This window comes from Clarias gariepinus, chromosome 13 (assembly GCF_024256425.1).
Source record: "Clarias gariepinus isolate MV-2021 ecotype Netherlands chromosome 13, CGAR_prim_01v2, whole genome shotgun sequence".
In the NCBI taxonomy this organism is placed as follows: Eukaryota; Metazoa; Chordata; class Actinopteri; order Siluriformes; family Clariidae; genus Clarias; species Clarias gariepinus.
Window position 1 is genome coordinate 12,169,354 of NC_071112.1, and position 72,089 is coordinate 12,241,442.

At 38.2% G+C, this 72,089-nt stretch overlaps 3 protein-coding genes across 4 annotated transcripts; 1 reads left to right on the forward strand and 2 right to left on the reverse strand.

Moving 5' to 3' along the window:
- Nucleotides 1-275: 275 nt before the first annotated feature.
- LOC128535800 (gamma-aminobutyric acid receptor subunit rho-1) lies at nucleotides 276-8,938 on the forward strand. The gene is made up of 9 exons (XM_053509860.1): nucleotides 276-478; nucleotides 2,229-2,335; nucleotides 3,718-3,785; nucleotides 4,594-4,817; nucleotides 5,703-5,785; nucleotides 7,180-7,320; nucleotides 7,418-7,570; nucleotides 8,053-8,249; nucleotides 8,534-8,938. The coding sequence occupies exons 1-9, from the start codon at nucleotides 363-365 to the stop codon at nucleotides 8,828-8,830; spliced, it is 1,386 nt and encodes a 461-aa protein (XP_053365835.1). The 5' UTR covers nucleotides 276-362; the 3' UTR covers nucleotides 8,831-8,938.
- A 3,657-nt stretch (nucleotides 8,939-12,595) lies between these two features.
- Nucleotides 12,596-18,298, reverse strand: fam98b (family with sequence similarity 98 member B). Of its 2 annotated transcripts, none has more exons than XM_053510075.1 (8): nucleotides 18,161-18,298; nucleotides 17,787-17,929; nucleotides 16,614-16,724; nucleotides 16,350-16,528; nucleotides 16,091-16,171; nucleotides 15,241-15,357; nucleotides 14,050-14,217; nucleotides 12,596-13,539 (listed from the first exon to the last, which is right to left on the reverse strand). In XM_053510075.1, exons 1-8 carry the CDS (start codon nucleotides 18,196-18,198, stop codon nucleotides 13,219-13,221), a joined length of 1,158 nt encoding a protein of 385 aa, XP_053366050.1. In that variant the 5' UTR covers nucleotides 18,199-18,298; the 3' UTR covers nucleotides 12,596-13,218. The 2 variants fall into 2 exon arrangements, with proteins under 2 accessions (XP_053366050.1, XP_053366049.1); XM_053510074.1 differs by having other exon boundaries at nucleotides 16,614-16,727.
- A 1,463-nt stretch (nucleotides 18,299-19,761) lies between these two features.
- Nucleotides 19,762-46,078, reverse strand: spred1 (sprouty related EVH1 domain containing 1). Its single transcript, XM_053509818.1, has 6 exons — nucleotides 45,374-46,078; nucleotides 31,250-31,430; nucleotides 29,326-29,494; nucleotides 27,700-27,746; nucleotides 23,668-23,823; nucleotides 19,762-23,499 (listed from the first exon to the last, which is right to left on the reverse strand). The coding sequence occupies exons 1-6, from the start codon at nucleotides 45,403-45,405 to the stop codon at nucleotides 22,846-22,848; spliced, it is 1,239 nt and encodes a 412-aa protein (XP_053365793.1). The 5' UTR covers nucleotides 45,406-46,078; the 3' UTR covers nucleotides 19,762-22,845.
- Between the last annotated feature and the right edge of the window lie 26,011 nt (nucleotides 46,079-72,089).

The window sequence follows — 72,089 nt, forward strand, 5'->3', positions numbered from 1 at the left end:
GGGGGGGGGGGTCTTAACATCTCCTGGTCATCTCCATGGTCTGTGCAGGATCCCCCCCATCGTCATGACTGACCTCACATTTAAAGGCAACATGCTGGATCATTAGGAGAATTGGTTTGGGGCGGTGCAGAGTGTGTGCAACACATCCCCGACTGAAGGGATCAAATCTGTGCCATCTGACGCTCAGGGATTTAAGGGCTAGTGAAAATTGCTTTTCCCAGTGGGGAGATTAAGAACTGAGTGGTGTTTACAGTGAGGGTTGAGCTGTGGTTTCTTCCTTGGCTCCTGGGCTAAAAGAGAATGTACTTGCCTGTGTGTTCAGGACATGTATGTAAAATTTAACTAGGTGTGACTGGAGGACTATGTGCACTATGCAGATAGATGCTGTTATTGTGCTGATCTACATCTGTTTAATGGGTACTGCTGGGAAGTCAGTCCATCAGAGGGGTTCTAAACCTGAGGCCTACAAGCAAAGCAGGTAAGGAGGTGGTTTGGTCAGTAAAACACTGTGTATGCAAAAGTCTCTTATTTATTTACAGTAACTTCTTTAGACTTAATTATTTTAAATGTACTCTTAATAAATTACAGTGAAATTTAATAGTTTTAAAATTGGATTATTTTTTTTTAAACATACATTTTGTTTAGTTTTTAAATGACTGTGACTACTGTTAGTTTGCCTAAATTTTATGTTAAACTGAAACATTCAATAATTGCAATAATGTAAGCAATTTATATGCTAATATAATGCTAATATATCTGTTGTTTTTTTTTACGAAGTGAGTTTAATAGAAATATTTTTTATTTGCTCCTGACCTCAGAATCTCTTTTGAAGGTATTTTAAAGGTCTTTTAGTGCATCTTCTCCCCAGGTGTGGCATATAAGTTCCCAGTTTTCTTCCTACCTTATAAAATTATGCCTGTGCCCAAATTGGGTTTAGTTGCCCTTGGATAGATTGGCCTAGAGTTCCCCGGATAGGCTTCAGAACCACTGAAACCCAGTTCATGTGGTTACAGAAGATAAATGGTTGTTCATAATCTGTCACGGGAGAATTCCTCCAAACAACCAAGGCAATGACTTGATATATGGATATTTGTTTATATAGAGCTTGAAAATCTGAGTATCGTAGTCCCAGGTATAGCTTAAAAAGAGGCATAATTTAAACTCGGTGCACACCCTGAAGTAAGTAGATCTGCAGTTTTGTTCACTGATGTGGGCAGGAGTGGATTGGACAAACCTTAGACCTAAGAGGATTAGTAACCAGCTGCCGATGGAGACTAAAAGAAAAAGCCCCCATTACCATACATTTCTTTCATACAGCAACCCCCTGCCTTCATCATGGCGGATTTTATGAAATATCACTTTACCTTGGCATTTTACTAGCTACTTGTCTATGAGACATTTTAAGTACACATTTTGCTTACGTTCTGTCAGCAATCCATTTAAAGCATTCAAATTCATATCCCATGACCCATTTAATATTATGTATTCCAGGTTTACTGTATTGTGCATAAACAGCAAACTTATAGGTGATGTGAAAATAACAGTGCAATAACTGTCTGTCATAAAAATGGAAAAATAACAAAATGCTACGATGGCTTACATATTGCATATACATTTTACAAGTACTCTACTGGGAAATCTATCTGTAAAAAAAGTTAGCCTGACAAATTGTCAACAAGACAATGCAGATCAGTCTACTCTGGTTAAATAGTACTTATACCACAGTATTGTTGAATTCTTGATTATGATATGTTTGTATACTTTACATGGGGACTTGAAAACTAGATATATCATATAAATAAATATAAAAAGATATATCATATATTACCATTTATATGGTAACCATTTAGTATCACCTGGTGTAGAGATGATCATTTAAGTTTTCTGACATTAAAGTTTTCATGATAGAGGACTGTGATAATACAAACTTTTAAAGACACTCCACAACATTCTATGCTATTCAAAATTAATAAAATATTTTTTTAGCAGTTTTAGCAATGTTTGCATGCAACATTAATTGCTGATACACCCACACAAAAATCACCAAATGTTTAATAGATTAAATGTTTAGATGAATTATTTTAATATTTAACAAAAGTTTAGGTTAATGATATTAATATTAATTAAATGAATTGTGGATTATTACATTTATTTATATAATTGCAAATTGTTGATTTAATTTTGCTAAAATTAAAAATGTCTAAATAATTTTTTTATCACTGAAACAGTCCAATTTTTAGAAGAAGTCCGGATCTAACAAAATCTCCGGTGACAAAATCAGAACAATTATTAAGGATAGATGATCATGACTTTACAATGAGGCCAGCATTTGGAGGTAAGTCTCCACTATTTTTATCAGCTAATATATATACTATATTTTTTGAATTCTACTGTAAATTACAAAAGTCTTGAGCCTTAAGCATTTCTGCACACTGAATTAAATTAAATCATGTAGATTAAATAAAAGAAATGAAAACAAATGTTTTACTGTGACAGGTCTTAAAGTGCCCAAATATATGTTTTAAACATTGTTTTTTTATCTAAGTAAATTTGTCATTATCTGCACCTGTTTCTCACTGGTTCATTCTTTAAGTTAGATGTTATTTACTGTGTGGTCAGTTACAAGGACTGGATTGAAAATACAAGTAAGTATGGCTCTTTGGAAGCAAAATATGAAGAAACAAGGGGTGGCTCAGGACTTTTGCACAGGTCTAATGTAGGTCTCATGATTAGTGTAAGTAGTTAATACATAAGATCTAATACATAAGGGAGACTTGAATTCAAATTTCAACTACATATAATATATGAATTGAAGGTACAGTACTATGAATATGGAATAACTACAATTATGCAAGATAATTTTTAATTAAATTTCATCTGTATCTGAATCAAAATTCAAAATGTATCTGAAAAATTCAGAATATAGTTCTTACCTCCTGTATTATGTCACATGGCCGTGACTAAATGAATACATTGATACAAGGGCAATATCCACTGCTAAAATTTGAATATGGAAAGGTTGAATACAATTGCATGATTTGTTTGTGGTTAAATTGTCAAAATGGATTACAAGGCTTTAGTGTCATTTTATTGTGACCAGGGTTAAAAAACTTCTGCATGCATAGACACTTTTAGCATTTTGCAATAAAAGTGCAATAAAATTACATTTTAAGATATTATCGCAATTGACAAGTGATTTCCTACAGGATCAACACATCAATGATTAAAACTGGTAGTGTCATTACTGATGATCAGTTAATATATAAAATATATGTGTTTATTTTGATTGGGATTGTGATTACATTGTCATCTTCTCATCTCACTGATCTCGCTGAAAAGCAAATGATCTCTTTTGCCAGGTTTAGGTAGTGCTATGTCACAGCAGCTTTAAAATGACCTAGTGACCTGGTCACAAGACAGATGTGGGATCTTTGATCCACTGTGACGTAAATGTTCTTTTTTTGTTGTTGTTTTTATTATGGGACATTATTTTGAGCCAAAAAACTAAAATAGGACAAATTCCTGTACCCCATGAGCACCATCATTATTACATCTTGATTGTCTGAGGAAACCTGTTTTTTTCACAGTTGTAAAGAACACATTTAGAGAAGGGCTATATGGGAATATATTATAATGAATACTTTAATAATATAGCCTTTAAAAGAAAAAATGTAATCCGAGCTATGTATATTATTTACTATAATTATGCACTTACAGGACCACCTATACCAGTAGGGGTAGATGTTCAGGTAGAGAGCCTTGACACAATCTCTGAGGTTGATATGGTAAGTACTTATCCATATATTACATTAGTTATAACATATGAGGGCATGGAAATTTCATGACAAATGCATAGTATGCTTGTTTACTAATAGCTGGGGGTAATGTGGGTTTGATGTATTTTGCTTTGGGGAGGAGTTGTTATGAGGGCTGTACTACATCATTCTCTAACCATTCTCTAATCTCCAAAATCTGGAGACAGTATTTGTTTTATATACAATTACAGAATGATTTAAACTGGAAAATTGTGTTTTGTTAGGAAAGTTGACCTAAACAGGAATCTATAATTGAAATAATCTTTCCATGAGGAACCGTGTAAAAATCCTGTTTTTGAGTTTAAGGGTACTTAACATGAAACCTTACAATGTACAAACTTTTACTTTACCTGAATTTATTATATTGCTATTGTGAAAAGATAAAAGCTCCACCAAAAACACATAGAAAACAAAGCTTTGACATTAATAGAATCAATAGAATGAACATAGTAAACAAAGCTTTGACATTAATAGAATCAATAGAATGAACATAGTAAACAAAGCTTTGACATTAATAGAATAGAATAGTGATTTCATAGCATATGCTCAAAGACCCATAACATACAAACCTATAGAATGATACTAGTCTGCAGGACAGCTGTATGGAAGTAAATAAATTGAAAATAAAAAAGCATGCTAAAATTCTTATAGATGAGTTGGTCAAAAGGATTACCACTTGTATTTCTTAGTCCAAATACCATACATTATTGTGTATAAATGTGATAAATGTAATTTCCAGTCTTACATGTAGGCAGAAAGCTGTATTTTTATGCCCCAGGACTTTACTATGACGCTTTATCTGAGACATTACTGGAAGGATGAACGCCTGGCCTTTCCAAGCACCAACAACCAGAGCATGACCTTCGACAGTAGGCTGGTGAAGAAGATTTGGGTGCCTGACATGTTCTTTGTTCACTCAAAAAGATCTTTCATCCATGACACTACCAGTGACAATGTGATGCTGCGGGTTTATCCTGATGGAAATGTGCTCTACAGTTTACGGTACAATCACTTTAACCAAAGCTTATCTAGGACAAGTGGATTTTTAAGATTATTGTTATTGATATGATAACGAATATCATTTTGTTGAAATAGTTTTTTTTGTTGTTTTTTTATTTATATAAGCCAGTTAAGAGAGTCACTGTGGTTGTTTTGAGGTTTTTGCTTTGCCCAGGGCAGAGCAGCAGGAGGAAAGGATCAGCTGGAGAGCAAACAACTATGTCCAAATGTTCCTGCCTCCAGGCTACTGCTGTCCACAATATACTACTTTTAGTTAAATTTAGAACATTCCACTCAATACTGAACTCATGGACCCTGGATCTTGCCACAAGGGACAGCATCACTGAGCCATCACCTCCTCTCCTCTTCTCTCCTCCCCTCTCCTCTCCTTAAACTTATACGCAGCTTAGTACATTCTAGGGGCTACCCTACACTTATGTGGCATTTCAAAATTTCATTTAGTGTCTTAAAGCCTGCAGCAAAGAGGACACATGGCACGCATAATATGGTCATCAAGGGGAACACTAACCATTTGTGCTCTCCATATGCCTCTCATATGGATTATTAACCTAATAAACCTCATTACTATGATTAGGCACGATCTAATTGACATTACATTAAAGTAATGTAATTGATTTCATGTCCACATGTAGTACCCTATTTATAGGATCAAACAGTGAACACAATAAAAAAAGTATTATTTATTTGCAAAGACAGAAAAACAGTTGCTGTCTTTGATATTCAACAGTGTAAAAGAATTATAAATTGTTGACAAATAATATTGAATATGATCTAATAAAATAACACAGAGAATAAGGCTGTATAAGACTGTTATTTTAAATGTATAAAATGGTCAAAGTAACAGGATTAAATTATTATGTTTTGCAGAGTAACAGTCACTGCGATGTGCAATATGGACCTCAGTCGTTTCCCACTGGACACACAGACCTGTTCACTCGAGATAGAGAGCTGTATGTAGAGTTGAAAAAATATGTTGATTTAACTTATTTTTGTGATTTTTTGTTTTATGGAAAACTTTTAGGTTTCTTTAAAAGTAGTGCAGTACAGTGATCATTGTTGGCTGGTGAACATACAGTACACTGCTCAGGCTGGGGTGCCCATGATGCTGTCGCCAGGTTATTCAATTTACCTGGCAGTGGTGTTTATGTTAAGGCTGATTGGCTTATATTTTGTGTTTCTAAAAGATTAGGTACAGCTTTTATTGTACCTTGCTCTGCAACGTATACATTCAAAAACTTATCATGTAAGTAAGCACTAGAATGGCCCGAACAAGTGACCTTGGTCACTATAAATGTGGCACTAGGCGCAAATAAATCCAGCCTATCGTGATCTATCAAACTAATTACCAAGTTGGGAAAGCTGATATATTTGCTAAATATTAAGTACTGGTATAAAGAAAAGATTAAGATTGAGAATTATTTCATTATAATATTAGTTATTGTTGGTAATGTTATATTTTACTAACCCAACAGTAAGGCAATTAAAATATCGTAATTATTGCTTATATATACAGTATATTGATCAATTTAACCTTGTAAGGAAGCTGAAATATAACTCTGTCTATATTTTGGCAGCTGATGGATAGACAGAGTATTTTTTTCCTTTTTAACAGGATTGTCAATTCTAGCTCCTCAAAGACAGGCCACAATCAGAAAAATTACACCCCAAATTTAACATTCATCTGCAAAATTCTTTGCAAAAACAGATACATTAATTATTTGTCTAAAATATACTGAGGAGTCTATCAAGTGGCACTGTTGCTAGCACTGACTAAGAAAGGAAACTGGAAAACAGTTGCATGGTCAGCTGAATCCGGCCTCAAGTATAATCATGCTAATGAAGGCCTCAGAAGTTTGTGCAACATGAGTCCATGGGGTTATCCGTGTGTGAGATGAAGCATGCATGTCATTGGTGGAAGTGATGGTGTTGGAATTATTCCACTGTCACACATACTGTACATGGTGTAGTGAAACATCATTGCTAACAGGTACCTTATAGATCATCCAGCATGATATGTATCATTAATAACAGATGACAGTTGCAAATCAGTTGCAAATCTGGCCTGCACAGCTCCTCCTAATAATTATACATACTCATTTACTCATTTAGTATTGACTTGCAACCTTATCAATTACCTTTGGGATGAGCTTGCATCAAGTCTATATGATTTATGCTCTATGCTTATATACACAAAGCATCCAGAAACTCATGCTGTTCTAAAGTCTATAGGAGACAACATGCTACTTAGGTGTACTTAATAAACTGGCGAGTCACTGAAAAGCAAAGCAAAAAAGCCACAAAATAACGGTCATCTGTTGCAAAATATGATGTATTCCCACTATAGATGCATACACTGATGATGACCTCATGTTGTACTGGAAAAAAGGGAATGAGTCTTTAAACACAGACGACAGAATCTCGCTTTCCCAGTTTCTCATCCAAAAGTTTCACACAACAACAAAGCTGGCTTTCTACAGCAGCACAGGTAATCCATGATAATGTGTTACTTTTACAACATTACTTTACAATTTGGCACCCAGTATGTTACTAAACTTTTTTTTTTGATATATTTTTTTTTACAGGCTGGTACAATAGACTGTATATCCACTTCACCCTTAGGCGGCATGTCTTCTTCTTTCTGCTGCAGACATATTTCCCTGCCACACTCATGGTCATGTTGTCCTGGGTGTCATTCTGGATCGATCGCAGGGCCGTACCTGCTAGAGTACCTTTAGGTTAATTCCCAATGATTCACAACAATTTCAAACCAAACCTAACAGAGTACAGTATAATAAAATATTTCACTCATATTAATTCACAAAAATGTTGAGTACTTATTAAAGATGCATCTTATCAAGCTCTTTATTCCTTAGTGATTTGCACATTTACATTAATATGATGTAGACATATAAAAGTTACATAATTTAAAAAAAAAAGTGTATGATTTAAATCATTGCATGGAGCTAGAAGTATTGCAGTAGGTTAATTTATGCAAAGTGTGTAATAATTGAGCAATTAAAAAATGACATATTCTTCCTTTAATTACAAACGTAATGCTTTCAGACATACAATGATAACATAAATTTCATACTTCATATGAAGCATGTTTACATATTTTATTTTGTAGTAGAAACATATTAGATCTATACTATAGGATACACAAAGAAGCAATCTGTAAGATCATGCTGCCCTCATACAGCTGTTTTGTGTTACTCAGGTATCACTACAGTTCTCACAATGTCCACCATCATCACTGGCGTCAATGCATCCATGCCACGTGTGTCCTATATAAAGGCAGTGGACATCTACTTGTGGGTCAGCTTTGTGTTCGTGTTTCTCTCTGTTATTGAGTATGCAGCTGTCAACTACCTGACCACCGTGCAGGAACGCACAGAGAGGAAGCTCAGAGAGCAAGTGAGTGTACACACACGAACAACACACTTTATGGCACTAAAACAGTCGATTAGTTCATATTTTGCACATACAGTACAGGACTGATAGAAATTACACAATGCTCACTTTGTTGCTTGGAAAATGTTAATGGTTATATTAGTTAAGTGATTTTTGGTTATTCATAGGTCACATTATACCTTAATGCATTTCAGAAAGGTTTCACAGAGATACTAAATTTAATTAATAATTAAAAAGGTATGAGTAGACTCCATTCACCAATAACAATTAATGCTCTGACTCTTAAGTTACCCTGCACATGTGGTATAGCACACCCAGATGAGGACCTGATGGTGAATACTGCCTATAGTGATGTAGATCAAAGCACCACTGGGAACTATAGGATGCCAGCACACGACGTGAGACAGGAGAGAATCTTTGCTCAGTTCACATTAGCAGACAGCCAGACTACCAGTCAGGTAAGGAGCTTAAAAAGCTACATCAACATCTGGATAGACACTCATGCCATAGACAAATACTCAAGAGTTATTTTTCCTGGAGCATACACCCTCTTCAACATCATCTACTGGTCTATCTACTCCTAACACACCACCAGGAATGGAGTGGTCCGAACTATAAAAAGTTAGGAGAGACTTTGTAGAGGTGCAATGAATACTCACAAGAAGAATAAGAAGCTAACAACAAGGATGAAAAAGGTGTCACTTAATCCATTTTGCATTTTACTTTTTTTTTCAAATAATGTTTTTTCCTTTGAATTTTTTAATCATTCAAAAAATGTAAAATATGCCAACAAGCTAAATTTAAAAAGGAAGAGAATACATTTTTTAATTATGTGGTTTCCCGTGATGTGGGCAACCTTTATATGGAAATGACGAAAATATATATATACTCAGCAACAAAAAAAAAAGTCCCTTTTTCAGAACTGTGTATTTCAACAATAATGTTGTAAAAATCCAAATTACTTTACAGATCTTCATTGTAAAGGGTTTAAACAATGTTTTCCATTCATGTTCAATTAACCATAATCAATTAATTACCATGTACCTGTGGAATGGTTGTTAAGACCTTAACAGCTTACAGAAGGTTTTTTGATTTAAGATCACAGTTCTAAAAACGCAGGACACTAAAGAGACTTGTCTACCGACTGTGAAAAACACCCAAAGAAAGATGCCCAGGGTCCCTGCTCATCTGCGTGAACGTGCATTAGGCATGCTGCAGGGAGGCATGAGGACTGCTGATGTGGCTAGAGCAATAAATTGCCATGTCTGCACTGTGAGACACCTAAAACAGCGCTACAGGGAGACAGGAAGGACAGCTGATCATCCTCGCAGTGGAAGACCACGTGTAACAACACCTGGATCGGTACATCCGAATATCACACCTGCGTGACAGGTACAGGATGGCCACAACAACTGCCCGAGTCACACCAGGAACACACAATCCCTCCATCAGTGCTCAGACTGTCCGCAATAGGCAGTCCATGAGGAGGAGAAGCACTGCAGGACCTCAAGCAGCTGGTGGCCACACCAGATACTGACTGGTACTTTTGATTTTGAGCCTCCCTTCATTCAGGGACACATTGTGAAACATTTTTAGTTTATGTCTTATGGTGTTGACTCTTTTAATGTTCATACAAATATTTACACATTAAGTTTACTGAAAGTAAAAACAGTTGAAAGTCAGAGGACGTTTCTTTTTTTGCTGAGTATATATATAAACCTCTAAGCATAATAGGATTTCACATAATGTAGATATGGGGTAACATTTTGTATCAAGGCATAACAAAAATGTTTATAATTTTTTTCAATTATAAAAATCATTTAATATTATAAGTCAGTACATATGTAATTTATAGACATTAATAAATAAAATCAATGTTACTGTATTGTATTTAACCTGAACCTTCCAGGGGGTTGTAAGCGGTATAGAGAATGAATCCATGAATCCATGTATAAAATACAAGCATATTTTCTTGAAATACCATTTTGTAAAGTTTAGCATAACTGTTTGTAAATTGAACAAAATAGTTGCATGAATTTTATACTTATTTACTTTGCATTTTTATTTTATATATAAGTATTAAAAAGTAGATTCTTGTTTGTGTGTCTAGGATTTTGTTATTCATACAGTATGTACTGAGCAAAATGTCAAGTGTTGGTCAGATGGTATAATATAACAAACATTTGCACTTGAGACTAATTTACTATTGTGGATTTAGGACAAAAAATTTTCTTTCTTTCTTTTTTTCTTTTTTTCTTTTTGTTGTGTGTCGTGTTTTTAATATTTTTCATGGTTAATATCTGTGATTCTCACATTAAAAAACTGTCTCAATTTTCTGTAATTTATTTACCAACTATGAATATTGATAATATTTATGAGAAATTAAATAAACGTGTACATAATACAGAAAAAAATCAATTAAGCTATGGTTCTGAGGATGATTTAATTTAGAAGTAACTCCACACAGAAGGGACCTGCAACATACATTTACTCATTTGGTTCTGTAGAATTCACACAAAGTGTACAGTAAGATTATGAAGGACACAGAACATTAACCACTGAGCCACTGCTCTCCGCATGGAGATGACTCAGTAATCTTACTGGAGATTGGTACATTATCAATGATTAAGACGATTATCAACGGTCTATTCTTTAAAATGTCTTAATAGTCCTTAATATACGCAATGTCCCAACATTCTACTTTAATAGAAACTATTTTTTTTAATAAACATTTACATTTTTTGCACGCCTTTTGTGCCAATAAGTGAGGCTGAGATTGAAATGGAAAAATTTATTTGTTACTGGTGGTACTGTTATACATTAAAAAGAAACATGATCTTGGATTTACACTTTAAGTAATTTTTCTCTATTGAATATACAATATGCATACTTATTTATTCATCTGCAAGCAATGATTTTTTCTTTTACAGTTACAAACATGAAATACATCATGATTTCTTTTTTTTTTACTGCAAACAAGCACTGAAAACTTGATTATATTGCCTACTGGTTTTATTTTACCTGTCTTAAATAATAGCTGATGTTTTCTGTTTTGTATTTCATTTAAAATGTTGTTTATTGGCTTTTTTATGTCCATGCTTTAAGCACCATGGATCATGGGTTATCACAGCATTATTAGTATCAGCACTCATGATTTTCATGGCATTATATTGTAAACTTATCATTTATAATTGGAAAGACTCTAATTTTCAGATCCATGGAAGCACAACAGAGCATCCACAGCAGCCGCTGCTAAAGTCCTGGTGCCAGACACCACAGCACACCCCCAGATGTCCTGTGTAGCCATGCTCTAAGGGTCCAGAGCTGTTCCTGCAGCACAAGGGGAATGCACACAACATTTTGCATTTTTACGTTATTGCTGATGCAATTACTATTTCATGCTATGTCCAAGGGTGTTGCAGGTAGTATTGCTTCTTCACTTCAGGGTCCCTGTTTCAAGCCTGAGAACAGGTTATTAATGTGTTCTCCTCATGTAACCTTGCTTCAGCTGGGTTCTTACTACTTTCCAAAAAACTACAAGTAGGTCTACATGTTATTTAACATTTCCCCTATGTGCAAAAGAGTGGGTGTATGTGTATGCATTGTGCCATTATTGCTTAATGCCCTATCTTCCCAGGATAGGCTCTGGAGCAATACAAAACAGTTCCTGAAGAGGAATTAACATTATGAATTGAATCTTTTATTGTTGTCAGAACAAAGCTCTGATCAGTAGCTACAGTATTATCTTTAAATGCAAACTGCACTACATGGGTGGTGTGAAATAAAGGGTACAGAATTAATCATATCTAGGGTTAGGAAATAGGGAGCCATGCGCTTTTGCCATTGATCATGTTCCAATCCTCCTACTGTAGCTTCAAACAGAAGTGATCCAGAATGATCATGTTTTAGGATTAACTCTTTACATCTCCAAATACTGTACCTGAAAAACTTTTCTGACAATTACATAAAAATAGATTTACAGTAGTTTTGTTGCTGGCTACAATCTTCACGCCTTAATGAAATGGGTGCATAAGAACAAAGCTTTTAAATGTTATAATCATTAAGACCATGTTCTTTTAGGTAATATTTAATCAGTTTTCATTTAACTTATTAAGAGCAGGCTATGATATAATACCTCCCCCTACTAGAAATCCACACAAATCCTCTACTTAAATGAGATTCAACAGACATGGGCCTTCATTTCCATTTTAAAGATTTTTACAAATCAACCCCAAAAAAAATAAAAATTTATATATATATATATATATATATATATATATATATATAAAAAAGTTTGATTAACTATTACTTCACGATGGTGTAGAACCTGACACGGACAAGATCATAACTTTATTTTTAATCACTGTCACACTTTTTGTCAGTAGTATGGATACAGATCAGAAATAACTCATACCACTGAATAAACAGAAAGGTTATCTACATACACAAAAAAGCATCAGCAGCATTTTGATAAAATAAAAAAAGACATACACAGTAATTATAGTAGCTTTATTTGGAAAAAGTGTTCCATGATTACTGCTGCCATTAATTTATTATTCCAATCAATCCTGATCAAAAATGCTATCTCTAGGATCCATCATACACATTTGGTTACCAAACAAAATAAAATGTGCACACAAATAATACAAAATATGATTTAAAAACTAAATGTGCACCTAAAAAAAAACACTATAGACATGTATGTAATGGTTTCTTTTTTATAATCATAAAAATTATGCACAGCAGGTCATTAAATTTCCTCAATGACCTACGTGCCCCATCATCCAAGCCAACGCATCATATCTAAATGATCTATGTTCAGTGATTTACATATGTTTATATATCCATTCTCTGTTTCAAAATCAACAAAAAAAAAAATCTGTGACAAACACACAAATGGAACTGAAAACATTCAAACCATATGCACTTTCATTTCATACTGTGCTTAGCTTCTAACACAAAGGAAATACTGTTAACGTTGATAATAACCCCCCTTACCACCCCTTCCTCCATGGTTTCGTCCTCCACCCCCATCTCGGCCCCATCCACCTTGTCCACCGCTTCTGTGTCCACCCCCTCCATATCCCCCTCCCCCATGTCCACCACCTTCATGTCCATCTCCACCATATCCGACTCTATGGCCACCACCCCAATAGCCACCCCCACGTCCTCGGTATCCACCCCCTCCTCTTCCTCCGCCATCCTGTCGCTTCTGCCAGGGAGGCATTTCAGGGGGAGGAGCCTCAATCTCTGATGGTCTTCCACCTCGATCAGGAACCCTTCCCATCAGCACCTAAGGATTCATTGGCAAACAGAGAATACCTGAGCTTAGCAATGAATTAAATTTATTAAATTTAGGGCTAAAATAGGGAAGGTGGATTTGATTAAATAATAAAGGTTCACAGAACTTTACAAACAAATAGCTCACACTAACTACAATTTAATTATCTTGGTTAATATTCAGATGTAACATTGTAAAACATTATTAAATATAAATATAAAATTCTAACAACGGAAGGACATTTAACTTTATTTAATCTAAGAGAAGTGAACAGTATATAAAAACATATGGCAGTTAAGGCATGGTTGAGCAAATGGAGTGGTATGGACAAGCCTGCACAAGTGTTTTTTGTTTTAGTGAGTAGCAGAATAAAAATAAAAGGCAGAGATTTGACATAAGACACACAAAAAGACAGTTTTTGTATAAAAATAAAACATTGAAAATACAATCAAGGGAGAGCAATTGCATGTCTGATTCAGGTGTACCTAAAAGCTGGAAATCAGAGTATGTACTTGCACTCACCTTGTTCACAGCGCAGGCAGTCCTTTCCCTGCAGGACTCACTGCTGGTCTTTACCATGTAGCAGATATCTTCTCGTGCTGCCAGGAGGTGAGCAAGGCTTATTGATGACTTTAATGTCAGTGAGTGTCTTTTTGGCTGATAGGCCCTGGCCATAATGTCAGTTTTTGCCTGATGAAAAAGAATAAATGGAATTTACTTGCCTGGCACACACACTAACCACTTTACTAAAAACATTGTATAATTGCATAAACGAACAAATATATGTAATCAGTTAATTATGTGGCGGCAGCAGCACCATGTAAAAATTCATGTAGATACATGTATATATGTCTTCTATTAATGATCACATCAAACAGAATGGGTAAAAAAAAATTATCTTAGTGACTTAGTCCCAGAAAGGCTGGTTTAAATATATAAAAAATTAAGCAAAAAAAAAAAAAAAGCAAAATATTATCTAAAATTTACATCAAACTGTGCAAAAACATCAAGTGAGAAAAATTGTGGGTAATGAAACATTCACTAGAATGATTTGGTGACAACTCAGAAAAAAAGTTCACTTGGTCTAATGAATTTGGATGTCTGTTCTGGCATGCAGATGGTAGCGTCCAAACTTGGCATCAACAGCATGAATCCATGAACTCAACCTGCCTTGTGTCAACATTTCAGGTTGTTAGTGGTGGTGTAATGATGCGAGGAACGGTTTACTGGCAGATACTTGGCCCGTGAAAAACCAATAAAGCATTATTTGCATGCCAAAGCCTGTAAGCCAAGTGTTGTTGCTGACCACATGCATCCTATTCTTATAATGGCTCTAGTGAACATATGGTTCCATGAACATGACAATGTGTTCAGTTTACTACAATGGCCCATTGAGCACTTCTGGGAAGTAGTAAAACGGGAGATACACAGTATGAATGTGCAGAGTTATGTGATGCAAAAAGATGTTTTCAATACTTTTTGACGAATTGAAGCAGGTTCTGAAAGCACAGGTACATCCTACCTAGTATGAAAATGGTGTTGCTAATAAAATGTCATACGAGTGTATACATGATGTCATTTTACGGACCGACCCATACATTTTTGGGGTAAAACTTTAGCGATTTTTTTACTACTGTATGTGACTGTGTGGTGCTCAAATCGGGACACACAGAAACGTGACACGAGATGGCAGAAAGCTGCAGCTTAACGTGCCTTGGCTCTGTCTGACCAGCTGAAAGACTGCACAGTAACATCCAACCGTTTGATCAGCATGCGCCGACGACACTCGTAGTCTGCCAAAAGAACACCATTTATCTTCTCCAGCTGTCTCTGAGGATAAAAAACAAGTCAATTATTAAGAAACCACGAAATGCAACCACTAACACTAGTAAGGCCCACTCCCTCCTGTTCTGGGAAAAAATCTGAATAATCTTGCTGGCTCACAAAGTTTATTAGTTTTACTTACATCTGCTTAAGTTACTTTCTGATTTATTTTGCCCCATCGTTAAACACAGTACAAAATAGTTATTTTAAATCCATGCTAAACAGGATTAAAGTGTCCACTGAAGATTTAATGAATTTAGTAAAAGCTTCATGAAGCCCCTTATGAGTATGCCGCCATGTTTGTTATGCTCCCGCATTAATATACATCATCTTTCTTGGTTTTTCAAACTTCACATCAGACCACCTGTTACTGCGACTTTTTTTTTGTTGGGTCCTGCAGGATCCTAGTCCTAATGCACACTTCCAAGCTACACCATCAGGATTCGCCAAATCAGTATTCCCTCTATAATAGTATAGGTATGCTGGGTCTCCATGACAACAAGACCTCCAGAATGCCCATACAACAGGACATTTTGTCCCCACTTATGGGGTAATAATAACTTAAGAGTTTCTTTTAGGTGTCTTTCTAAGTGTCTCCTCCCTGTTCTCTGATTCTGTCAGTTTCTGTTTTTAAGTGGTGAACGCACCAATTATTTTTGTTAACGGTGAACTTACTTACTAGGATTGACAAGTACATTTTTATAATACTACTGTTAATGTTATGTTTGTTAATACTTACCCACTGCTCACTGTTAAGGGATGCCTTTAACACTGGTTTTCCAACGTGTTTTTCTGGAACTTTCTTTAGCAAAACCTTAACCTGAAGCGACATTCAAGGCAAGAGACCAGTATTTACCAAACAGCAAATACAAACATTAGACAAAAAAGTGCCTCTACTCATTTTAAACTCTTCATTGTTTTGATTGGGTAAAATGTCTTATATCTTGCAAGACAACAATATATAATTCTTTAGCCAAAGACATCTTCGGTAAACTTACCTCATTTTCTATGGATGAAAACAAGTCTGATGTTTGCTGTTGGTCTGAATCTGAAAGTTTTAGCACTTTGCAAATTGCTTGGAGGTCGTGAAGAGGCAAGATCTTTTTCTCAACCTTTGTGTCTTTAACTGTTCTGCTTGTTATAATCTGCATGGCCTGAAGTTCCGATACTAAAAACACTGCAAACGCCACACTATTCAGTAACAATTGTACACTGTTTCTATCAAACAATTATACTCTTACAGTTAAAATGTTAAAACTTACAAAGGGTTTTCAGGTGCTCATTTTTCGTCTTCAGGTCCCCATCAAGCCCCTTATATGGACACGACAGCTCTTTTAACAGTTCGCTTAATTCAAGTTTCGCCTTTTCAGGATCTTCTGTAAAAAAAAAAACAAATCACAGATCAAATTGAAGACTCTGGGGTTAAGGAGATATGAGGGGGTATAAAATTTCATTATTCGCCTTTCGCCGTACATCCTCCGTGAGACACCTTAAATTCTCTATTGACGCATTCGCCATTAAAGACGAATTCTCGATGCTCAATGCCGTGAATGTAAAAAAAAATTACGATGAGCAAGCACTTGGTCAAGCCGCGGACCCGCCTCGCCTTTTTTGTTTTTGGAGATGATGGGCTCTTCTACTGTGAAGGCTGTTGCTTCGTCTCATGGTCATACCCATACACCAAGTTTTGTCACCGGTAATGATGCTCGCCTTGAAGGACGCTCAAGGCACACTGATGAGGTTCTTGGCAGACTTCAATGTGATGTTCCTTCTGCTCCTTAGTCAGCAGCCTGGGGACAAACTTGGCAGCCACACAGCGAATGTTCAAATCACACATTAGGAATGTTCCATATGACACACCAACAATGGCAACGAGATTGTGGATTTTTTTTCGACGATCATAATGCACAAATTGCTGAAGAGTTTTGACATTTTCAGTGGTCGAACTCGTTGAAGGTCTTTCTGATCTCTCATCATTTTACACTGATGTTCTTCTGCAATTGAAGCGTGTGTGCCACTCAAGTGACCTACAGCATGGTAGTAAACTTGCACATCATGTCAAACGTCTCTGTAGCAGATTTGTCCAGTTCCACGCAAAATTTCATGCTTGCTCTTTGTTCTAACGTGCTGTGAAATTGCAAACGTGGTAACGCACCTGGTCAGAATAACACCAGTTGAGGACGATGTCTTTTCGCACAGTGACTCATGAAGGTGCTTGCCAAATCTGTTTGAAGGCCTTTGTGCTGCCATCTGTTGGCGTGTTACAAAACTAGTCGCGAAACCTTCTGATAACACCTCATAGCAGAATTGCAAAAACGCGTACTATATCTTACTATATTGTCTGCATGTTAAAAGATCATCATATAACAAACATAATTCAAAAATGATTTAGCCAGGCAAAAATATAAATGAATGCATGATGTAAAAACATTTACCTGGTATTTCTGATTTCTGATTCTTGGCATGACAGTGTTGAAGTTTTGATGATAGCCATGTACACACACGTGCAAACTCCTGAGAGTTAAAGCCTTGCTCACATGCTGCTGAAAGTGCCCTTTCATCAAGGAAACCACTGTAGCTGAGAAATAAACAGTATGGTTTAAAATTCAATAACAGCAATAACGAAGACTCCAAGGTTTAAAAGAAAAAAAAAAACCCGCAGTGTACCAATCCTCGGTTTCCCTGGTCTTAAACGCGATCAGCGCCTGTTCTTTCTGCTGGTGTTGATTATTACTCCTGCTAACAGTGCTAAGCTAATATGTCGGCTACGCTAAGGTATATCGTGGATTTCTTTTTTTTTTTTACTTACCCGACTTGATCCAGTCCATCTAGTATATCGCTTTCCATTGCACGTGATTAAAATAAATAAATTAACTTAAACAACCATAAATATGAGCGGGGAACGCGCAATTTAGATTCAAGCGCGCAGCGCACGTGTGCATTGATAATACATCCGTAGTGCAACACAAACTACAACCCATAGTTCCGTACCCCGTTAGTTGCTGTGGGATTTAATTTCATTTTATGTTCTTGTTGTTGTTGTTAAATAATCGATTTATTTAAGTTTTTTTAAATTGGACTGTCACGAGTATGACCTATAATGAGAGAGAGAGAGAGAGAGAGAGAGATTTTCTTGCCTAGTAAGTGAAATTCTTCACATATTCATATTCTTTAAATATTATAATTAAAATGATTGCTCGATTAATCATATAATACAACTACAAAACACAGAATGTGGAAAGCAACAAACAGGAACTGATCCAAAGATCCCGAGACAGGCTTCCCCATGAGGTACTAAGATTGTCCTGATTAATATACTGTATTCCACATAATTACAAAACTCACAAACACAAAATGTAGTTCTGGAGCACAATAAGTATGCGCCATGCTTCTTTAGAGTGTGATAGAAATATTTTTCCTTTTTTAAAAACGTATTATATTTTGTTTCACTAATGGCAAGAAAATTTGCACATCTGGAAATAAAAAAAAAAATAGAATTTTATTCAAAAGTTGTAGAATGTAACATGAGTGATCCTAATCATATGAGAAAAATTATTACATACCTTACAAAAACATAAAATCATTATAGTGATTAAACAATCATTTAATTATAGGGAGGAAGTATCACAGAAATAGTTTTAGTAACTAATTCTTGGGTAACTGCTTCATTTTGTTTGGGGTTGTAAACACTCACTATTCTGAGAGCACAGATGTGAGTTCTGCAGTTGATGGTCTACAACAGCAGAGGACCGGTCTGCATCAGCTAGTCTGCTTGACCTGTTTTTCCAAGCTTCAACTGAGCATTGGTGGCTCAGTGGTAGGTTCCTTGCCTGCCATGTGGAGTGTCGGGTTCAATTCCCACCCAAACCCAGCCACTAGATGCAGTGTTGGTCCCAGGCCTGGGTAAGTTCCTAAAATATTCAAACCATCCAGTCTAGAAAGAAACATCCTAGAGTGACCCAGATCACTTATTTGTTCCCATTTTGATGAGATGGATTCGTACACTGGCTGATGATCTTGACTGGCATATTTTCTGACCTGTACCATGTTGTCACAACTTGCTGGTAGGATAATTGCATGAATGAGCTTAGTAAAGAGTAATAATAAAGTGGTTGGTGAGTTTATATTCATTCTCCTTTAAGTACCGAAAGTTACATTAAATAACAATATGCTTATTATTAGTGACTTCATAATTGCACTGATACATTAACCATTGAAAGTTCATTCAATAAATAATTTAGTCCTTGTCTAAATAATTGGCCTACATACACCTGTTTGTAAAAATTTGTCCTTCAATCATTTTCAGCATGCACAAAGGTCAAAATATTCTCTCTCTCTCTCTCTCTCTCTTTCTCTCTTACACACACACACACACACACACACACACATACACACACAATCAAGAATACATTAAAACTCACCTTTTATTATGGTAATGTTATTTTATATGTCAAATTACAAGTGTATGATGTAACATAAAAACAGTTACAAACATTTGTATGCATATTTACATTATATATTTATGAAACATAACAAGCTACATCTGTATAAAGAAAATACAACTATGACATGAGTTACTGAACTATAAATATTACATCATATACTTGGTATTTTTCAAACCATGATACAAATACCTAGACGTGTATAAACCAATACAACCATAGCAAGAGCGGTTAAGTTTTGGATGGAACTTGTGATGGACGTGAGGCACTTTTTCGAGGTTGTCAGTGGGTGAAGCAGATGGCACTAAAACTCAGAGATGCAGAGTAAAGAACCAGGCAGTGTTCATAGTGGAATCATCAGAGTACCATTTATACTGCAATTACCAATAACACAAATGTCTTCACAACTGCAAAAACTAATCACGTGAACTTTACATCATCAAGCGCTATGAAGAGGGGGGAAAGCCTAGCTACATGTCAGTGCACCAAAGCATCGAAGAATTCCAAAGAAACCACTAAACTGCTGTGAACATACTGTAGCTGTTGCCGTTTTTTTTTTCTTTTTTCTTTTACATCACACTGAAATGACAGATTTACATAAGCATTTCTCTAAACAGTAAAGAATGTTCATCTTTTATGCATTCCAGAGTTATACACAAAGTCCAAGAGTTCAAAAATAAAAGACTAGCAGCAAGTGGTTAAAAAAAACTGAAGACAGATAAATGCTAAGTTAACGGCGAATGGAAAGGAAGCAAAGAAAGCAGACAGGTTGCATATTTAATACAACACATTACATGTGGCTTCACCGTGCTGCTTAATGCAGAATGAAACTAAGCATTACAGTATCTGTCTACACTATTGTATGGATGTGGCCTATTCTACATGTCTTCTCAGCCAGCAAGTTTTATTAAGGTTTCTTCAAACCTTGGTTCAGCTTGCGACATAAAAAACAAAACAAAACAAACTGCAATTCAATACAGTACGGGAAGAAGAAAAAAAAAACCTGGAAACATTAAATTGGGTGTGCTTAACGAAAAGACCAAAAAAAAAAAAAAATCAACAAATCTAAAGTACGATTTTAGTTTTAACAGTCATCCATAGCTGAATTTTATTCCTCTCAGCACATAATTAGTGATTGTTTCTAGCAGCTTCATATGACGAAACCTTTGAGAAGTGGACTGCCACGACTGTACCTTCTCTAGCCTTCTTTCTGCAATACAAAACTAGAGACAATCTCTAGTAAAAGCTCAATCATTTTCATCATGTACGCCCTCTACTTTCAATGTGAAATAATACTAAAAGGTGACCTATGTACATAATGCTGTCAACTCAAGCTATAGTATATACCGACAGCAGTGATAAATACAACTCTCTCTTTAAAAATTTGAACGGGATTATTATTGTTGCTTAAATATAGTGTTACATATTTACATAAGGTTTTTGAGTTTGGTACCAAGATTAACATCTACAATATTAAAGTGTCACATTACCGAATTTTAGCGAGAGATCTAAGTGTTTCCCATGGAAATATTTGCATAGAAAGTAAAGTGTGTTGATGGAAAATGCACAGGGAGATCAGAGAACTGGAGTATGGAGCGCCTCGTACTGGCCCTTTAGAAATTCTGAGTAACTTTCCTTACCAACAGAGAAAAAAAACTTTGCTATTTAAAAAAAAAATCGCCAAAATGCAGTGCCCAGTAATTTTACCTAATAATAACTGATGATGACTTGCTTGTCATTGGGTTTGCGAATCTGCAGGCCTTCCCTAAACCAGGTAATGAATCTTTAGTGTTGGGAGAAATCTTATATAGAGCTTCAAATTATATAAATAAATTTTACTTTGTGTGTTTTTTTTTTTATTGTTTTGGGTGCATTGAGAAACGCAGAAAAATAATGCACAAACTCTCTAAACTATGACAGAGACTACATGCTGGATGGAAGATAAAACGTAGACATGAAGCTGTAACCAAAGCTTTGAAGTGAGTGCTTTCATAAGGGGCATTTAAATGGAACAACTCAAATAGAGGGGTATCCCACTTTAAAATGAATACAAGTGCCTTGATCAATTATAGAATTTGGACACCCTTTTAACCGTGATCGGTACAATCCCAAAATGTGACATGTCATCAAAGAAAAACTTGCTGGTTGAGCGCAATTCAGCTTGAAAACAAGTAAAACACTGAAAAGTCTCACTCTGATTAAAATGAGATGAATTTGAAAGTGAAATGTACATTTCCTGACTAATTGGTCTATCAATATTTTGCTGACCTTGACATGGAACTGAACCAGGAGTAAATGTGGACAGCTGTGTCGACTCACTCACTCAATGCTGGAATGCACCTGTGTGGTCCAAATAATCTTGCTAATTACAGAAGGATGTACTTTAAACCTTAGCGCGATTAATACCAAAGGCTGTGTCATACTACCTTTCTACTGCTTCAACTTGCCCAAAGTGTTTTTAGTGTATGTATCATAATTTATGAGGGTTGCCTTTCAAGGGAGAACACTTAACTAGTGCATGTTTTCTTTTGCCTAATAATTACACAGTCAGCGAATGCTCCAGTCGAAAGAGAAGGCCACTTTAACCCTACTGCAAATTCGCATAAAGCAAGAAAATATCCCTTTTACCATACCCATACAGCAGATCCTCTGTATGCACAACCAGTTTTTTCTTTGTTATAGTTTTGATCTCTGTACAAAAGACAACATTCCTTCACAAAGGTTGCGCGCTATTTGTAATGAAAGTCTGACATTTGTATGTCAAGTGATTTATTTGTTTTTGTCTTGTTTTATTATAATTTTTTGCTCATTTTGTGATTCGAGTTTATTCCGTAAACACCTTCCCTTCCGTAACGAGCTCCATGACGTGAGCTCGAGAGCCCAAGAAGATCCGGTCATTGGCTTCTGCTGCTCTCGGCCAAATCAAATCTCCAAAGCTTCCAAAGTGGCGGGTGGACCACCTCACCCGCCTCCAGGGGTGAATGAAAAAAGAAAAGCGACGGCGGCGGTTGTTTCTTCACGATGCCGTGTGTTTCTCCCTCGTCGGCTCGGCTCAGCCGGCGGCCTTGTGTTTCCCACCGCAGCAGTGGCACGCCTCTCCGCAGTGGTGACAGGCCCGCAGCGGTGGGTAGCAGCACATGCAGGGTGCTATGATGGAGAGGCCGAGAAGTGCCAGCCAGCGCACACAGAACTGCTCTTCACTGGAGTCGCACGAGCATGGGTCCGAGAAGTCGCCCTCCGAGTCGGACATGCAGTGGTAGAGCATGCTCTCCGCGCACAGCATGCAGCTCACCTTGTAGATGCACTGTTTGATAGGGTCTGGTGCATCCTGGCACTCTCCACGTCGGTTCTCCTCATGGTTGAACATCTCACGGCAATATATGCAGCGCGACCGCTCACCGTCCTCCCGCCGTCTCCGAGATTTCTTAGACTTTAGTAAAGGCGAAGGCTGCTGAGTTTTAATCGAGTCCTTGGTGCCTGTGCGATGCTCGGAGCCTTCCAGAAACGAATACTCACTTTTCTTGCTGTCCACTTTGGTGAACGTGGTGGAGAAATCAGCATCGTCACGCTCTGTGTCCTGCTTCCACATGACCGGGTGCCTGTAGTCCTCATAACCGCGGATGAGGACGTCCTTGCGGGGGTTGATCCGAACGACCTCTTCGTCGTCCATGTGAAAGCTCACGTGGCGTGTTGAGGAGAAAGGGACCTAAAACAATAGAGATTACAGAAAATTAGCAGGATTGTTCTTGGTACAGCCTGGAAAACAAAAGTGACAGGAAAACGTAAGCAATTGTAACTACGGGTAAACTAGATTATTCTTGATGACTTGACGTTACGCCAAGAAAAACGCTGTTTGTCTGTAGCCTGAACTGACCTGCGGGGGCAGATAGCGGTGACTGGGGCTGTGGAACTCCTCAAACGGCTGAGCACGCACATAACAGCTGCGGAAAGGCTCGGTGGACACCACTCTGCCATGTGGGGAGAACGGCTCTCTGATGGGCGTGCAGATTGAGGAAGGTTCCTGGTTAACCTGCAAGGAAAAAAATAAAAGTAATTATATATTGGGATTAGATGCACCCCCTCTCACAAAGATCAAGTTTGAGTGAACTAGCTGAAAAGAAAATTCTTTTTTTATCCACCAGGTGGAGCCTGACATCCAACAACAACATCAGCATGGGAACGTTTTCATCAGTACTTAGTTTTTGTTGTCCTTGCAAGCGTTCCCAGACACATTTTTATAGGTGCAGAGATTCTACAAGTATGCCCTTATCAAATGCAGACACCTCGAATGTTCCAGATAAAGGCGCTTAGAGAAGAGGAATGGATTCATCTTTAAAACCCTAACCCAATAATGAATATACCTTGTAAATATATGGATCCAGTAAGTTTAAGATAAACGGACAAACTAAATATTTTATTTTCTTGGTATATAATTAAACACTAAGTTTTTTTTACATTCAGACTTTGTGATGACTTTCGTCATCAGCATCAGTTTCTAACTGGTTAGAATGTCTAGTAACTGGCTAGACATTTGTGTGTGTTGGACTGTTTTAAGATCCCAAGGTCCTTAAAATTTAAGCAATGCTGCTGCACCTAAAGCACTGTTTCTAACACCACACACACACACACACACACACTCACACACACACAGCAATACCACTGCAATTGCCATGTCTCTGCTGCACTAACATCTGATCAGCAGCGGTTCTGGGGTGGTCCCTTTCCACTGACGGATGGGGTCAAGGGAGCTGACAAATTGTGCATAGCAACAGATGTGCTACAGCGAGTAATTACATACCTACAAAAGGAAACTATGTGTTAGGTGCACTAGATAAAACGGGTGTAGCTAGAAAGTAGGTGTATCTCATAAACAGGAAATGGACTGTATACAATTCAGAGACGTATGCTGACTAACAGAAGGTCATTCATCTTCTGGATACTCCTGGAATGTTGCTGAGATGCAACATGTAAACATGGCACAGGCAACAAAAAGACGAGCGGCTTCCAGGGACTGGTGCGAGTTAAACCCGACCACCTCCACCGCAACACAGGAGGAGGAAGTTCGCAAAAAGCTCATGGAAGTGGGAAGCTATCATGAGGCTGGAAAACTGATATCTAAATTACAGCGTGCGCTTCGGTGAAGCCGCATGTGTTTGCCGCTTTTAGGGCAGGCATCTCTCTCTTTCTCTCTCTCTCTCTCTCACACACACGCCTCCATATGCGCACACACACACACACCCACCTACAGCCAGGTTTTTCTGCTCTCTGCATGTGGGGGAGGCTGCTGGCACTGGTTAGGCAGTGCCGTGTGTAAAGTAGCCCACGCCAGTGTTTTAACACACAGCGGAAATCTGGTTTGCTCCCAGCTGCTGCTACAGTAATTACTGTCCTGTGGTTGCTAAGAGATGCTTCCTTTGACCCCCCCCCCTTTTTTTTCTTTTAATGCACAAGCACACATACACACATTATGAAGAAGAGCAAAAGGGAGTAAAGGAAAAAAATGGAGTGGAGAAAATGGTGCATGCATGTGTATGTTTCAGATAGAGAAAGTGTGTGTGTGTGTGTGTGAGAGAGAGAAAGAGAGAGAGAGAGAGAGAGAGAGAGAGAGTGAATGCACGGCCAATGGGTCTGCCGGGGGAATGTCATAAACCAGCTCCAGCTGGAGAAACGCAGTCCAGAACTTAAAAAGCCAGATGACAGCTGTGTGTGTGTGTGTGTGTGTGTGTGTGTGTGTGGTGGGAGGAAGGGAGGAGAGTTAGGCAGTTGAAATGAGAACCAGACTTGGAGTTCCTTTTAAAGCCCTTGCTAGAGTGGCCTGAGCCCGAGCATATGCAGGGGCAAATCTGGTTGTGATCTACCCATAGAGCACTGTGGGAGATAAGAACTGAGGCCTGGCAGCGCACCAGCAGGAGTAGAATGCACACTCGCTCGCTTTCTCCCCTTCTTTTCCCTCTGCTTCGCAGACTTGCTCTCTATTCATGGCATGTGCGCACAGGTCTGCTTATCAAATACAAAGTCACACGTAATAGCTCTTTTTCACGTGCTCTCAAGGACTTGCAACACTTTGAAGGTTTTTAGTCTTTTCTCTTTAGGATCAAACCAACTTAAGGAAGAGATTAAAAACCCGATGCGGAGTGATCATGCTATTTATGTGACATATCCGAAAAAAAAAAAAAAAAAAAATCTTAAATGTGCCGCTCTACAAAAATACACTTAACAACATTGCCAATTAACATAAAAGACAACTTTTATGGATGGGAAAGTCTGCTTAATGACAGATTTGGCAAGACTTGTTCTCCTTTTTGGAGTTTACTGCCTCCCCACAAGATGATTTTCCTGTACACAACTTCCTTACTTAGGGAGGGAGAGGGGACTGCAAACAAATTCTTGGCTCAAGCTAAGATGGCTGCAATCACACCAAGGAGAGCACACACTCGACTCCCAGAGGCCAAATCTTTAGGCATTTCTATCTATTCGGGACAAGGGAGCGATTCATCTTATCGGTCTACTCTTTATTCTGAAAGATTTTGCATTTATTTATCCTATTTCGTCTAAGGAACCACAGGATCCTTGGGAAGTCCCCGGTAAACGGACAGGTCATGACTTAGAACTTGGGGTCAAAAAAATAAATAAAAATAGAGCCAATGAGCCTAAAGAATGCCTAAAAGGCATTTCTGATTTTCAAGAATAACGCATCATTTTAGTCAGAATCCCGTTTTGCAAGTCGCAGTGGATGAGTGCAGGTTGGTGCTTTGGGGAACGCGTAATTGTTTTGTCCGTGCCGTTCTGGAGGCTGAGGCGTGTGAATGACTAAGTGTTGTGCTGCGTCCTGGCTCTGTAACCCCGGTGCTGTGCTGGTGAATCACCATGGCTACATCCTCAGTGGCTCCCCGCATCCCTCCTCCACTCTCTTGCCGCCTAGCAACAGCAGCGCCATTGGCGCTGACGCATCACTGATCCCAGGTAATCTCCTCAGCCCTTTTCTCTATGAATGAAGTCAAATTCCAGCATGGTTGATGACTGGGACACTGAAAAGGACCATAATCTGCCTAAACGCAACATGTCTGCCTGGAAAATGTTTAAAGTCAGGAAGAACATGATAAAACTTCATGTTGACAGAGTACGGAATCTAGAGCTTTTGTGGTAAAACTGCAGTGAAAAAGCTGCTTTCTATCCAGAATGAGGAAACATCATGGTACATTTTAGAAGATCAGTTCTCCCTTCACTAGAAATGGACCTGTTTCAGTACAGGAAAAAAACATTATTACTGGAATTTGTGATTCTATGAAGTAATCTATGACATGAGATGACATCGAGTATACTCACACCTTTCTGAAAGTGCAAAAATAGAAAGAATCTGAATGACAATAAAGGGAAATTAGTAATCAATGTGTCATAAAAGAGGAAAAGCTTCATTATGTCCCCTTATTTTATTTCCTCACCAAAACTATTTCCTGGAGAGTCAGTATTGCATTTGGGGTAGTTGTAAAAACTCCTCCAAAAAAGCAGTCGTTCTTGGACCCGAGTTGTGTATATTTACAACAGAAGAGCAACAGTTTTCTTCAACACATTGGACCGACCAGTGTCCATCTAGCCCATACGGAGCGATGGACTCGAGACAGAAGATTAGGCCTGTCCATGGGGAAAATTTCATCACCGCCCGTTTGCGAAAATGAGTCACGTATCTGTTGACTGCTACACGCTTCTGCCATACCAGGTGCTGATTTCGTTTCACACAACATTTGCTAACGGAGGCTGAGGCGTTCTTTGATTATTTTTTTCCCTTCCCTGATACCGACCACTCAAAACGAGTGCCAAATGACTAAGGGGCATTAGGCAGGCATTTTTACCACGTCCCAGTCTGCTATGCCCTGGCCACTTTACATTAACCTTGTGCTCGACTCACCTGTAATCCATCTTCAGGAACCTCTGAGTCACTGTACACCGGACAGCCTGTAAAGTGAAAAGGGAATAAATGAGTGAGGTGCTCATGGACAGAGCGGTATTTGCAACAAATATTCTACAATTCTGAATATAATATAATCACTTCTGAGTAAGAACGTGTTTGGATCATGATCAAATTGATATATAAAGTTTTCTTTAAAATATAGAAAAAGACAAGTATCTCCCCTTTTAAGTACGCTGAATCACCCTTAAACATTTATTCTGATGATTTTATGGGTTTCATGACCTGACTTTGTCCGCATTAGCACCTTAAGCTACAGAGCAGAAAATGATGAGGGAATGCGAAGGGAAGACCGAGAGATGGAGCGCAGCTTGGATGGGAACGGCTTTGAGTTTCCTGCAGCACGACTCTGCCGGTGCCAGGCCACTGTGCTGGATGAGCCATGTGCCTGGTTGCTATAGCAACAGCGCCCTGCAAAGCTGCCACGCTGCGGTGCGGGCAGTGGAGCGATGCAACAGGAATACAGAGGAACCTGAGCAAGGCATTACACAACACAACCGGGCCTGAAATACACGAGAGCAGCCCACCCCATTGCTGAGTGTGCTCCGAACCGCAGCCTCTAGAATATTCCTCCAGAACCTAAGAACAGCTCGTAGACAGAACGAGAACGAAAGGACACGCTGGATTAGCTCCTAGGTTAGCTCAGTGTTGTACGGGCTTCTTTAGGTCTACTAAGACCTTTTTCTGCCAAAACCCCAAGTACAGTGAACATAACCAGGATAGAGATGTGTACAGTAAGGATGTTTACAGGAGTCCAATCTTGCTCGGCTTTTATCATCTCCAATTCAACTCTTATATCTATGTTATGTCTAGGGTTTTTACTCACAGTGTCTTTAGGTCGCTAAAAAGCACAAAGACATTGTGTAAGGAATACACTCATCATCAAAAGCTCCTAGATCAAACCCTCCCCAGTTGAACTTGTGTTCACCTCTCCGCCTTACAGATTCTGTTCATCACCCAGGTGACCACGCCTTCTTTACCTGCCAGCTACCCTTCCCTTCACGGTTACCTGCTCTTGGCTTGCTTATATCTGATTTGAGATAACACTGCAGTAATCAGGTTCCCGAAAGTTGAGTCATGCTCTAAAAGCATTTTAAAGTTAATTAGGCAAATTCTGTTATCTAGGTTTCCGATCTGGTCTGGGGCTGGGCAATGACGTCTCATTACCCTGCCACTGGACAGTGACACACTTTCATATAGAATGGGCACATGCACGTGCATGCACACATACAAACACACACATATCTCTTTATCTACGGGTAATTGTCTAAGCTGAAGCAAAATAGCTGCAGGGATGAACCTGGTCAAAATAACAAACAATCTTGCTGATTTTAGGCGGAAGACCAAACAGCTTATAAAGCTTTTAATGACAGACGGACATCTTGACATTTTAATCAGATGAAACACTAATTTCGTCATACCTGCCTTCGCTTATGCTCACTGATTCAGAAATCTTATACAACTCAGTGTATAAGTGTGAGGTAGAAACAGGAAGGACACAATCCTGCATACAAGTCTATGCACGTTTTGTTGTTGCTAAGAGATTATAAAAGAGTGATGCCAAACCTTGCTTTATGTCCTCCAGGGCTCGCCGTATCCCTCGGTCAAAAGCTCTGGCATCGGCTGGACTCTGGAAAGTCAGGCCGAACTTCTTGTTGTCGATTCTCCAATGGTGGAAGATAGGGTTGACTTTGTTGTAGACAAGGTCTCTCTTTATAATGCACTCCAGCACAATCTGATGAGAGATTATGTCGGATTTAGCATATCGCTTACTATAAATAATATATAAGGTATCGAATGAATATTATATGAATAAGAAAATTACTAGCATATCCGAGCATACAGACAGTGTAAATTCTTCAAACCACAGACTGAACACATGCATTCACAAAGTAAGAGTGCACAAAAGATTATTAATAATAAGGGCTTTTGAAGAAGCTCCAGCCCTTCCCCTGAGCGGATAAAATGAAATGAGAAACGCCCACTCGTCTCTAGGGTTTGAGTGCCAGAGGGGGAGTCAGGGAGAGAGAGACAGAGAGAGACAGAGAGATTTAAGAATTAATTCAAAAGCAACAGAAAAAAAGGAGAAAACAAGCAATAACATCTGTAACTCGATTCTTTTCTTAGTTGTGCATTGTGGTATGTGTCCATACCAAAAATAAACAAAAACGGTCTCTTTATGTGTCATAACACTTTGTTTTATTATTCAGATTTGGTTATTCTAGTACCGGGTCAATTGTCAAGGTGAGACTGAGCGTAACCACTGCGAGTTAGAGGCATGCAAAGCGAGCAGAGAAGGAAGTATCGCTGTTACAGGAGGAGACGCCGTTCAAACGGTGCATTCCAGCAGGCAAAGCATGGCACGGGAAGACAGCAAGGTGAGCAAATGCAGATAAACAAACAGGGGGGGAGGGTCAGCGGAAGAACAGCAGACAGAAAAGGATGAAAGGCAGAAGGAGATGAAAGGAAGAGTGGTTAAAATAGAGATATGAATGGAATTCCAGTTGGTGTGTGGACGACTCGTTTTAGAGCCACCGCCGAGACACTGCTATCAGTCTCTTTGCTTGATTGACGTTATGAGAGAAGAGGCAGATGATGAAACACACACACACACACCAAAAGATTTTGAGAGAAAGGGGCTTTAAAGCAGGCACTATACTGATTCGTTCATGTCAATGTAAAAATCGTACCGATCCAAAAACGCTGCACTCTTCATGAATCCCGATCTATATCCCCCCCCCACTTTCCAAACGGTGGTGTAATTCAGCGGCAGATTAAAGCTCGTCTGAATAGAGAGAGCAGAAGCCCATTGGTGGGCTATATTCGGTCTGTGCTGACTCATCAGGACACTGTGTGCCGCATCGCTACACTTGTAGGCAGATTCTCTCCAACATCACAGTTACTGCCATCTCTCTCTCAGTACATTTCAGACAAAATGCAGATCAAATCTGAAGCCCCAATCCTTCCCCCATTCTCATCCTCAATCAGCCAGAACACACACAAAACCTCTCACTACAGCATGAACCTGGACGTATCCAAAGATGACAGAATTACATTTAAAACTGATTAAGTAGTACCTGCTTAATAAATAATATTACTTCACCAGGGTAGATAGTCCACTGTTTAATAACTACTTCTTTCTGAGCGTTTATCTGTCTCAACAAAAAAATATTTTGTGTACTGACTAAAGGATTATGTCTAGTTGCTCTGGTTTCGACAGAAAAGAACATTCAACTCTGTGTGAATACACAGCACTCCTACATTTTCTTTCTCTAAACAGCTTGTCTCTATTACTGATGACATCAGCCGGCGTCATGCGGTGTGCTCCTATTTTGAGCTACCTGCCCTGTGGATGAGTGCTAAGCAGCCACTTCCTGTGAATGCTGAGCCTGATGATCTCATCTCGCAGCCCGTTTTCAAGAGGATGTGCGTCACACACAGTCATACAAAGTCCATAAAGGACTGGGTCCAAAAGTGGAAGGCAACTTACCAACTTGTCTTTGAGTCGCTCCCCCTGGATGAGATAATCCACACCGTTGGGGCTATCCAAGTCCGGACGACTAACTTTGTGGACCGACACGCAGCTGAGGCCTCCGCCTCCCAGAGGCAGCCATCCACCGCTGGAGTCATCGCGAGTCATGACCACTGCTCTCACACGCGCATAACTGTCACTGCAACACACACACACACCAAGACATGATTAGTGAAACATGCAGGTTATGCTAAGAATCAAGATAGGGGGGAAAAAATGGTTGTTTTGTGCATGATCTAAGGTTTGTAATCTTGATAATCAGTGTACACTGCTTTTGAATACAGCTTATGTCTAAAAACAGTGAGATGGTTAAACGTTTACAAGCGTTCCAAGAAAACCTGGTATATTATCCACAGATCAATTTTTTTTTTCTTCAGCATTTCTACATGTGAGAAGCAGTTGTACTCTTTGTCTTCTCTATTGCTTCTATGATTAGATAATAACAACAACATGAGTCCGGATATGACAAAGGTCACCGTTTGACAAACGCAGCTCTTTATGGATCCTAGTAATGTATTAAAAGACCACAATATCAGCCACCTTTTTTTTTAAATAGCTCTGTAAAATTGATACTTTCTCAAGTTAAAGTCAGTTCTCTGATGGGGCATTCAAATCATCACAAACAGATAAATCCTGAAATCTGTCTTTTTACTGTTTTGGACGCCAGATTTGCCACTTCTCCTTTCCCAGTAACACATTTCGTGCTTTAACCGCCGAATGAAACCTCGGATCAGCATTTTGAGAAAACTGTCCAAAGAACAAAATACAGAAGGGCATACACATCATCGGGATAAAAGACTCAGGCTTACAACACCCAATGCTCACTAAAATTAATAGCACGATCAGTTACCAACGTCATCCGAACTTGCGGTAGGTTGTACAAGAGGAGTTCAAGTCAACCAGGACTTTTAATGGTGTAGAACAACAGAACAGCTATGAGAGTAAAAACCCCCTTTATTTCTCTATATAATCCCCTAATACACTAATTCACTTTTCCCCAAGGTTTCAATGTTGCTTGGATACCATCAAGTTAGGAAACCTTCGCAGTATGCCGGAGCAAGAATCGCCTGCTTGCTTTATGTCTGAAACGCTGGCCTCCCAGGAACTCCTTTAATGGCCCAAAAATGTGGAAATGGCTTGTAACAAGGTCAGGACTGTATAAGTGGACGTGGCAATAACTCCCAGCCGAGTGTGCAAATGGTGTTCTGGAATGATTGTGTGTACAGTTCCCACAGATAGATGTGTCTCTTTCACAAGTTGGTGAAAAGCCACCCAGTGTATGTACCTCGCTCAGTGCTCATGGGAATGATGGCCGGTATTGTCATTAACGAATATACAGCTTTGTTTATAATGTTTGCACAATTCAAATGCTTTACTGTGGACTTTAGAGTCTCATGACTATACTGTGCTTAAAGTCGTCTATAAATGTCAATTGGGTTTAAGGCTTCATTCACAAAAAAAAACAAAAAAAACATCGCAAGTCCTATTTTGACTTAAACACTCCTAAAACATTTATCTCTGTTTCCTGCTTAATAAGCTAGATGCAGAATGCAGAATCAGTAGTTCTCAGGATATCATTTATTAAAATTTATTCCAGAAAAAGAGGTTCAATCAAAATAAAGCTATATACACACACTGATTTTGGAAATTTCTATGAAACACAATGTCTCCAAAAGGAAGAAGTGGAGCCAAATAACAGCTGTGGTTAAAGACGGAAAGAGCAAAAAACTCTAAGAGGAAGAAGCGGTAGTTTCAGCATTATGGTTTTCATTTTAAAACATTTCCACTTGGACAACACTTCATTTGCACGCATACAGAGGTGACTGTGACCTACAATGTTTCAGAAGTGTTTTTGTATTTAAAAAGTCTTCTAGAGTGTTTTAAAGCACTTGACGAAAAGAAGTCAAGCTTGAATGGACACAAAGAGCAGGAGGCAAAAAAAAAAGCCTGACTTAACCTAATGGGACACACTTCCTGTCAAATCCGCCTACCCTCACCCCACCTCTCTCATGAGAGCAATCTCTATGGATTGCACCACACACACACAAACAATAAGAATCATCTGCACACAATGATGAACACAGAGACAAAGGTTGAGATTTTTTTTTCTCCTCTGTGCTCAGAGGGCAGAGTTCAGACGGAAGAGGATCAGCCAAGAACAAAATTCCCAAAGATTCCGAGCTAGTCTGCTGGAAGAATGCCTACATTTCCGGACTACAAAAAGGAGGCGACTATTATGAGCTGGAGTATGGGTTTCTGAGAATTGTAAATTTTTTACACCCTAGTTCCAAGTCCAAGTAATGTGAAGTGTGTTTAAAATGTAAAAACTAGTTTTCTTTTTAAATAGACGAAAAGATGAGCGAATACTGAATGAGAATTAAAACAAAATACCACAAATATAAGCTCATACCATTAAAATAGAGCACATGCCAAAAAAAAAAAAAGTGTAAGTGTAGAGTAACTTCACAGGTCACACATTTACCCTGTTTTGTCTTTAGTTATACTCTAAAAAGATATTTTTCACATTCTGATAGTTTCAACTTCCCTAAAAAGCACAGTCTGAATGCAGTTGAATTAGGGAGGTTACAGACTCAGCGAAAAGTGGCACAAGCCTTCAATAAAATAACCCTAGCCGTATCGTGTTTCATCGCTGGCACGTTTATTGTGTTTGAAGCAGAAAGATTATAAAAACAGTGTGTTTGTGTGATTTAACCAGCTCTAATGTACAGCTTCCTCGAGGTACGTGTTCATCTTTAATAGCTAGAACTTACAGGGCAAAAATCACACCAGCACTGCGTGGGCGGCTTGTGTGACGCACCCATGCGCTCGTGTTCGTGTTCCCCACCAAAAGAGTGAGAAATGACTCCTTCCTTCTTTAGACAGCAAATTAAAGAAGTACGAGAATCGCTATAACGATTTTCAGTTTACCTAGACGCAACGAGCAGTCAGTCTCGGGGGTTTACAATCGTGTGCAAAATCTCCCAGTGTGTGAGGCACTGCTTGAGTGCATGTGTGTGAGGCCTGACCCGGGAGGCAGGGGGATCCAGGGCCAGCCGTTTCCTGGCCTGGTTTAAGGAGGAGGAGGAGGTGGAGGAGAGCGGTAGGATGTGGCCTGAGCCCTGGGCTCCTGCCAAGTCAACCCCAGCCTCTCCCCCTCCCACTCCACATCGCACAATGGCCGCTTCTCTGCTGAAATTTCACGTTATTGGATACCAGGCCTAGATTTTTGTGCTCGCACAATGTCCAGGCAGTGGAGCATGCTGCAGGAGAGACACGCTCTGCAAGCTAAAGCTGGAAAAGCTCCTCTTTTCATTAGCATCAGAAAGGGGAAAAATGTCACCCCTCTTTCCTGCACCAAACCAAAGAAGGCCTGTTCAGCTTCGCTGGCCTATTTCCTTTATGGAAAAAAAAAGGTTGAATAAGAAAACACATTGAATAAATCACCATGAGAGTAAATAAAAGGTATTTCCAAACTCATCATCAATCCTTGCGCACTTGATTTCTGAAGAGCAAACAAAACACTTTACTATTTGACTTAAAGACAGCTTAGAAAAAAAAATAAATTATATATATATATATATATATATACACACTCTCCGTAAATGTGTGGATGTTGAGATGTTAATCAAAGTTTCATAAAGTTTCTCATTATAAGAAAAGGTTCTATTCAAACATTGACATTACTTGAAAAACTTTTAACGTAAGGTTTTCATTTTACAGTTGTTCCAAGCAGAACTCTTTAATAAAGCTAGAACTGTTAACCATTAGAAAAACCCTTCGGGGTACCATTTTCTTCCATTTGATGGAGAAAAACACAATGGACCAATGGGTGTAAACAAATATCGCTGGAGTGTCACACAAGCTGCCCACACGGCAGTGGTATGGTTAGGTCCATGTAAGTTCTAGGTGTTAAAGATGAACATGTAACCAGTACATAAACACTGTGGTCTGATTAACTTGTTTCAAATATTAAAAATGACTATGTTTTTTGGTTTCTCATTGTGAAAACATATTTCCTACAATTCTCTAAGCTCAGCTACATGTACAGAGACCTTGTGCTGCTTCTAGTTAAACCTGTAGCATTTATTTGTCAAATAAAGGTACATGGGTGTGCATTAGGAACGGTTCAGTACACGGAAAAAATATCTTCTTAGTATGCGGTTGGAAGTTTGCAAGTTGGACATTCAGCTACGCTACACCAAATTAATCACATGACCCACAACCACAAAAAGTTTCATAAACTATTTTACTAGTGAAGAATCAGACTGGACTGTGAGGCATAGTCGAGTCATGGAGCACATCCGGCCTGCCTCTAAATACTGGTTTATTCTTCTGTGTTGGAGTACATCTGCATGTTTGCGTTGTGACGCATAGTGTGAGAGACATGGTTTGTGGGTAAGCGCGGTAAACAGAGATGGCCTAATGGGCTGAGGTGCTGTCCTCCGAAATCCTAACAATGTGTCGAACATGAACTAGTTTAAAGCTAAACACTTACATTTAAACAGGAAGTGTGTAATATTATATGGGTTATAGGACGGAATAATTTCGGTGTAGCATTGCCATGATAGTCCTTTATTATATATAAAGTTATATAATAATAACAGAAAACTAAAAACAGTGTTTGATTTCATGTTAGTTTGCCAGCTATATAAATTCAAATTCAAATTCAAATTTTATTTGTCACATACACAGTCATACACAGTACGAAATGTAGTGAAATGTATATATAAATGTATATATATGTAAATGTAGTGAAATGTATATATTTTTTTTCTCCTTAAATACCTAATAATAAAGTAGTACATTTAAACATAAGTATTTGTTCTCCCATCTGGACAAGTTCCTGTTAAGTGTACGTATGAATGCAACCACCCGTGCAAGGCACGATCACATGTTCACAAACACACGGACGCAGCAGTAGAACCAAGACACAAAAGTCATGAGCTGGTATCTAGTACACATATATTTTCTAGCATTCTAACCATCTTTTTAATGCAGTCTTCAATATACAGTAACTTAACATATACAACTACTGTTAGCTTGGACCGAAACTATTGTAATGTAACTACATCTTAAGAATAACTTGTTTAGCACATGACAGAACAAGCACTAATAAAAAAAAAAGGAATTTATGAGTATTGCTAAGTAAATTCTAGTGAAATGTTTAAGCACCATTTTTTAAACTCTATGTTGGACTGTATGAATTTGATGTTTATGTATGTATGGTTTGATCATTCGCCTAAAGATTATGTTAAGCAAAAACAAACAAACAAACAAAAATGAAATCCCAAACTTTTAACTTTGTGAAAATGTAAATTAAGATAAAAGTAAGTTAAAAGTGTTATATGTTTCTAAACCAGACTATAAAACATCCAAGTAGACGCGGATGTGAAGTAGAAATTTCTATTTATATTCTTATAGAGCAAAATTAGAAACTATTAAGAAAAGGAAAATTGAGACCCTATAGTCACATATGTATTAAATTGGTATTTAAATTATTATAAAATACATTATTTATCTTGGCCCACTGCAAATTACTAAATGTTGGCTAGATGGCTAATTCAGGCCTGTGGTGTATCGAAAACGCATTAAACTAGGCTACATGAATTACGACAAGGCTTTCCATATAAAGCCAGAATAAACAGCAAAACAACTGCCAAAAGGATAGTATACCCAGGGGGTCCACCAGATTTGGCGCCATTTATTTTCTGCCTCACTCTCATCCTGTCCCATAGTTTGGGAACACAATCCTGACAACAATGCTTCAGTGCCCAAACGCTGTGGTATCGCAATAAATCAAGGTCCATGGTTTGGGTATCAAAAGCAGAAACCTCTTCTCAACATCAATCAAGCCACATATTGAGATAATCTTAAACATTAAACATTCGGAAAATTAAAACCTTGCACTACGTTTATAGAAAAAAAGCGGAACCGCAAGTTTGGACTGCAGCAGCGTGGCTGTGAGCTTTGATGTTAAAGTGCTCTCCGGGGATACAGCTCTAAGCGACAGAGTAAATGCACAAAATGCGTTGCGAGCAACGAGGACCCAGGTTCTTCCACCATAGCGCACATGAGACCAAACTTTCATCAAGATCCTTCTTACTCTGTTTTGCTTTTAATTAGTATGACTCCTTCCTATTGCGTTTTTCTCAATAATTTGTTTCATCACATTGTTATCATCATATCATACTTATAATAGCTTTAGTGTGACTGAAACAGAGCTTCCAAAACCACAAACTAGAGGTGCTATATCTATATAAATGATATAACTGGGGTGTAACACAATTCCATTGTCTGTATCTGTTTGGTATTAAATAGTGAAAAAGTGGACATGACCTAAACCAACAGGTTTTTTTTTAATGAACCATACCACTCTGTCCCATGGAAATACTGAAAAACACTTGAACAAAACTTAGAGTTAGAGATGCCAGCAAAATCATCATGGTCTGTGGAATCTCACTCGGACAGTTCCTTTCCCCTAGCTAGGTCACTCTTTTTTTTTTTTTTAGGTTTGAATCTCCGGGCGATATTTTATTCTATCTTAATTTAAAGCCCTGCTACCCTGACCAGGCAGTTACTAAGGATAAAAGGAACGGTTACGAACAATGTAAATCCACAGTGCAGTGGCGCATGTTCATGGTCTTTGTTTGTTGTACGAGCTTCATATTTGACTGCTCCCACTTGTGTGACCTTTTTTCCCCCTGCTTCCCACAGGATCCCACTCTTGACGCACTTCTCTTGTCTCAAGACGTTATCTCTTCATTCAGTACAACGTATTCATATTCAGTCGAATCCCTAATAGGTACTATATTCACTAGGCAGGCGGATTTTGTACATGCGACTACATACCACAAGTGCCTTGGGCAAAGAGCATAACCATGGCTGATTAATTAAATGCAAGGCTACTGAAAGACTTGGAGTAATTAAATGCTCATGAAACAACTTGGCAATGACACACAATTCACAATCTTTTAACAAACGCAAGACTAACACTGGTATACGCAACACACTGTAATGCACTTATCCCAAGATCTTATACTGGCACTGACCTCACGATATATACGCTAGAGTTTTTATGAGTCTGAGATGAATGATGATATTAATGATACACAGGATGATTAATTACAGGACAGCTGTAGCTTTGCATTCCCCACTGAGCTTCTTTGAACATTCACTGAAAATATCATAATGTAGTTTGCTGCATATAAATAAAACATACACATAATAATGAGTGTACGGGTAAAATATAAAATTACTTCTGTTATTGTTTGATATAGCACGCCAAGTATGTACAAGCCCCAAACACATCCAGGCGCTACAGACCCAGGCAGGCACACAGATTTACCCTCCTTATTTTCAAAGAGTTTGGAAAGCTGAAGAACAGCACAAGGCTTTAGATTTACATCTGGAGCCCGTTATGCTTGTGGCCTCCTAGACAAGAACACAGGCTTAGTGCAGCTGCAGCCTAATCAAACTCAACACACACACCTCAAGAAATTTACACAGAGTTCAGAAAGATGGAAGACACTGTGAGAGATGACAAAACATGATTTCTTGTATGTAGGTAAATATAAGTGCCATCAGTACAAGTCATCACTCTGTTGTTCGTCCCTTTCATTAAAAAAGGGAAAGCGACCTATGGCTCAATAAAATCCAAACCAAGCCACGTCATTTTACAAAATGATATTACAGGCATGTGACATTCATGCTCTTTGCTTGCTCTGTTCCTTAAATACAAAAAGGAAATGAGAGCGACTTGAGGGAACTGGTTCAGGTCTAACTCAGTATTTGAGTTTGACCATGGAAGAAACAGCATGTTAACAAAATCCAACAATAATATCTCATTCTGAATAAAATCCTTCTCTAGGTCCTAAAACTGAACAACCCTATCAGCTTTAATTCCTTATTTAACTTGAAAGTTTATGTTGCTTTAATATAAAGAGCTACCAGTCACGCAACATCATAAACTCCAGGGAAAATGCTGCTAATCATTCACTTCCTACACAAACATCACGTATGTATGTCAGTCCAAAAACCAGACTTTCTTCCATGGGATATCTTATATATAACACTTCTTTACACAGCAACAAAAACACAACTACAACAAATACTACAATACGACTACAAAACCTGTCTAATGGCACGAGGCGTAAGCAAAACTGGATCCTTCTGATTTTAATCAGGTCACACCACTAGTCAAAACCACTGTCGGAGGAAGTGCAAGAGTTACCAATTTAAACTGTGACATCAAGAAAATTGAGCTGTGTGAAATGTGCCCTCAGGAAAGACTTCTGTCGTGTGCAGAGACATGCCTCGCTGTCTCGTCTAAATCATGATGAGAATGTCACTGAACTTAAAATTAAACAAAAAAAACTAAAATGAGTGATAGAATTAAGAGCAAAGTGACAGGCTCTCAATGACTCTTCAGGAGAATAAATATCTGGCAACATTATTAATTTTCACGATCAGCTCTTTTGTAGAGTTATGGCAATATTTGTGTACTGTGTCAAAAACTTCATGTCGACACAAGACCGAGGCAGTTAACATTGAATAGTTAACCGTTCAGCCTAAATAACTTGCCCTATGTACTGTGCCCAAGTCATCATCAGACATAAGAGTCATATTCAAATTACATTATGCATTAATTGTAAATGCGTTCTAAAAATGGCACTAATTACAAAAACACTGATTGTTCTAAAGTTTAAAAAAGTACAAGGTGTGTATATGGTATGTATAAGGTGTGTATAAGGTATAAGGAATTAATTCTTTGTTGTTGTTCTTTTTTTCCACACTAAGTCATCAATATTATTTTTACACTGGATTCATTTTTCAGTCTAACCAAAACCTACTAACTAAACGCTACAAGGATGTAAAAAACAGCAAAGTTTCCATCACTCATCAGTAATATGAATGAACGGCTGTTTTTGGCTTGACCACAAACTGAAAACCTAAATGACATGTCATCAGTCCTCACCCAGCTTACAGACTCTACTGTTTATTTTACGTCATAAACACATTGGTATTAAAATATATAATTAAGCCATCTATACCACTAAATTTTCAAAATTATTATTTTGATCCAGCTAAATGCTGGTTTTTAAAGCATTAAAATGTTAGGACAAGAAGTGGTGTGTCACAGATAAAACTAACTAACCTGGGCTTATAATATTGGCGTATGGTACACTACCAGTCAAAAGTTCCTAGGTCCTTAGTAATTCCAAGGTCTTTTCTGATTTTTATTTCTTGAATATGCAATAATCTACTTTCAACAGTTGATATTGAGATGTGTCTGCTAATGCTCTGTAAAGCCTTTATAACGGCTCTGATCTGAGGTGTTGTTAATTGGTGATTTTTGAGGCTGGTAACTCTAAATGAACTTCTCCTCTGCACCAGAGGTTAGTTTTTGGTCTTGGTTTCCTTGGATGGTCTTTCATGAGAGCCAGTTTCATCATGGTGCTTGATGGTTTTGCAAATGCACTTGACAATACTGTTCTTGAAAGACCTGTTTCAGATCGGATGACAATTGTATCTTAAAATAACAACTGACTGTTGCTGTTGTTACTTAATTACTTAATCGCATATGTGTTATATCATAGTTTTGAAATCTCCACTAATTTTCTAGAATGTAAAACAATAAAAATGTGAACACATACACACTATATTAAATATTACAGTCACATACTATTCTCCTTTACAAGCAAGTTAAAATAGGTCTTCGATGTTTGCAAACTGTATTTTTCATTTTGCATTTTGGTATGTTTGCAGTGTCTGTAGCTTTAAATGAACTGTCCCCGAATGCCACTTTGCGGAAGTGTATTTTTCTAGCCAATCAGAAAAAAACGAAGGGGGAAAAAATACTCCTTTTTAACCTACTCACATTCAGGAACTTAGCAAGCCTCTGGTACAATTTTGACTTTTTCTCACAAATAATATCCTGAAGGTTTATCAGAAGCCCCACACAGCACCTAAATTCAACAAAAGCTTAACTAAATTTACAGGCTAAACTTGAAGAACCTTTAAAAATACAAACACTCACAGCTTCAGGGTGAAAATTGAAAATTGATTCTCTTATTCACTCTAGAACTTCAATTACCAGCTGTTAAACCTGTCCATAGTTCAGAAAACAGCCTAAAATATTCAACACATACGTACAACTCTGAAGATGCATTTTAGAATATTTTGATTGTAAATGAATGATTACCACCGTTTCGTCACTCCCTAAGAAGACAGAATTAAAGAGAGAGAATTTGAGTTCTTGTTTACGGGCAAGACCAGAACATGCCTTGCTTTTTGACATGCTGTAGGTGTTTAATGCTCAACAACAAAAATTTAGGCTGGGTGGAGTTGAGCCCTGAGCTGAAGGAGGGTTTTTAACAAAATACCACCTTTTTTCCCTCAGGAACATTGCAAACGTCACAAATAACTGATGAACCTAAACTGTGTTCATAAAGGAAAAATATGTATATTCAAAGAAGAAAAAAAAGGGAAGAGATAAATGTTTTTCATATTTTTGCAGGTACACACACAAAAGAGACTCATTTGACTGTAAAAACAAAGCTCACAACATTAATTTTCATAATAGATTGCCTTAATATAAAATAATTACGAAGGGGACAGGTCTGGGTTCCTCAATTTTAAAAACCATCTTAGATGTTTTGTGCAGTCAACAGTATTATGGACTGACCTCTCCAAAATTAATACATACACGACCTTGAAAATTAGAAACATTTTGCCACCTTTCAAAAAAATGCAATGGGATAATGATGGGATTTGTGCCCATGAACAAAACCTAACCATTCATAGGTGTGTGTTTGTACATACAGTACATATGGGGCCCTATGGATCCCATTTTTTTTTTTTACATAATTTACATTAAATTTGCATGGAACATCAAACATTGCAGTCGGTCTTGACACAAGGCTCAGACTTAGTAGAAAGTATGTAAACGCTAAAGGCTGCTAATCTGACTTTAAAGTTGTACACAGGAAGTACTGCATTTGTTTCTGCATTATTAGCTAAACTAGCTCAGTGTAAAAGCACCTTGGTTCTTTTTTGGTGAGGCAGCCTCAATGTAGCTTAGACTCACCAGTAGTATTTATAGCACTGCATACACTTCATTCAGTTTTTTTCTTTTAATCTTCTGTAAACTAAATTAATATGAGTGCTACTGTCACAAATATTAGCAAACTGCTCCAAATGTTTTTAAAATGAAATATAGAACTATTTTATAAATATTTTAACAATATGTATTTGCTGCTTTGGAAACTTCTCACTTTCTCTACACCACCACTACACCAGTGCTAATTCCGCAGCACCGGTCCAGTCCATACACGCAAATGCGGCAGCCGTATTTCTTTTCCATTACCTTAAAAAGCCTCTAACAATCGTATGAAAAAAAAAACCATTTGTGTTTCCCGTATTTAGTGCTGAGCTACACCCAATATGAATTAGATACCCAAACACTCAGTAAGGAATATTAAACCATCATCAAACAGAGCTGCCAAGACATGTACAGTAAATAAGCAAGAAAGTAAGTCTGACCCGGAATTCACAACAGATTCGGCAAGTAAGCAACACGCCTGCATAGCGCAAATGACGTTATATTCGATACACACCAAACTAGTGGTACAGCAACATGTTTGGGTTTTATCAGGAAAACAAATGCCAATATGTACAACAGTGACGATGGAACGTGAGAGATGAGTACAGTCAAATGTATTTGCGACACAACGCACTGGAGACAGAAGATAATGGGAAAGTGACTAAGCAGCCTGTTTGGGTGTAATGATTTCAATTCTTACACAAAAACTTCATATGGCACAAAAACAACACGTCAGGTTAAATTATAGCTTTTAAATACTAAATGTGAAAAATATGCAAATTAAATTATAAATATTTCAGAAAAAATAAAAACAGAGCCTACAGGATGCCAGTCAGGACAATTTTATTCCTTGATAATGGCAGTTGTTGATATGGAGCCTGTGAAATACCTTTGATGAAGTGATATACGTAATAAAAATTGTGTTTTATCATGCTACCTATTCATTTCCTGTTGTTTTGTAGCCTTTGGCCTACAAATGTTCAGATTAGCCTTCTGTGTCAGCAGAGCTCATGAAACGTCACAGGTCTTCACGTATCTAATACATGAATGCACATCAAATCTGAGTATCCGACATCTGTCTCTGATCTATTCACTAACGTCTAAATATCAATTCAAATGTGATTTGTCATTAAAAAAACAAAATCCCAATCAGTGCAGATTATTATTACTGTTAACTTACTGCTTATTACACAGTTGCCATCAATGACATACGCCAAAAGACAAAAGACAGAAGACAAAAATGCAAACGGTTAAGGTTTTCCGAACTGTATTTCACATAAAAATTAGGTTTAGGCTTGAAATTAACACTGCGTCACAGGCGAGACATGTCCTTACACATGCAAAACACACACATGTATCCGCTTTCATTCCACTCAAACTGCACAGAAGTTACAAAAGAATCATTTTGTTTCAAGGAAGGATGAGAATTCTTTTTTAAACGGTCACACCGTTTGTTTATTGTGCTGTCTTTTTTCCTGACCACACCAGCAGCATCTGCTGATCCTCAGCATTGCGGAGAAAAAAAAAAACTGCCTCCACCAGGGACGAAAATAAATATAGCTAAGAAAATTAGTGATACATATATATTAAAAAATATACAACAATAATAATAATAATAATAAAAATAATAACTATCACATGGTGACCTATAGGTTATAAGTATGAAATGAAACAACAAGAAGGTATTTTTAAATTATGATATTCGTAGTAAGATGTGAGTAGTTTCAAGGACACAGAGTCTGAAACATGGATCTGATACATGGGGAAAAATGGCGAGGGAACATGGTCGCTCCACTGACATGAGGCAGAAATAGATAGAGAGAGAGAGAGAGAGAGAAAACTATCTGCAGTGCATGTGGTGCGACTATGCAAACTTGAGCTGAACAGCAAAAAGGTGATTAGAAATGGACGACATGTGCCAGGGAAATAATAATCAGCTCAGCAGCATGCTAACTGTGATCTTTGTCTGAGCCTCCGGTCTTTACAGTAGAGCGGAGTGTGAATGAGCAGCCAGGTAGTTTATGAATGGAGGCGGTCACGTGACCGCAGCGCCTCCCGACCAGCTTTTCCTCACTGACTGTCAACAAGCGATCAGCACCATTAAAAAACACTCATTATACGTGCAGGAAAAGCGCAAATACTTACACAGCACCAGTTCATTTTATTTCAGATTATAAAATGGATCGTGTGTGGTTTTACTCAAGTCCGCTTTGAGGGCGAAAAACAGTCGTTTTGCGTTTTTTTATGAATGAGGACAGCGATATGCAAATGAGTGTGATTGAGAAAAATATGGCGTCCACAGGCTGCCCGAGCCCGACACTGCGGTAACCAATCCCGCACACTCGCCTCAACACCAAACACCGCACTAACGACTTCTGTTATCCCTACACTTATATAAAGTACACAATAATCATCTGTCCGCACCAATTTGCATCCATTTTATTTATAAAATATATATTTCTTCTTTTTAAAAAATAGAACAGAGCACAAGGGCTCCATGTTACACCGTGTTCTTTAACCGCGATCATGTTTACATTTTGCCACCATGTAATGCGTAAAAATGCACCCCACAAACCATTAAACTGGCAATCCAACATTATCCTAAATATAATCTCATTTCCTCCTGGTTAAAGTAAAGTCATAAAGCTTAAAGCATGCACAGTAATGTCAACAATGAGCTATCTTTAAAAGAGATGAGATGAAACGGGCCTTTAAAACAACCTGGTGTTCTTTGATGTTCAAACGTTCCAAAGTTCTCACAGACGAGAAGTGAAAATATAATCTAACAAGTCACTAGTTAGGCTTAAACCTACAGCATAGTAAAACAGATAAGATTATATATTATAAATTGACCATCCTGTCAATCTTTAGCACTGATCTACATTTCATAAATGTGTCAAACAATAATAATAACAATGGGTTAGTCATTAGACAGTACTAACTATTTTATAGGATGAATAGATGTTTAGGGATAAACTCACTCGTTATTTGGATTTGTCGGTTCTTCGCTCATTTTTTCCTCATGGGGATCCAAATCCTGCAAATAGCATCGACGACGCGGTCAAGGCGAGGAAATAAAGCGCAAAAATCACCATTTTGGTTCGCATTTATTTAGTCGAAACGTAGTTAGTGACAAAACAGCGAGAGTAAGCCGTGACGGCGGGGCATAGCTGAGCTCCGCAGCTCCCCGTAAGCCAGTTCAGAAGAAGGAGAACGGGAGCCGCGGCCGCTGGCTCGGAGCTTCCCAATGAATAAAATCCATCTGCAACCGAGTGTTCATCCTCAACGTCCTTTTCTCTGATCAGTCCCAAATTCCACGATTGTCTCAAACCAATGAGTGCACACACGAAAATAAAAATAAATCGCTCTGTTTTGGTTGGATTTAGTGCCCGGACCGAGCTACTCCCTCTCGGTAACTTTCAACACTGGGAAAACAGTGAACACCAGCGCCTCTGTGTGCAGCTTTCTCTATCTAGAGCACTCGGAAATTGTTCCGACGCAAAGACTAATACGTGTATTAGAAACGGACTGTCTCAGGAAAATAAATACACGCGATAAGAATAACGCAGAAACCAAGAGCGCTGTGGAAGTTCAGAGGATCTGCTTTCTCTGCACGAACTCCATTTTCAACTCGGCCGTCGCGCATCGGAAAACTGGGCGGAAGCTTTGACCGCACTGCGCCTCTCAAATCCTTCCGCCTCAAAGTATGAATAAGACATACTTAACCAACCAGTAAACTGTTTTCGATTAGATGGTGTCGTTTATCATTGAAACCATAAACACAAGTTTTTTTTTTCACTGGTATTGCTTCCAGGCTTATTTTGTCGCAGAGAATGATGGGATTTCTTTCTTTCTTTCTTTTGAAAATGTCTTTGCAAATAGTCCCCTCAGTTCCCAAAAGAAGTTGAGGCGTGCAGGCAGGCGCGAGGAGGAAACTGCATGAGGATCTCTCACTTCCATCATGCAGGCGGGCATGGCGTCTACACAGCATGCTCTTACTCTTAATCCCCCATCGTTACCTTTTAAGCATTATATTAACAGTTCGTCCGTGACAGGGGGTAACGCCTGGTTATTGCATTTTAATTTCTAGACAATTGTTTTTTTTATAGACAGTACAAATTCATATGGTGTTGTAATTATGGACCGGAAGTGGCCTTGTAACTGCAAAAAAGTGGTAGTAACATGCATGTAACTGACTAGAAGTTATACATTGTGTACATGCGTGTATATAATTATATACAGGGTAATGCATACTTACAGGCTGAAAACTTTTCTGATAGGTAACTTATAATTGCTTTTATCTGGAGCTTATCCAAGGAGACTTAGGGCACTATCCATTATAGGGCACACTCATATACACATTCACATACTACCGGGCAATTTGGGAACCCCAATTTGCCTAATCTACATGCCTTTGGACTGAGGAAACCGGACTATCTGTAGGAAACCCAACAAGCATGTGAACTCTATGGACACAGACCCGAGGCAGGAATTGAACCTGGACCCTGGAGGTGCAAGGTGACAGTGCTAAACACTAAGCCACCGTGCTGCCTATTTTTAATATATGTTTCTTTTTTTGGGTGTGTGTTAATGCCGCAGTGGTAGAGGCATGCAGTAGCCTTGGGTTTTCACTTTTTTGGAGCCATTGCCCCAAAACCCAGCAACTGTGCAAACCTAGTGCCAGTTCCAAGCCCAGATAAAAATGGGAGGGTTGCGTTTTGAAGAGCATACAGTGTAAAATATGTGCCAAATCAAAAGTGTGGTGGATCATAAAACAACCCAGTGTTGTGGCCACTTACCGCGAAAAGCCAAAAGAACAACATATGCTTTTGTGACTCTTTTCCTTAGGAAATCAAGCTAAACTTTTTTTGCCTGGTTGTCATAGTGACAGTAGGTTATATGAGGTTAGGTCTCTTTTTATCTGGCTAAACATGCTACAGTTTAAGCCACAAACCGTAAATTGTGCGTGTTAGGTAATAGTAACCGTATCTACAACATAGGAGAAAATAGTTCAGAATATTGTTTCTAAAATGTGTGACAGCTTGTGCTGTAGTTTTAGGATGTTTTTGTTATGGAATGGCATGCAGCCTTACCAAATATTAATCTTAATAAATAAATAAGTGGGTAAAATGCTATTACTTAAAAAAAACATTGTTTTTCAGAATTCTATTTTCTATCATGATCTAAAATGAAGTAGTGATTGTCTCCCCTTAACAGGGCCACAATGACTATCTTTGACATACTGTATCTAAACAGCATGCTTCTATCCTTAAGAGTATTCAGAGGTCAGGAAGTCAGTCTGCTTTCTCATCCCACAAATATGGATGTTTATGGATTTCCTGTGTTGGTCATATTGCACCATGTACCCAACAGAAATGCAGCTCTGACTGTTTAGCTCTGACATGTGCAGCAGAGATGCTGTTACATTTATATTGTTTGCAATGTTCTTTTTGGGATAGTTTAAAATGCATATTCACATTGTAAAACAAGATGCATTTTATTTAAAGTGAATGCATTTGTATTTTAATTTCCTATACAAATCTCACTTTGTGAATTATTTCAGGCACCTGGCACTTTATTATTGTCTCTTTTATGTGTAGTTTATTTATTTGCTAAGAAAATCAATAAAAATGTTTTATGTTTGACCCTGTGCTTTAAGTGGTGACAGTGGTGACATTTAACAACAGGAAGAAAGCCAATCAGCTTATCTTATTAAGTGCAAAGCGTCAGCCTAAAGGCAGGTCCCATTCATCAAAAGTGTAAGGTTTTAATTGCTCAGTCACCTGATCACTACATACCTGCTGTTAGTGAGATTCTGGTTCACGAGGAACGCCGTTTGTCAGGTATGCTAATTGCAGGTTGGCAAGAAAAAGGTGCTGAAGCCTGGAAGTAGGGGGTGCGGTCTTTAGTATGGTGTATTTAATCAAACTGTTATTTACCTTTAAAAGCAGTAAATGTCTAAAATGAAACTAACAGTTATTTTTAGATATTGCACAGTCACAAGACCCACATATCATATAGGAATTATCAAAGAAATATAGGAATCATACACTACTGCTATTGCCTAAACCTAAACTCTGTAAGTTTAAGGGTATTTGAAGACTGTAACTGTGGTTTGTGTGTGTGTGTGTAAAATCAATTGCAATTTAAAGAAGTAAGAAGAATTAATGATCATAACTGCGTCTTGATACGTTAATGATGTAATAAATTAAACAATATTTGTTTGATTTGAAGAAACTTACATATGATCATAATAATTTGGCAAGACAATGAAATGGGTGGGGAGCTTATGCACTGAAAACCAAAAGGATATTAACAGTGTAAGAGGAAGTGAAATTGACCTAAATGACCCTGGAAGGAAAATACATGTGATTCCTTAAAGATGTGGTCTTTAAAAGATGTTTGGTAGTTTCCCAATACTTTCTGTTTGTGTTCTGTGCTACACTAAAAAAAAAAAAAACTTTGGTGTTATACAATATGTTATTCCCTCTCCACACACTCAGCTGTGCAACCCCCCCACCCCCACCCCCCATCCTAATCTCCCAAGATTCTTCTTGGAGCAACCAGCAGTTCTTCATAAAGAGCAGCATTGTGTCCAGATTATTTGATTGTAATCAGATGTTGGAACATCCTGCACAAAAAAGGATGGCACTGGATGGTTCAGATTATCACGGCTATGTTGTATGGGAAGAAAGGGAGATCTAGAAAGGCACTAGAGAAAAAGGATATGCGGCTCATGCAGTCACCCCTCCAGTGCTAGATTATGAACAATGTGCTCTCTCAACTTCTCCAGCCTTGGAATATACCACTTATGAGCGAGCTAGAGGGGTGTTAAGGACAGTCATTGCTTCCCTTTTACATTTATTTTTAAAGAGGAAAATGGCTGGAAGTTAAGTGCTGAAATGCCATATGGGAAAGGGGAGAGATGGAGGGAGGGAATGAGGGAGGGAGGGTTTTGCCTGCTCTTCTAGTACATATGAGCAAGGTTGGGGGGCTGTGGGAGAACTTGGAGGCAGCCAGAGCGTGAAGGGAAGGAACAGTCCAGCACGCTGGAAATAATGGGTCTGATTCAAGCCTTTCAAGCATATAGTCCCATGCCTGTCAAATAGCATGTACAAGTAGACTGTGTGTGTGTGCTGCTGGGGCTGAGTGTGCACAAGCACGATACTGGAGTAGTGTGGACGGGAAGCAGCTCCACATGCTGAATGGTGCTTTTGTTCTGGCTGTGGCTTTTTTACATTCGGCAAACCCTGCAGATACAACTGCCTCCGCATGAGAGGAGCATTGAAATGAGTTTCCTCCACCCTCCTCCCCTTTCTCAACTCTCCCCAGTCCCCAGCTCTCCTCCTCCCACTTGAGAGTCACTTATCCCCTCCAAGTACTGCTTGCAAGTTTGTGTGTGTGTGTGTGTGTGTTTGTAGTTGAGGCAGGTACCAAGCCACAATGTGAAGTCTTTTCTGGATTTGCTGTGCTTTGTGAGTGATAAACCACTCCAAAGACCCGGATGTTCCACCCACTGCTCCCTCCTTGGCCTCCATCTCCCTATGAGTATGTGTCTCGTTTCACTGAGTGTGTGTGTAAGTGTGTAAGAGAGCACACTGAGTGCAGTATGCACCTGGTCTGATGGGCAGGTAGAGGAATGCTGCAGGTCTGTTGGCCGCCCAAGAAGGCAAGATGGAATGTGGCCTGGCTTTACTTGTCTTTCTTCTTCCTCTGCAGATGCAGTTTAGTGTTTCTTTCTCAATGAGTATAAAGAGAGCGCAACAATCGAAATTACATCCTGAGAGCTATTCATTTTTATTTTGGCCTAGAGGCTAATGAATTGTTCTGAAGTTAAATTGTGCAATAATATTAAACATTTCAACCTAGGAAAATTGGGACTGTATTCTTAAAGACATCATTTGATAATCATTTTTCAAGCTCCTGAAAGTTTCTCTTTTGATGTTTGTTCATTTTTGACATATAAAAAAAAAACTTTGGTTAATCATTATAGGAAACATTTATTAGCTGTAATAACACAACATCAGGGTAATTGAGAGTGTTGTGGGAAACTGTATCTGGATTAGAAGTTGGTTTTGCATTTGCTGCCTATTTTGGACAGAATTACATTGTTCCGTATTTAATGGTAAATCTTGCTGGTATTAGAGTTTGCTTATGATGACTAAGCCCAGAAAAGCTTATTTACAGCATTTTATATTTCCTTCCCCAAATTGAAGTATATAAATATATATAAAAAGATGTCTCAGTAATTAAGTTCAGCCATGCTGCACTAGGTAAAGCAGGGTCAGAAAGAAATATATGGGTAATTTATCAAAAGTTAATTTAACCTATCTTTCTCTGCAAAAAAACAAACAAAAATAAGCTTTGCATGCAGCTATATTTTAGGGGTTGTTTGCTAAATGCTAATCTTGAGACTTTGTAGAACTAATTGACTTTTGCATCGTGGTTTTGATCTCCGGAACTGCACCAGGATTTTAGAATTTGTTTTCTCAATTGAGCAAATAAACACAGCCTGTCAGTTTGTTTGGGTTGAGGGCGAAACTAAGCAGCACTTGAATGGATGGGTGCATACAGGACCGCACCAGAACAGGCCCATGGTCTTTGGTTCCAATCCCAGGACCCCACATGCTATCTGGTTTCATTTCCTTCTTTCTTTCTCCCTTACACATTTGGATCGTGAGTTATTCATTTTTTTATTGTACATTTTTTGAGAACTCAGGTAAATGTACTAGTTCAAACTGAGTCAGTGACAAAGATTTTTCAAGGCAAATGATCAACCTGTAAAAGTGACAATAATAAAGTCATTTTAGAATCTCACTTTTAAATAATTAAATAGAAATTGTTATATAGCTTTTCCAACCCCAGAAAACCTGACACGGTATATTTCTGGCAAAACACCATTAAATTGTGTCTGTTGTATTGTTTTAGAAACCGTAATTATATATTATCTGTAATCATTATATTAACCATTTCTCGATGAGAAATCAAGGACTGAGGTGAAATTTGATTTGATGTGGTCTCGCGCCACCTGCTGGCTGAATAAGTGAATGACGCACAACATTAAGAAATAGTAAGGATGGAGTAATGTGTGGTAAACTAAGACAAGTGGTTTTAATCTGGAAAATGTTTCAGACTGAAGTAGTAGTAGTAGAAGAAGAAGAAGAAGAAGAAGAAAATCGCTCACTTTAAAGATCCTGAGACAATGTTACTAATTCATACCCATGATTATATGTTGGGGTATTTAGATCATTTTAAGTATTCATATTAGAACCTAACAGTTCATGAAATTCTAAGCAAATAATTGTTATAATTATTTTATAACGTGTTAAAAAAAAAAGAATCGTTACGACACTATAATAGTATCGCTCTTGTGACTCTTGATAAGTCTTGGTATGGTTGAGCGCCCTCTACTGGTCTATCTATGTAAATTCGGTTTCACTGCAAATAAAATGCACGTGTTTGGCCAAAAAAAAGGTCGCCATTTCAGGAGGACCTGCATCAGGGGAAAAAGGCTAAGGAGGTTGCTAAAATTATAGAAACTGGGTTAAAAAAAACAAAACAAACAAAACATCCAGTGCTTTATTAAAACCTGTAAGGTTAGTGGTAAATCGTCAACTTTGTCTCATGATCCAAAAAAAACCAACCAAACAAACAAACAAACAAACAAATCATGAATGGCAGTCAGAGATTATTTAAACACTTAGTGAAGTTGCATCATTAAAAAACCCAGTAGGAATCTATAAACTATGTTTAATTGTAAATATTGACCATATCCACTTGAAGAATGCAACTTAGATTGACAGGATTGGGACTGAACAGCTGTGTGGCCGTAAGAAAACACATGTTAATGAGGCTAAACAGGAAAAATACTTTAGTTTGCTTTGGAGAATAAAGATTTTGAGAAATGACAAAGTCATGTGGTCTCATGACCATCATGCACCATACAAGTCTCTAAGAGCAGTGTTATGATCTTGGGTATTTCAGCTTGTCTTCAATTTAATTGGTCAAATTAGGTTATCAGCACCAGCAATGTTATATGGCAATAAAATTAAGTCAGCTGACTACTTGTATGTACCGAATGACCAGGTTATCCCATCAATGGATTTTTGTTTTTGCTGATGCCAGAGACACTGCAGGACTTAAATTGTTCACACATGAATTGGCCACGATACTGCATGCTGTAATCAAATCTACTGACAGTCTAACGAAAAGTTGGAGTTATATACATGTAATTTATGTATTTAATTGTTAAGATAAATATGAAAAAAAAAGGAATTTAATTTAATTGAATATTTTCCATTTTTTCCATGCAATGCATTATTATATGTATTGTTAACTTCTTATATGGAGCAGTGGTGGCTCAGGGTGTTAAGGCTCTGAGTTATGGATTGGAAGATCGGCGGTTCGAGCCCCAGCTCTGCCAGGTTGCCACTATTGGGCCCTTGAGCAAGGCCCTTAACCCTGTCTGCTCCAGGGGTGCAATAAAGTGGCTGCGCTCTGACCCCTGCCTCCTAACAAAAAGTTGGGATATGCAAAGAATAAAGAATTTCACTGTGCAGTAATGTATGTGTGACTAATAAAGACTGAACTTATATTTCAAAGTGTCTCTTGATTGTTGATCAGGGTTTAATTAAAATCTTTTGTCAGTTTTTATATAGAACTACTTTTTGTTGTAGTAAAACCCTAAATTTCTTATTGTTTTGCCCCTTAAGTTTCTAACCAGTGTTTACAGCAATAATGTGAAAAAAGTTAATTAGTCCATTATCTATACCACATATTCCATGTTTGGGTACCAAAGCGTATCCCTGGATGGGGTGGCAACCTATCAAAGGCCAGGAGCACACACACTCACACACTAAATCATACACTGGAGGCAATTTAGAATCACTAGTCAGCCTACACCACATGTGGAAGAGAAAACTGGAGGACCGAGCAGAAACCCACAAGTCACATGGGAACATGCAAACTCCACATACCAGTGACTGGCAACAAAGGTGACAGTGCTAACCAATAGGTCACTGTGCAATCCAGGCAAAAATCACATAAGGGGAAAAAGACATATTCATGCACCATATATAAAATTCAGAAGATATTGTGATTGTTCATATGTAAAGATTTACAATAAATATAAATTTAACTAGAGATGACTAGCTAGCAAAAGTAGTCTTGTTACAACGGTTCTTTGACACTACAATGAAAAACGTAGCTTAACATTGGCCGGCTCGGCAAGCCAGCTTGGCCTTTGATGTAATAAGTAGTTATTTGAGTTAGCATAGCCTTCCTGTCAGCACTAACCAGTCTGGCCATTTTCCTCTGACATCTCTCTTCAACAGGGGAAAAAAGTGCTTCTCAATAAAAGGGTGTTTTTTTTTTTACCCTGTTAACTCTGAGAAAATGTTAGCAGATTGACATCTTCTAAAACTAGCCCATCTGGCACCAACAAACATGCCACAGTCAAAGTAGTGAGAGATCACATTTTCTTCATTCTCTAGCACTTGACCTGTATTGGCATGATCTCAAGCCTTGTAGTACTGCATGTAAAGGTGTTTCTAATAAAGTGAATAGTTAGTCTAACCACGCAGAGTATACAAAGATCAGCTATAACATTAATCCACCCGCCTAATATGGTGTAGGTCTTCCTTGTGCCACTAAAACCGCTTTGACCCGCTGAGGCATGGTCTCCACAAAACCGTTCAAGGTGTGCTTTGGTGTCTGACACCTCAACATTAGCAGCAGTACCTGTAAGCTGTGGGGTCTTTACTACTGTAGTAAAAAAATAAATAAATAAATAAACGCTGTTTTGAGTTTTACAAGGGGTTAATAATTGTATTTTGGTATGGGTGGTTTACTAAAATAATTTCTGAAATAAAATTTTAGTAAATGTTCTTAATCTGATGTACAATATTTAGAGTTTTACATGGCAATATATTATTAAAACCACAATGTGGCACCATTGTCTTTTTATAGCAACTTCTGCAGTTAGAGAGAAATGAGAGTCTTAGTTCATACAGATATGATGAACATCAACATATATATAACAGTTTGTATGTCAGTATACAATTCTTTCTATTCTGAACCATAAAAGGCTATTTATTCTCATACAAATTAGGCAGTATATAAAAGCCTGTGCAGCACATTAATATTCAGTACCAGACAAAGGTTTGAATACAAGTTGGGATTTATATTTCTAGATCAATATTGGACTTTTCCAAAACTATGAAATGAAACATATGGCCTAGGGCATTAAGTAACAACAGCAACAACAATAACAACAGTCATTTGTTAATTTAAGACATGTCAAGCTGATCTGGAATGGTGCTTGCAAGAATAGTATTGTTAAGTGCATTTGCGAAACCCATCAAGCACCGTGATTAAACTGGCTGTCATGAAGACCATCCCAGGAGAGCAAGACCAAAACTTTTATATACTACAGAGTAAAAGTTCATTTAGAGTTACCAGCTTCAAAAATCACAAATTAACAAACAGCACCTCAGATTAGACCCATTATGAAGTCTTTACAGAGCATAAGCAGCAGATACATCTCAATATCAACTGCTCAAAGGAGATTATTGGATATTTTGGATGCCTCAGTATTGTTTTATAGTGTAAAAGGAAATAAAAATCAAGAAAGACCACATAATTAGTGTCCAAACTTATTACTGGTATTGAAGCTATGCACCAATGAAATAGTTTTCCATTATTAACTATTTAAATGAGTTAAAATGTGTTTTAATTGTACGATTACAATTCATAGATCCACATCGTCGTTGTTTACAGCATCTTTCAGGCTGAGAATTTTCCCAGGAAAGCCAAGAGGGAATGGGCCACTGTCACTCCACATGCTTAATCTGCTTCGTTCTAAAAACATGAAAGGTGATCAACCAGAGAGCCAGACGCCATTGACCCCCTGAGCCCTCATTAAAAACCATGCTGGGGGACTGAAAGATGCTCTGTCAAGGAGCTGTTGAGTGCCACCGTGCCTCCTGCTCTACAGCTTTGTGAACTCTCTGGCTCACCCAAAGCAGCAGCAGAAGAAAAGCGCGGAAAAGTGTCGCTCTTATGATAAACACATAGCTGCACATCCCACCGGACTCCACGTATGAACTGCACTGCTAAAACGCACACTTGTCTGAGCACGAGACTACAAGGAAAGACACCATGCTCAATTCATGTTTTGTCCCTAGGTTGTTCGTTTGAGTGCATAAGAGATTTTAGAGCTTTCTTGTACCTTCGCTGTTTTCATTAAAAGACTCTCAAGACACAATGCTTGGCTTCAGAGGAGGCACACAAAACATTGGAGGGAATGAAAACAGAACGGATGTGTAAAGCAACATATACATATGGCACCAGATATTGTTCCCTTTCATGCATATTCTTTGGGGTGTTTTCATTTTGTATTTTGATTTTTTTTTCTTTTCACACAAAAGACAAAGTCTTTCAAAGGCTTCTGCATTCCCTCATAGACAAATCCCATTTCTGAGAAACTGTTGGTAGAACACTGCTTCCTCAAGACTTGCTTTATCTTATATTATTATCACCTTGGTAATTTCTTCCCATTTATCTACCTTAATAAAAAAAAAAAAATTAATCTCTCTAAAGAATGTCATTAAACTCAGAGGACAACAGGAGGAGAGTCTAACTTTGATTATATTAGAAGTAAAGTATCATCTACAGGATGACTTACTTTTATTATCAGCAGGGGTTCAATTTAATTGAAGCACAATCACAGTGATATTGATTTTGCATTTGATCTTCCTTTTTTCTCATTATTATTTAAAACTAGTTCTAGTCATTTTAGTAGCACTTACATATCAACAAACAAACAGAGGGGGATTAAAACCAGACCAGTGCACAGACACATCCTCCTCACACACATACATGTTGGCACTATATACCAGCATCACGTCATAGATCAGTTCGACAGTTTGTAGTGTGCACTGTCTCAGACTATCTAAAGAAAGGAAATGGATGGCTTCTTTACTCAGCTTAAGAATGGAATCGTGCTGTTTTGGAATCCTCTGTTGATCGTCTCAAGAGCTCAGGAGCAAGATGAAATGACAAGTGGACAGATTCTGACTTGGTCACACTTGAGCCTGTCTCAGTGGGATGCGTTGCTGAGGGCTAAAACCACACCATGCTGACCTTTGACCTTCCTATCAGTGCTTCTATGCTGCGACAGGCCCACAGTCACAAATGTACACTCTGTTACAATAGCCCCAGGCCTGTACTCCTGCTCGCTTGTTATCCTCCTTCTCGTAAATTCTCACCAAGAATCGGGGAATTTGAGAAGAACTTTAAAAAGATGGGGCTCATGCAGCACTATTTGATGACCATCTCCCAGTGGGAGACATTTTCCTGAAGCTGTGAAGGATTATTAGCAGAGGCAGCAGTGAGGAAATTTCACTTCCTAGTGTTTTGTAAGGGCTGTGCTTGGACAAGTTTTGGCTCTCTAAAACTAGACACACCAGGTGTACTCATACTCACTTTTCACTTCATAGATTTCGATGCAAGATTCCAGAGAAGATACACATTGAGTAAACGCATACAGTAATATATTATATTTAAACTTTGTAAAAGATAACTGCTGATGCAGCAGTATGATTGTATTGTATCCGCACACACACACACACACACACACACACACACACACACACACACACACACACACACACACACACACACACACACACAGAAGACGGTGTACATAAATAAAAGCCTGTACACGTCATTATCTAGGTCAGCTGTGCCTTCTCTAGTCACAGTGCTGCTGCAACTCTGCCACCAGCTGACCTGATTCAGAGTCTGGTGTGAAAAGCCCCGTCCACGCATATACACACATATGACTATGATACTAATATTCGCAAACATTACCGGTAATATCACATGAATTCGCAAAGTCCACTGACTATGGAAGCAAAATTTATAACATGAGCAACTTTTAGTCACAAAGACATGAGAAAGACTATTGACTTTGGTGGTAAAGTTGACAAAATATACATATCGTAGTAATAAAATTGATGTGGATTACTATTAAATGTAATAAATTTCACAATTACTTCTAGAATACACAAATATTATTGCTGTCAGTGGTACTAATGTTCACAGTACCTACTGCCTGTGGTAGTAAAATTTTGCACATGTCTATGATCAAGTTTCCCCAAAAGCAATGCAGTACAAAGATCAACATTAAATGTTATCACATTGAGTCCTCTCTCTTTAAGGAGAGAAAGTATGGTGGTAAATTGCATCACTGGCTCGAACAAAATTATTCATAAAGCCACTGATTTTCATAGTGAAAATTCACAAAAACCATTTTGATTAAAGTTGATTAAAATTGTTTATTTCACCCCATTAAAAAATACCATGAATTATTGAGCATGTAACTAGGAATTTAATTCAAATGTCTTGCACATTTAAAGTGTAAGGCTCTAAATAAATGTTTTACACAGTGTATGCATTTATTTTAAAGTCTCAGCAGTCTCGGTGTTTAAATAAATATTTCCCTAACATACAGTAGACTATATTAATTAAAACACTTAAAAAAAAAAATCAAGTTCAAAATACTTTTAAAGAACGCTAAAGTTTTGCAATGGATCTATTCTTATTAGAACACCAGACCACAAGCTTTCTAAATGAAATGATTTTTCTTGCAGCAGTTTCTGAACAAACCATTGGATGGCACTGTCTGGTTGCTCTTCTCCTCCTCACTTCTCCATCTAATTAGAGCCTCGTTCAGGGCTCCTCCAACACCATCCTATAAATGTCAACACCAATAGAGCAGGGGACAGTCCGCCTGCATGTAACAAACACAGACGCCATGAAAGTCCACTCTGTGTGTCAAATCAATCACACACTGGGCTTTGCAAAGTTTCACACCTCGGATGAGAATTACGTCCACTCTTCTGCACTTGGACATGTACACACACCAACATAGTGGCTTGTGGATGAATATTCAGGACCATTTGGAAATATTGTCTGTTTTACAGCATAAACTGGACCACAAACATACCACCTTCCATTATATTGTTCCTAACCGCATTTCTGGAACAATCTTTAAAAATATGTGACACAAATATATAAATAAATTTCTATTCATGGTGGACGAGAATCATATTTGCATTTATTTTCTCCCTGATCAGTCCCTACTGTCCTATCCTTCCTATTCTTTCTACCACTCTCAGTCCTATTATCAAGGCTTGCACACGGGTCCTTTTCCATTCCCATCCAATCGGCTGGCTGGAGCAGGTGGATGCGAGATAACTTGCGCCACGCTTTGTTTTTGCCCTGACACTGTCATTAATCATTCCTGAAGCTGCACTTCAACTTATAATAATAAGGACTGGCTGCTGTGTGGGGGCTGCCGTCCAATTGCCTTTCTTCGTGCGCCTGCCAAATTGGAGGTGAACGGCCATAGCCAGACACTGCTCCCACGTCCCCAGACTGTCTCATCATTTAGGTATTTATCCATCTCAGCCTTGTCCGCTGCGCTCTCCCTGCTCTCCCAGGAGGCCACAGATTGTGCGGAGGGGAAAGATGAGATTTGTTGCTCGGGCTTTTTGGCTTTGATTGTGTGCCTATAACTTTGGGATTAGAGGCAAATTTCCCACAGGGCAGTGCAGGATTTGCTGGCGTTTAACTGTTTAACCTGGCTTATTCTTGTGTGGCAGGGGGGAGAGAAGAGGCTGGTCAACGGGCCCTAGGAGACCCAACCAGGCTAAACCAGAGCCGGCCCGGTGTCAGTAAGAGCTGGCCGCCTGGGCCCTCAGATCAACGCTGCTGCAATCCCACCTCACACCTCTCTCTGTATTTTAAGAGTTTGTGCGTGTCTATAAACAGTACCTCACCCTAGAGACCTGTGTGTTATATTTTAATATTGGACTGGACGTGCTGAATTTCTGCGCAATACTCGACTAGAGAGAGCACAAAATATGAAATCTTTTAGTCTTAGAATATGTAATGCACTCATACAGGATGACAAACTCCAGGTTTATTACAGTGAATGGCTAAGTGGTCAAAGTTTACCTAACACAATTAACAGACTTCATTAGCCAAGCCAAATGGGTTGTCCATTTTGGAAAACCCACAACACCAATGTTATGATACAAGAACCCTTTGTTAGCCATGGTCTGGAATAAATGAGGCTTTGGAAACAGAAGGAGGATCCCTGTCCTGTCAAACACAATCTGAGTGGATTAGAGAGATCTGAGGGAAATTTAGCAGCCTGGAGTCTGAATGTGTGCTTTGTGCCTGCTATCTCCTGCGCTAAAAACAAGGGCCCAAGGTGTGTTTCCACAGAGTGGCCTGGGTTCTTTGATCAAGCCGCAGTGCTCCACCTGGCTCTCCCTAGTGCACAGATACCCAATATGTCTGTTCAGGAAGTAGGGATGCCATAAGGCAGAGACTTCAGAACAGCTGTACTTGGTGAAGCCACGCTTAACAGAAGGAACTGCCCAACAAACTTCTGTCCTTAGCTGAATCTGATGTCAGTTCTGTTATTACGCAAAGTAATGTCATTTAGATCGAGCAACAAAAGTCCAACAGATGTTGGAGCTTTCTTCAGCTAAGCATCTTGTTGAAACCCGTGCAGTCAGCAAAACTAAGTTCAGCTGCTTTATTCCAGCTTCCTTATTTTCGGTCCAAGAAATTGTCTTCCAAGTACAAGGCTGCAGCAGACCATCACAGCACTTCCTCTCTGCCAGTCCTAGTCCATCACTCATGCCTGCCTGCCTGCCTGCCTGCCTGCCTGTGAAGATGAGCACCTCCGTCTCCTTCAGTACAGGCAAAATATATGGCAAAACAGTATTGATCTTTAATTAAAGAAGCTCTTAACCTCAGCTGAGAGGAAGCCCCCAGGCTAGAGAGTTAATTCATGTACTAGAAGTCATAATATTTGTGCTCTGCATGAGGAGGTACATAAAAAGTTATCTATTGTCTGGGCAGTTTATCAGCACAACGATGTCTCGATGTTCCTTGCCATGCATGGGCCTCGTGCTCACTCATAATTCAATGTTATGGGCCAATTTGCAACTAGGGCAGTGATGTCAGTTTTACATACGTTGTCAGTAGGTAGAGGATATTACAGTACATGTCGAATATAGGTACATCTAGTCATAAGGGACCTTCTACCCTTTTTTTCTTTGCTATTGCTTAAAGGCTTCACCTTAATTTATTATCTATTGTATAACATTGGACTGAAGACCAGAAAAGGTGCTATTGTCAGACTGACCATCTTAACAACCTAAGGATCAACCACAAAAAAACACACAAGTTCTTTTATAAGATACGTTTCCACAGGGATTAAGAAAATGTGAAAGAAAGAGTAACAGAGTAAGAGAGAGAGAGAGAGGTGAAGCAGCAGAAAGGGTGGTGGGCTCCTAGACACTGTGATATCACCTTTTATAGGTTTATTGATTTCTTCTCAGGATGCAACTATTATCATTGAGCTGTGTTCCAGAGGAGCTTGCGGCAGGTAGCCAGACCATCTCCTCTCAAGGGGAGCAGGGGTTCGCGGGTGCCATACTTTTATAATTAAGGTCAGCTGGGATGCATTAAAGCATTTGGAGGTGTTAAAATCTGCCCTCCTCAGAGAGCAAGTTGGCATCACGCGTGCTCGTAAATTAGCCATGCACTCCCACAGCTAGGAACAGGGGTGGGATTGAAAGGGGTATCAGGGGTGTTTGGTGGATTTGAAGCATGGGTGGACTCTCTGATGTCTTTTTTTTTTTTTTTTTTTTTAATTGCAAACCAAAACAGTCCAATATACACACCTGAACCCTGGAGTGGCATTAGGCTGATGCAATGCTGTGTTGTTTAAACACCTCCTGTAGGAGGTCATCACAATGTTTTTCGATCTTATGAACAATTAGGCATGTTGAGTAAAAATAACCACAGATTTGCCAGGCTCAGGTTCTGAGAGTAGTACATTCGTTTAACTACATATGAGCATAGATAAAGTAATATATTTTTGCTCCTTTTCAGTTTTCTGTTTTCAGTACTTTTATTATTAGTAATATTACTGTCAATGGTATCAATAGTATTAGTAGAACTTTTTCATGAATTTTATCTTGAATTTCATTTATGAACACTTCATCAGAATTTACACAGGAGACACACAGTATAATATTTCAGCTTTTGATAACATTTTATTTTAATTGTTTGCTTAAAACTATCATAGCATGAATCAGCCTAACAATTAAATTTTATCAATTAAGTCCTCACAGATAGACTATGGATTTTGATAGCATGACAGAGTTAAAAGTCTATAGGTGAGTAAGTAAGCAATTGGTCTGCCTAAAAACTTGGGGAAAAAAGTCCTACAGAGCGTTCATAAATAGTCTAAGAAACATTAACAAGCTTAAATATTTGAGATAATGTGAGCGTTCCTGAGTTTGCATGTTATCTCTGTGATCTACTGGTTTTTCCAGTTTCCTCCCACAGTCCAAGCACATGCACATAAGGCTAAGTGGCATTTTTAAATTGTCTGTAATGTGTAAATGAGTGTGTGTGTATGTGTGTGTGTGTGTGTGTGTGTGTGTGTTTGCTACTTGGTGTACCCCGCCTAGTACTCAGATTTCTCTAGGATAGGGATAGGCCTCCAGCGATCCTGTACAGGATAAGAGGTGATGGACTTGCATGGTGCAGTTGCCACTTCTAAGCTCCAGGGTCACTAGCTCAATCCTGAACTGATTTTACTGTTTATTTATATTGTCACTTCCTTGCATCCATGTGGGTTTCCTCTGAATTCACTGGTTTACTCCCACTTTCCCAAAACATGTGGTTAGGTGGATTGGCTACACTTAATTCCTTTTAGAAGTGTGTAAATATGTGTGTGCATTGTGCCCTGTGATGGTCTGGCATTCTATCAATGGTGTATTTCTACCTTATGCTCAGAATTCCTGGGTTAGCCTCTGCCTCCTTACAGAGAATGATGAAACTAATGAAACTATAGGCTAGTCATGATCCCATTATTACCTACTTATGTGTGGTTTATTGGGAGTCGATTACATCCTGTGGTCTATGCAAAAAAATTGTTACGCAGGTTTTTCGAACAATTAACTTTTTTATTGAAATCCCATTGAAAAACACATTTTACATAAATATTTCATTTGAACAAGAATTTACAAATGTGCCTAATGCTCTTAGCTTGGAGAGAATAGATGAGATAATAAGGGCATCTAGATAAGCTTGCCGGTTTACATACAATGTCCCCAGTGAAGCATGCAAAGCAAAGACTTGAGCCTGTGTGGAAGCAGGAGACAAGCATCAAAAGGGGAACAAACATGGCAAGAGAGGTTCACAAACAACCGCCTGTCGAAAGGCATTCAGCGGACAGGTCACGTTAAGGTAAGCAAGAAAAAAAAAGTAAAAGGAGAAAAATAATGAATAAAGTTTAACAACTATGACAGTTAAATTGTGCATATGCTGGATTTCTGGATTTAAGGAAAACTGACTCATTAAGTCTGAACTATAATTAAAAAGTTGAATTAAGGTGTGCTGATTGCAGAGATTAAAAAAAAAAAGTTTCCTAGCAACAACTGTGCAACAACATACTTTATTTGAGACTTATTTGGATTTGGAAATTATTACCCCTGTCAAAAATGGTAATTCAAAAGAGGTAGATTAATCATACTTTTTATCTGTCCAATTAATAAATTGGTATGTGGTATCAGTGGCACTAAATCAGTGGCACCTGTTTTAAAGTCTTGGCGGAGCAGTTTGACAGGTTGCTAACAACGAGGCAGCCTCCTGACCCTAAGGACAAACCCCTGACAGAAATGCCCAAGGGCCAAACAAAGCAAGCACACCATTCCTTCAGCAAACACCTTCTAGCTCTTGACCTGAATGAGATTTGTGCTGAGTGCAAAACAAAATTTTGTATGTGGTTACCTGAAACAATTCTGTTTACCCACGTTTATCCAAGTGTTAGGTTGGCTTTTCTTTATAAAGACATCTTTTGTAGCACTCTATTAGTCACCTTTCTTTCCTGAGTTGATTAAGGGGAGGAACAAAATACCCCATTATGTACATAAAGGCAGAGCAACATCCTTATGTACATGACCTGAACTTACTAAATATCACAGATGTGAAATGGAGAATGTACATCTGAACGACATGTCACTGCAAGCACGTATTTAGGATACAATTATTTTTTTGGTTGAGGCAAAGGCCATATTGATGCATACTGCATTTCACTGACTTTAACCACCATGATAAAGTATATTTACCAGTTTCTCAGAATACAAAGCCATATGAGTGGTTTGGAATTGCAAACAAATTCTGTGCAGTTTTAATGTCGATGAGTACAAAATGCACAGATTATGCCAGATGAAACAACTTGTACATGCATTTAAAACAAATGCAGTGAAATCTACAGAACATTGCAAAAATGTCACTCAAAAAAATGGTAATAGTCTTAGTGTTGCGGCAGCCGCTCACGGGTGTTTTTAACACCAGCATTTATTTGACCATTATGGTAAATTGTCCCCATAAAGCTCCACTTGGCACCTCCATCTCTTCAGGCTCTCTGTGAAGCACTTAAGTGGACCAGAGGGGGCTTGTGTATTCAACAGTCTCAATATTCCTGCTTTACTTTTCAAATAATTCTTATCTAGGTCTGACCTAACCTGTCTTGTGGAGCAGGATGAAGTTTGCATACAATGTGTTTGCGTATGGTGTTTGCAGGAGAAAAACAAAAGATGTGGTATAATACTGACACAATGCGATTTCAACAGCTTTCCTGCCATGTGCATTCTCACCTGCCATTGAAGATACAAAGCAAATTGTGTCAGTTTGTATATTGCCAACTTTTCTCACAAAGGTGTTTCTGTCATCTAGAGTGTTTGAACTGAAAATAAAACGAATATGACTTCCTTCTCTCTTTAAGTCAAATTCACACAAAAAGTGAGCATGTTCACGTAGTCGTATTGGAGTTATAATGATGAATGTTATGGAGTATGGTGCTATAACTGAACTTCACAACCATAGCAACTATTTGGAGTTTAGTAGATATTGAAATCCCAGGGGTAAGATGCTAATGATGAGGTTGGGGTCCTCAGTAATCCGGTAAAGCTGAGAAGGAGCAGGACCTGAGAGAGGAGGCCGTTTCTGTTCAGACCACCTCTATTCAGTACCCCTTAGCCCCCAGTGGTAAATGGCAGCCGGAAAATCACGGCAGCAGGATCACGCATGGTGCATTAGCTGCTCTGCTCCGGCTCATCCTACAGAAGCGACCCAGCCTAGAGCTCAAAAAACACACACAAAAGCCAGTTCCTCTCAGCACTGCTCTGTTCTTCTTTATAATGGCCACACATTGAAGGACTGGTTAGAAATATGACACAGTGCACAGGAATTCAGATACAATTATGTAGCATAAATTAATAGTCTATTTATTTATTTATTTATTTAATTATTATTATTTTTTTTTTTACAAATATGTATTAACGTATTTCAGACGGTTTGTATTTTGCTTGTCAAGATTGTAATTTTTTTTAATTTTCTCATGTCTATTTATTCCTATATGTATTTATCCTGGTGGTAAACCTCTCAATAGTACAATTACTAATGTAAAGTTTAAGCTAACTAGATATAACATCTAACTAGATATTATTACTTGTCAAGTTCTACATTCATTATTTCTTGTTATTTCTCTTCCTTTCGGACATTCTTTGAAGACAAGCCATTTTTACTGCAATTTACACCTACATAATTACAGAGTTCTAGTGGAGATATAGTGTCAGCCCTTCCTATTTAACAGCGTTCCCCTTTGCCTTTGAGACACAGGCAAAAAGTGTGCTCCTTGATTAACAGTGAAGAGAGCCACAGCTTCCAACCCTGCCACTGTTCACTGTTCACTCTCCTCAGCCTCTTTATAGAAATTAACTGCAAAACACGGCTAATTAGAAGTGTGCTATTTCAAGTGACTTTCCTCTCTTTTTTCCAATCGAAAAAATGGCATGGCATTATAACTAATGCCACTATGGCAAATTAATATGATGTTGGACCTTTGCCAAATATTAGAGCTCTGTTTCATGATATGGAAAAGCAAACATTTGTTGCTTTATGGCAGCTTCTCAACCAGAGTACAGTCAAAGAAAGCTAGGTAAAAATAAAACATTCAATTTATTATTATTATTATTATTATTATTATTATTATTATTATTAATAATAATAATAATAATAATAATAATAATAATAAAAGTGCTTTTATGCTTTATATTATTGCAACCATTTAAAAATGTGTAGAAAAAAAACAACAGTGTAAAAGTTGTGTAAAAATAATGTCAACATAAACATAAAGAACCATAGAACATTTCTTCTCTGAATGATACTGACTTTAGTTTCATTGACATATGTTTTTAAACTCCTTTATTGTCTTTTATTGCAGTTTAAGCAAATGTAACTTTGAAATAACTGAACATGTACAAAGTGGCAATTAAAGCAAATTATTAAACAGATTTTATACAAAAGGCCTATATTTTGTATTTATAAACTGATTAACTGACCACTTAGAGCCTAATTGGACTCTAAATGAGTGCTTTATTAAAGGCAGATGTGTTTGGAGCTTAGTGGGTAAACCAGTTAAGCCTATATATAGACTCATATACAGTGCTAGAATCAATTATAAGCCTAATTACTGTGATCCAATTACAATGTTTCACAATAAATGTCACAAAAATTCTCAGTTGAATCATTAAGACAATTTTATAGCTCGTTGTTCTAGGTTAAGCCTAAAATATAAGGTAGGTAAAAAACGTTTAAACTATTAAATTCATGTTAGCATAATGTATCAAAAAAAGAAAAGAAACAAGATTTTTTTTATGTGAAATAATAATAATAATAATAATTATTATAATAATAATAATAATAATAATAATAATAATAAACAGCAAGAACATTCCAGCACTAAAACACTTTTAAGTGCATGAAAACAGTCAGGAATTAGGCATCTGTAAAAAAAAAAAAAAAAAAAAAGTTCCTTTTTGAATTGACCTTTGCGTGATACGCTGTCTTAATTTCCCTTTCTCTGGTTGGTGTTGAAATACAAGCAGGGTGCCGCTGCATTACAGCGAAGGAGAGCCCTGATTCTATAGGCAAGAATACACTGTGGAAGTTGCAAAGGGCAGAGTCTCTAGGAAATCTACTCTTTCTTTGAAAAAATGTCACAGGAGAGATAGGAGATTGGCACCACAAAGGACCTAAAATAGCACAGGCTGCTACGCATTGTCAAATGAGATTTGGACTTAGACGCTGACTTTTGTTCTACAAAGTGTCGGGCTCTGAAAGGAAGATAGGAGCTGGAAGAATTTGCAACTTTTTTCCTCTTTCCTAGTTGTACTCTATAGGTGCTTTATAATGATAGACCAGTAGTAATGTTACAATTATTCCTCGTTTGCATATGAACTGCCTTTATTCATATTTGGCTAAGACAATAGTTTCTTCCTGGTTCAAGTGATCCTAGTGGCATTTACAATGTAGGGGAAAGACATTCTTCAAAGGTGAATGACCAGGTCGAAAGATTAGAGCCCTTCGGCTGGGGCGTCTCCATTCCCATGTTTCCAAATGAACCTGCATTCAGTAGTCCCCCTACTGACCCTCTCTTACCTAACAAAAGCCTTATATATTTGATACAGGTTTTCCCCCTAGACCACATAATAGGATTAGAAATATTTTCTGCAAATTTACAAAAACAAATCACATGGCAAGGCTTAGAAATTGCTAATAATTTCTCCATAGCTGATAGATCAAAGGCAAGCCAGGCGATAATGTGACCCTGGTCAAGCATTTTGAATGAAAGGGTTAATCTTCTCAAAGGTTACTATTCAGGAGCAGGAGGTGTGACCAAATGAAGAAGGTGGAGAAAAATCATCTGAGAGTAGCTTTGAGCTTTGAGAGAAATTTGCAGCAAGGCTGATCTCTCTATAGGAAAATGCAAAAACAACTGGTAACTGATTCTTGGATATATCTCCGAAGCCGCACCTTTGTGACAATTTTGGAAAATTGGCTTACTCTACTGTTATAGTCAGCAGAGGAAATGTCAGGGGGAAAAAATCATACAAATTCACCACTTCTGGCCTTGAGTAATAAACATTGTTCCACCTTAAATAAAGTATTACAGTTCATAATTCATGTTGAGTTTTGCACATAAAACTTTGTTGAGCAAGCTTTAGTTGTGCTACTTTAGGCACACATGTTTGTTCGGGGCTAATGGGACTTGAACACCTTCCAAAACCAGAAGGAGAGGAGAAAGGGGAGGGAGATGGCTTCATACAGTAAATGCATTAGCGCTGACTGGTTAAGTAGGTTAGGAAGTCTAATCATGACTGCAAGAAAATGGGTCTTTCAGTAATTAAGAATAAATGAAATTGCTTATCAATTAGTAAGTTACAGCATACAGCATTTGGCTGTGTTCTTAGGGATTAATCATGGAACTATTGACATTACATTGTTCCTTAATTATCATTCATACATTTTATGGTAATTGTTGAATTTTTCACAGAGGAATTACAATGTCTTGGAAATACCAAGCCATATCAACTCTCTCAAATATAAACATTAATTAATTTCTAAAGGAAATGGGGAGGGGGATAGATCATCGGTGTGGCACCAGAAAATAACTGACTCCAACAAGGGCTGTAAACAGCGTTAATGTTTTTCTTCTCTTAATGAACTGAATCAGTAATGAGAGAAAATCCATCACACTCATAATAAGGCACAGCAAAGACAATACAATTAAGAGTGAGGTGGATCCTACATCGGTGGTGTCCAAAAGTATTGAGACAAAAGTGAAATTCAATGTTTTATTCTTTTTTTTAATTATGATAATAAAGATATAATAATAATAATAATAATAATAATAATAATAATAATAATAATAATAATAATAATAATATAAGAAAAGGATCATTTGTTAGTTTATGCAATGTAATTTCTATTAAACAATCAATATTAAGTATGAAATCAATAATTCTTTAAAACCTGTCAGGGAAAAAGATGTCTGCAGTACTCTTGTGTCACTTGCTCAATCTACTTCTGCTTGTTGCATGCATGTTGCATGTTCTCCCAATGCTTGATGGGCTTCCTTCAGGTACTCCAGTTTCCTCCCACAGTCCAAAGACATGCAGATTAGGGGGACTGACATTCCCAAATTGCCTGTAGTGTGTGAAGGTTGACTGGAGGTCCTACCATGATCGTAAAAATGGGAATAAATACAATGGTCACCATTGGCCTCCACGGTTCCTAATTGGACTACAGATGTTCCTGGATGAATGGATGCATGAATATGTTATCTTAATACTTTTGCCACCACTGTTAAAGTTGAGACGTTCAGGACGTACAGTATATAGACCATAACCATCTTCATAGGTAACATAATAATCTAAATTGTGAAACAATTCTGCTACAAGGTTGTATACACTGTCCCTATACTGTACATAATTATAGCTATGAATTATAGTATGTGCATGTCCTAAATGACTATGTGAATTATGTTCCATTAATTTTAATTTAAAAAATCTAAACCATTATTTCTCTAATGGCACTTATATTTACTTTAGTTATTAAAACAGTGTAGGTAATCTTTGGGCTGTTTTAGGCATTTTTAGATTGACCGTTGTGTTTTGTGTCCAGTGCAGCATCACATGGTCATTCTGAGCTCCGCCTTTCTGCCCCTTTCCTACAATGCAACAGGCCAAAGTCTTGGAATACAGGCAGGGTGTATTGGAGAGAGACTTAATGAGGTAATTAGTCAAAAGACTAGACCGACCCTGGGAGGCTAATACCTGTGAACTTTTTACACTTGACTCCTGACACATGTCTCCAGAGATAGCGGACACACCCGAGCACACCCGAGGGCTGAGCCACCAACTGTCACAACCTTTACATGCGAGTGTGACATCCTGATCACAGGTAGCGTTCACTGGACAGTCACCCTCCTGGCATTCAATAACACCCACTGTTCTGTTGTGGCCTGTTGGGTCATTAGTAACGCTACAGCTCAAGGCTTCAGCAGTCAGCCAAATGCTTACTTCCTTAGAAGCCACTTTAACTTTAAAGAGATGAAAAGAGAGGACAAAGAGAGGCAAAACAGATTGATATTTTTTTTAATCTCTGTCTGGTTTTTATCACAGTGCCGTGACTGGCTGCCTCATTAATCATAGGCTCTGCTGCCTCCAGTACAGAAGTAACCGCATTTGGCTCAATTAAGACGCACAAAGACAATAGAAAATGTAGAAGTTGGGCTGGTGAAGCGGTAGCAGCGTTCGTCTCCCTGTCATTACTGAGAGAAAAGAAAAAATTAACCCTAACAGCTTCCCTGCTCTCCTCCATTGATCCGAGGCTTTTGTGGTGTCCCCAGAGTGTGGCAGACAATTACAGATATTATTACATCTGCATTGATTTTTTTAGGAGAGCCCAGTGTCTCAAAGCAATTAAAAAAAATTACAGTTCGGAAGTAGGCCAATTAAAATGCCCATGGGTCCTGCTGGGGGATGCTTGCCTTGACTGTCAGAGTGTCACAATGTTCTCACTTGGCAGTTTTTAGACAAGTCAGGGCACACACACAAACACTTACATATACTCACACATGAGCATTCATGCACACACACACACACACACGCACACACACACACGCACGCACGCACGCGCACACACACACACACACACACACACACACACACGCACACACACACACACAAAAGCAGAGAGCTAGCCCTAATTTACAGGCAGGACTAGGATGGGTGCTTCCACTAAGGTGGGCAGCACTGTGAGCAGCTGAGGCAGAAAGAAATCTGCAAAAATAGGGAAGAAATAACTGTCTGACGGTCTGTCTGCCTGCCTGCCGGCCTCCCTCCCTCCCTATTTGTCTGTCTGCCTATTATGCAGCATTAACAGATATATTACATCAAAATATTAACATATGTATAAAATTTTAAAGGGTTGCATTATATGGCCATGGTTTTGGATGATTAGATATAATATTTAATTTAGTTCTGTTAAATTTTACTTGTATAGTGCGCTTAACAGTGGTTATTGTCGTAAAGACGCTTAACAGAATAATGGAAATAAATTAGGAAAAATGTAGGGAAAAGTGTTTAAATTTAAATGATCAGTTATGTAATTGATATATTTGTTATCTGCAGTGAGATACATACTACCGTTCAAAACTTTGGGGTCACTCGCAAATTTCTTTGTTTTTGTTTAGTGATTTATTTTCTACATTCTACAACAATACTGGGGATTTCAAAACTATAAAATAACACATATGGAATTAGGTAATTATGTAACAACAACAAAAAACAACAGTTAGTTGTTATTTGAAGACACAGAGGTCAGCCTTTCTGTAATAGTTCTTGCAAGAACAGTATTGTCAAGCACCATAATGAAACTGGCTCTCATGAAAGCCATCCCAGGAGGGCGAGACCAAAACCTACCTCTGCCGCAGACGAGAAGTTCATTTAGAGTTATCAGCCTGAAAAATTACTAATTAACAGCGCCTCAGATTAGAGGCGTTATGAAGTCTTTACAGAGCATAAGTAGCAGAAACATCTCAATATCAACTGTTCAAAGGAGATTAATGCATTTTTGGACGCCTTCAGCATTCCTGTACAATGTACAAAGAAATATAAATCAGGAACCATCATGGAGTTAGAAAGTGACCCCAAACTTTTGAATGGTAGTGTATGTACATAATTTACTGTAATATTTCAGTGGAGTCAACTATTTTCTCAATAGACAATGTAAGTTCACTCAATGATTTGCACATTTAATTCACAAACTAGAACCTGGCCATGCATGCGACACACAACCCAGACACCTTCCTCTGTTACAATATCTCTTTCCTGCACACAGACTATGGTCCTATTTCCTCCTGGGAGAAATGGCCTCTCTGCTGGTCACTCTGCCAGCCTTCCTGAGTTCCAGGGAAGAGAAGGAAGGGAATACTAATTACTGTTGTGGAGCAGCATAGGAACGAGTGCAGATAAGGAATGAATGTGATGTGACTGTGGGACTGTGCCCATTAACTATTCAGATCTGGTCCAGGTCCTTGTTTCCTATGAGCGGTATCAGCTGCAAGCAGGAACACACCACTTCATTGTTAACAACAGCACAAATATGTGGTGCCTTTGCTTCTCCTCAATGCTCTGTCATTGTTTTTTTTCTAATCCATTATTCATATAAGCCAGGATTTTGATTTCCAGGCTTAAAATTGTCTCAACCACATACATACAAAATTAAAGCACAAAAAAAGGGAAACCAGAATACATTGAATAAACTGCCGTGGTTTGGGGAATAAACACAAAAAAATATTATCATTTTGTTTGATGTTTGGGAAGAAGGCAATGTTTCTTTAATCCACAAGTCATCCAAATGTTTATTTATTCCAGGATTATACACCTACAATACAGAACTTTCTAACGCATACAAGCCTAAGCAAAGGGAAAGCTAAAGCATAAGCTGCAAATACTTTGTTAGTTCAAATAACTGAAAGGTGTTTCTGTTTATCTATTAGTATTCTGATAATGGCCTCTCCTTGGATTACAGAGTTATAGGGTTTCAACAGGAAAACATAATCCATGGAATTCACTGAGAGCCAGTGACAACCCCCGGAAAAGAGGGGAAAAAATGAGTTTTCAACACAGGAACCCAATGCAATGCATGATTAGAGAGGAGCACGTTGTGAAAATCATCAAAGGGAACGTG

Excerpts from the sequence above, each read along its gene's own strand:
- LOC128535800 (XM_053509860.1), top strand. The coding sequence starts at position 363 with ATGTGCACTATGCAGATAGATGCTGTTATTGTGCTGATCTACATCTGT. Across the intron at positions 479-2,228 it reads GAGGCCTACAAGCAAAGCAG|TCCAATTTTTAGAAGAAGTC; the intron begins GTAAGGAGGTGG and ends TCACTGAAACAG. Across the intron at positions 8,250-8,533 it reads AGAGGAAGCTCAGAGAGCAA|TTACCCTGCACATGTGGTAT; the intron begins GTGAGTGTACAC and ends CTGACTCTTAAG.
- fam98b (XM_053510074.1), bottom strand. The coding sequence starts at position 18,198 with ATGGAAAGCGATATACTAGATGGACTGGATCAAGTCGG. Across the intron at positions 14,218-15,240 it reads GCTGGTCAGACAGAGCCAAG|GCAAAAACTGACATTATGGC; the intron begins GCACGTTAAGCT and ends CTTTTTCATCAG. Across the intron at positions 13,540-14,049 it reads CTGCCTGCGCTGTGAACAAG|GTGCTGATGGGAAGGGTTCC; the intron begins GTGAGTGCAAGT and ends ATGAATCCTTAG.
- spred1 (XM_053509818.1), bottom strand. The coding sequence starts at position 45,405 with ATGAGCGAAGAACCGACAAATCCAAATAACGA. Across the intron at positions 31,431-45,373 it reads CCGACAAATCCAAATAACGA|TGACAGTTATGCGCGTGTGA; the intron begins GTGAGTTTATCC and ends TGTGTGTTGCAG. Across the intron at positions 23,500-23,667 it reads ACCGCTATCTGCCCCCGCAG|GTCCCTTTCTCCTCAACACG; the intron begins GTCAGTTCAGGC and ends CTATTGTTTTAG.